The following is a 72,089-nucleotide window of genomic DNA, read 5'->3' on the forward strand; positions in this document are numbered from 1 at the left end:
GACAGACACGCTCACTGAAAGACAGGCACACACACACTCACTGTCAGACACATACTCAGTCACTGACAGACACAAAGACTCACAGACACTCACTCACTGACAGATACAAACACTCACTGACACATACAGACATACACTCACTGACTCACTGACAGACACACACTACACTCACTGACACACACACTCACTGACAGACACACACACAGACAGACACACTCACTGACAGTCAAACACACACTTACTAACATACAGACTCATATCATTTAATTTTTTTGAGGCAAATTCAGCCTGCCTGCCTCCCTGGGGTGCAATGTGGGGCAGCTTCTCACTCCTCCAGAGCGCTGTTTAGTATGCCAGGGCCGTCATTTTCCGGCTCCCGGCATTACAGAGGGCGCGTGAGGGGGGAGTGAGAAGCTGCAATAACAGCCCCCCATTACCACCCACAATGAAGCCGCCTTCCTCCTGTCCCCCTCTACTCCGGCATTTCTCAGCAGAGTAGGCACCTGCCATCAAGGTGAGCAGCCTGCCATCAAGGTGAGCAGGTGCCTGCTCTGCCATTCCTAAAAAGCACCCATTGGGGTGCCCTGAGGTGGCCAAATGGCCACTTCCTGTGCCCTCTGTGACAGGGCTCCTCTAGGCACACATTCAGGTGCCTGGAGGATCGGCCCGCCGCTGGGGGATGGGCTTTTTATGGTTTCATTTTTATTCTTTGTATTGGGATTGATGGGTGCATTTCTGCCACCCAGGAGTAGTGGGAGTTTGAGCGCAGGGCTTAATTTTATATAAAAAAATTAGAAAAATTAAAATGTTTCCAGTCTTGCTGTTTTGTCTGAAATTAGCAATTCCTGGTTTAGTCAGAAAAATAACACATAAAAGGTATGAGAAACATAAGTTAATCTGAGAATTTATTAAGGAACGATTTATCCAGGGGCGTTCAGTAGCACAGACGCTGGAGGTAACAGATTTTTACTGAGTGCAGTGGCAGCAGGCGTGGGCAGCAGCGTAAAATCCTGGGGGCACATTAAAGACCTCACATACAAAGGGAACCTGTTTAATCCTCTGGCAAATGAAGGATTACAAAACTCAATAAACTCTCTCCCTTTGCTTTTAAGGTGCATTAAGGTTTTAACTCTTGAAATGCCATTGAGTTGTTGACACATATTTGAACAGATATTTAAAAGGTTAAAAAAAAAATTTATTCACATGAAAGCATCATATCCCCAAGCCAGTTAACCCCTTCATTACCAAGATTTTTGTTATAAAAAAGGCATAGATAAAAGATAAGATAAATATTAAAAAAACAGCATTACAAGCATTCTAATTCGCAGGTGAAACTATTATAGAGTGACTTAGAGGAAAACTAAAATGACTTACCATCCCAGTTTAGGAATACATAAATATTTTTATAAATGTTTGATAATCCTTTATAGAGATACTCGCAGGAGGAGAAAAGCTTTTAAATATTTTATTTTATCGCTTATCTTATTTTCGCACAGAGAAAGTCAGGCTGTGAGTTGGTCAGGGAGGGGTTAATGGGGGCTTCTCCATAATGGGAGTGGGGGAGCAGTCATGAATATCACAAATCAAGTTAAGTTACTAAAATTAAAATACAGCCAGGCTAATCCTTCTCTCTTAGCTAAATAGCTTCTTCCATGACCCTTCAGCACTATGCCGCTCAATGGATGAATTTGTTGGTAAATCCTATTAGTCCAGCCCGAAGCACTCCAGCTCATTTATAATGTAATTATACACTATTCCGTGAAACTAATACCCCACTAAAATCCTTCCAATTGGCAATGCCGAGCGACTGAAGGTCAGCTGTCTGAACAGACACTGATCAGAGCAATAACATCAAGAATTTCAAGCTGTGACAGGTCAACACGAGGTATATCCAGTTGAGAAGAGTTCCAGATTATACAGCTGTTATTATGTATAAAGCGCCAACATATTCCACAGCGCTGTAACATTCTACATCCACAAAGCAGAGCTCAACAGAACACGAACTCAAAACATTCTTTCATTCTTAATACCCAGTACACTTACAGCAAAGCAATATTATCCCTAAGTTCTCCAAACATACTGTATTGTGCCGTGTGGATCCTGGAAAACATAGCAGGATAGCCATACAGCTCAGCTTAGTGTAAGGGACACACACCCTGCCATCTTCATGCACAATTAGGCCTTATAACTGAGTACAAAACAGCGGTCCATGTTAGATCCAGTAATATCTTATGTAGAACTTCCTGTAGCAACAGGACTTTTTCCACAGAGAGAGGTGGTGGGCTATGGCAGATATCGGTGGAAGTTCCTTTGAAACTCGGCCTTTTGTCAAACTTGGCACTGTTTCTACTTTGTTTTATGATATATTTTTATTGGGTCAGAGTTTTTAAAGAAATTCCATCGCAGTCAGTATGAGTGTTTCATAAAGATAACCATATACAAACACTACGGTCGAGTGCAATGGTTATAGTACAAAGAGAGTGGGTGTTCCCCGTGCTTGTGTCATTTTTGAGTAGTTTGACCGCACCACTGCGCTGGGTCATTGATCAGACTCATCCAACAGGAGATAATACGTGACAAGCGCTGAGATTGCTTTAGGCCCTCCTCATAAGAAAGCATTGCTTTCAATGCTTTTTTAAGGCAATTTTACTGAAGCATCATTTAGGGGACCAAAAGTCCGTTAGCAACCAGGAAGTGCATCTAGTCACTGTCTGATTGGCAGCCACTAGAGGCAGTTTAGTCCTGGAATGAAATTATTGCAGTTTCTCAAAAACTGATACCAATGGAGTATGAGAAGGAGAGTTAATTTGCATGAAATGCCCTGTCACTGCCATCGTCTGGAGAAGGATGTAATATTGGATGAATTAAATATACAGTAAATAAAAAGACCCTTAGGTGAAAAATAATGACTCGAGTAACACTTAGATTTATATGAGAGAGAGAGAGAGAGAGAGAGAGAGAGAGAATTCCTCTTTAAATCTATTTCAGGTCAGTCATTTTTTTTATCTGGAAATTATAATTTAAAGCTGGCACCATTAGCAAATATAGGCTGACAAACTAAAAAAAAAAAAGCCACATTTCAGAGGATTTGGGAGAATTCCTGGTGTTTATGAGAGCTTTGTTTGTCTTTGGATGTTCCTGTGTTATCTATATATTCCAGATGTGTGACAGACCAAGCATGAATTGCAGAGTTGTGTAAAGATACAGTTACCGGCACACACATTCTCTGGCACTGGGCGCGGGGTTAGATGCAGTGGAGTGACTGGTTAATACGTTCATTATGGGGTTAATACAGTAAATGTGCAGTTTATAAATAGAGCTCTCTGTAGTAATCTAAATTCCATCACATATTTGGTGTCACCTTGTGATTGATAGAACACATTAGGTTTATGGTTAGACTGAGGGCATGATGTTGCGCTGGTTTTAGGAAGGGTTTAAGGAGTCATAAAATCTACCCTTAGATTGAAGCCCCTAGTCGTGATGTCACCTTGCTGTCACCCCTGGTAACAAGGGACTTCTTACAAGGCAGTTTTATGATTATTGATGATTTTTTTTTTCACAACAGTTTGATTCTCGCACGTTGAGTACCTGGATAGCGACTTTCAAAGGAAGGATCACTTCCCCGGATTTTCAATATCACCATTACATATCCCCTATATTTAACAAATATGTTTTAGTGAGGCCTGAAAAAGAAAGTTTCATGTTTAAATCCACATCGCTGTATTTAGACTCTTGCTGCTCAGCTTCATTGATTGGTGGGACTTTATAGATCTACCTCGTTGCATCGCTCTGTGCAAAGTATAATCTTTTTGTTTTTCTTTTTGCCTATTTTGTATTATTGTTTAATTTTTATTTTGTTTTACCCTTATTTCTTATTTTGGTAACAGTTATTTATTAACCTTGTTTTTGCCATTTCAGTAATACATCAATTGAGTAATTATTTCTCATAAAAAAAAAATACTTCCAGGACTGGACAAGATGTCGATATCTAAATATTTATTTTAACATTGAAGGAAAAAAGCCGAATATCACATGAGAAATGGTTACCATTAGTTATAGATCATTTTTCTAATGGTTAAACTATGAGTTTCATTGTTTTATTCAGTTGTTTAATTTCTATAGAAGTGAAGGTTCCCCTTTAAACACTGCTGATTTGTAAGAATGTTGCGCACTGTGACCGGAATATGAACCAATAAAATGTGTCAGTGGAGTATTATGTTTTTTAGATTCCCCATGTTCTGTTCCTGCAATTCTGCTAAATATGACTAATTCTTTCCTACATTATTTATCTTGCGTGCAGAAGGTCCTTGGAGTCCCAGAAAATCTTGGCTCAATCTTAATAACGCTCTGAGTTTAAAAGCTATTCCTTATAGGAGGAAGAATCTCTCTCTAGTGAAAGTGTCTGATTGATTTACCCACACTGTACCTGGGCACCAACGGTCCATCACCAGAGAGGACCAGGACCACCTATGTTCTTTGGTTATATCCTCCATGTTAAATTACTGATACTCTGGAAGCCAGAATAATGGTCAGATTTGCTGCAGAATGTTAGATTGCTGGCAATTCAGGACAGAGAAGACAAAGAGTCAGTTTACAAGTAATCTGCAAAGTTGTTGGTGTCACAAAAAATTCTGTATTTTATTATTATTTATATCGACAAAATACTGTCTGTATTCTCTATGGTGTATATCTAGTGATATCAGTTTAATTGGAATAATTCATATTGCCAATATGCTTACAATCAAGCATTTACAGCCTATCAGCTATATCAGTATACGGGGTACAGGGGTTGTTGGCCGCACCGAGTGATACCATCAGAGGTGGTGAGACCCCAGTAGGCTACTTCAGATCTAGATTGGGTCAGAGGTAATAAAATACGTAGATATTTCCCTCCTACATGCTGATTTAGAAGGATGGGAACTGGTTGACAACCAAACGCTGGGTTTCAAAACATGAGCAGGTGCATTGCTATTCGCAAACTGTACAATCCAGGTCCACCAATCAGAGGTCTAGTCAGGCTGCACATTTACAGCAAGGTTTGTTGATGGAAACAGCAAGCACAAGAGTAATGTTAGAGTGCAGAATGGAGACCCCGCAGGGCCAAATTTCAAATGGTTGCAATGGGTAAAAGAACGAATGATGGGGTTTGGCTGCAAATAAACCACAAATGAATTAATGGGACAGTGCTGGTCAAATACGAGGTGAGACAGAAGACAGTTAAAAGGGGTGTCATGTCTATTTTTTATTCCTGGAAATATATCTCTTCTGAGTGTGATAGAGTGATGTTTACAATACCCAACCATAGAGAATTCATATTCTGCAACTGGAATATCACTGATTTCCTTTCTCCATCATATGAACTCTATATACAGCACTTCTCATGTGCTGTCAACAACATGATAAAAGGAAAACACAGTGAATCTAGCTGCATTAGATGAGATAGAAGGTTAATGTTACATGAAAGTAACCTTAACTTGTGGTATGGAATAGGAGAAAGTCCATGGGACGATGACAACAAGAGATACCGCACCACGTGACACCAACCATATTGACACCAAGGTAGGTCAGTCATACAAACTGCCTGACGGCCGAAGAGCTCAAATGTTTGAAGTAGACAAGGAAGATTGAGACAGAAGGTTGATGGCTGGAAGTAGATGGCTGGAGAGTTGGGTTTAGGTTATAATGTTATTAGGAGGTGATTACAGACCGTTAAGGACATGGCAGAGGTTCATGCTTTATAAATTAAAGAGAGGCCAAGGTTCACGGGAGGAGGGAAAGGAGAGTGGGTCAGTGGATATTAAGGATAGGTGTCAGCAAGGAGAAACACACAGAGAGTTCACAGAGAGTATATGATGTTAATTCCCCCTTTTTGGATGGTTATTAGATGTTGGTTATTGCTAAGAATCAGGAGGATGGGAGAAATGGTCCTCAAATCATCAAAATTTACCTACCTAGGAGTTCAGAGATGGTTGTTAAAAATGAAGATCAGTTGCAGATGATTCTTGTGGCAGATATAAAGCAGAAGCACCAAGAAGGAATAGACAATCTTTGTTCAATTATGGTGAAAAACACAGTTGGTCATGAATACCACATACTAGACTTGTGCAGAGCAAACAATTTTGGTTTGAATTTTTGAAAATTTTCTGTTCTGAAAAGAGAAAAAATTAAATATTGCCAGGGAATACCTAAGAAGAAGGAAAACAATCTGCCCATAGTGTCCTAACAAAACAGCGACACTCAAACTGGAAACTAGTCATTCAAAGCTACTGTTCTAGCAGAAGTCCCCTCAAAACTAATTCCAAATTCGGAATGAATCGAATCAGCGCTGTTATGGCGCTATTCTATTTATTTGGAATTTCCCAAACATTTGTTTAGAAATTTGAGAATTCTCCAAGTCTACCTCATGCAGAGCATGCACAGTAAAATCATACACAGACATTTATAGGACTTCGTTACATGTGGACATGTCCAAGGAAATGTTTCTATCCCCTCTTTGACATTTGTCAGCGATACAATTTTTACAAATGTGCCCACTGTATCAAGTGGTCCATATTTTCTGAAATGATGTATTTATACCATTATGATGTCTGCTATATTATCTGTGTGTCTTTTACAATGAGACCTGTGTGTTATGATCTGGATAATGTTCGAACACGTACAGGAATTTTTAGTGGGTTATTCAAAGTTTTTTCTATCAGCAGGTATATCGCTGCCATCTTTTAAATGAAGACGTCCTTACTGTGTCCTTTACATTATCGACTGCAGACGTGGTCCTTAAACCCTCGGGAAATGTATCTCCTGTAAAACAACCAACAGGAAGCCATTGAAAGCCATTCTGAAGGCTCATTCTGTTTGCAATAAAAATTCTCATAAATCCAGCGTTTGTGCTTTCATTTTCTGGACTTCTGGTCTTTGTGCAAAGAACCAGGGGATGCCTTGATGACAATTGTAAGACCCATTGGATGGTTGCTTTGCATAATTGTGGTAAATAAAAGGTCTTATTTTCATTTTTCTAGATCTTTGAATTACTTCATAGTTAATATTTGCTAAGCAGTATTGCCCCAGACCTTGCATATTTGCCTCTGTCAAGAGTGTCTGTTTCCTAGCAAAGCCAACATTTGTTCACCAGTACTTAAGCCGGGATACCCTTCTACTGACAACGTAGCTGTATCCCTGGTTTTTGGAGCAAAGATCAATGAAAACAGTCATATTATTCGTGATCATTAAAAAACATTTGTTAGACAGTTTTTAAATATGTTTTGCAGAAATATTACATGAAAAGATCTCTCATATTTTAATATATTAAAATATGTAAAGAAATTAAATAGAATATCATACAATGGCAAAGGAAAATATTGTGTCCTTAAAGGCTCTTTCATCCTTTTAAAGTAGAAATCATGGTCCCTAGGCCACTGACTAGAAAATTCGTAAACAGAATAAACGAAAGACAGCCTCCTGTTTGATATAGAATGTACAGTCGTAATCAAAATTATTTAACCCCTATTGAAAATCAGGTTTATTCTCAAAATTTACAGACTTTCAGCAGTTTGCAAGGAACACATCAAACTATTGAAATACCTTAACACAACGAATGCTTCAAGTGGTTTCCCCAAATTCAACTGAAAATGATTTGTTCATTGCAAGCAGCTGACAGTCTGTACATTTTTTACAATAAACCTGATTTTCAATGGGGGCTGAATCATTCTGATTACAACTGTAGACTCCTTTGCAAAACACATGGCTGATGTGTTCTTTAAATGGAAACATGATTGTCTCTTTAATTCAATGGCAGCAAAATATAACGTACTTCAGATGTGAGTTTAGAAATCTGTATCAATCAATTCTGCATCGAAAGAAGTCTTGTTTTCCAACCACCTGCAATTTCTCTGAATTTTGGCCGATCGACGAATCGGCCAAATTCCATGACTCTGAAGAACCATTTGGATGTACCATGAAAAAATGACAAGGACAATGGCCCGCCAGGTTTATTTACTTTGTGATTCTGCATTCTGTCCATGGCTCCAAAAAAGGTATGATTGATGTTTCGTGGACAGCCTCTAAGTCATATTAAAATAAAAGAAAGAAATATTAACCCCTTAAGGACTGAGGCAGTTGTACAAGTTGTGATCAAAACAAAACGTAAACAAAACTTGAATTTGTGCTTTATGTCTGTTTAACCAGAATTCACCTCTTTCATGTTAAATGCACACACACTTATTTTATATGATTTTGTTCAGGAGAAAGAGGGATTTCATGTCATATCCAATATGTATGTATGAAACATAATTTAATATTAATAAAATATTAAAAAAAATTAGAAATTAAGAAATGTATTTTTTTTTATTTCTGCATAGCATTTTAACTGTGATTGTCACAATACTGTTAGCAAGACCAAATGTTTAAAATGCATAATTTAATGCTCAAAAGTAACCAAATGCTCAAATTCACAAATATTGACCAAATATGGACCAAATGTCCATGGTAAAATACCATTCTATTCAATAGGAATATAGTTGACTGAACTCTACAATTAGCTTCAATAAAATGGTGTGAAAATTAGCCTGTCACTGTACTACAATATACACAGGGTGTCCCAAACAATGTTTACACACTTTGAAAGTGCTATCAGTAGTGCCTGGTCCATAACGGTCAAACAGTTTGAAGAGGCATTTAAAAAAAAAAAATTAACTGTATAGTAATACTGACTTTTTAATCATTCAAAGTATGTAAATATTTGTTATTGACAGTAGACAATCTTGGCACTCACTCCTTAATTCTCAATCAAGTGGAACTTGCCTTGGTGCAACCTGTGTCCATATGTAAAATATATATATATATATATATATATATAGATAGATAGATATATATATATATACACACAATACACAAGATGGTCAGGACAGAAGGAGTTGAAGTTCCAGAAGGCCAAATGGAAAATGTAGAAAGCAGCTACAAGTACCTGGGGGACCACAAACGCATGGCAATCCTGAGGAAGAGGAAAGGAGGATAGCAATATCCAAGTACCTTCGGAGAGTCAGACAGGTCCTGCAGTCCTAGCTCAATGGCAAGAACAAGATCCAATTCATCAACACATATGCCCTACCAGTCATCGGGTACCTAGCTGGAATAATAACCTGGCCAAGAGAAGAACTGGCCACCATGGATGTCAAGACCAGAAAACTACTCATTATGAATGGAGGATTGCACCCGAAATCCAGCTCCCAGACACTGTACACTTGCCAGAAGGAAGGAGATCGGGGCCTGATGAGTGTCAAGGCCACAGTCCTGTATGAAACACAGAGTATCCACAAGTACATCACTAAGATGGCTCCCAAAGATGACCTGCTAAGGGAATGCCTGAGACTTCAACAGATAGAGGATTCAGAAAGAGAGGAGGTTCCTTGGCAAGACAAACATCTCTATGGGGTGTACCACCGGCAGATAGTGGATGTGGCTCACATGACAAAATCCTACCAGTGGTTGGAAAAGGCAGGACTGAAAGACAGCACTAAGGCACTAATCCTAGCAGCACAGGAACAGGCACTTAGCACCAGATCAATAGAACCTGGAGTCAACCACACCAGGCAAGACCCCAGGTGCAGACTGTGCAAAGAGGCCTCTGAGACAGTCCAGCACCTAGAAGCCGGATGCAAGATGTTAGCAGGAACAGCATACATGGAGAGACACAACCAAGTTGTCTGGGATTGTGTACCAAAACATCTGCACGTAATATGTATTGGACCTGCCTAAGTCCAGATGGGAGATACCACAAAGGGTAGTTGACAATGACAGGGCTAAGATCCTGTGGGACTTCAAGATCCAGACAGAAAAGCAAGTGCTGGCCAACCAACCAGACGGAAGACTGCAGTCGTGGTGGATGTAGCAATACCCAGTGACTATAACATCAGGAAGAAGGAACATGAGAAGGTGGAGAATACCAAGGACTGAAAGAAGAACTAGAAAGGATGAGGAAAGTGAAGGCAGTTGTAGTCCAAGTTGTGATAGGAGCACTTGGGGATGTGACTCCCAAGTTGGGGGAGTGGCTTCAACAGAGTCCAGGTTCGGACATCTGAGATCGCTGTCCAGAAGAGTGCAACTCTAGGAACAGCTAAGATACTGCACAGAACCCTCAAACTCCCAGGCCTCTGGTAGAAGACCCGAGAATGAGGAAATAGACATACCACCCAGGAGGGGTGAGAAAATCAATTATTCAGTATATATATATATATATAAAAAAAAATTATGTATATATTTCGCAATACAGTGACAGGCTCTTTTTCTTTAGCCCTTTTAGTTGGTCACAAGAGGTTTCCCCAAATTGTTTACATGGACAAAATTTGGACATGCTGAAACACTGCATCAAAGAAATACAGTTGATTAAATGACATTATTATTCCTCTGTGCACTAGACAGTTGCATAAGAATACACTATTCCACTGCTAAATGATATTATTTGGTCATATCTGTTTTATCTCTTGGTGAGCATGTAATCTTTGTAGTGTTCCCATAAATCTCCCTCTTGCACATCCCTACTGTTACTCCTTTGAGTAGCACCAGTACAGATTCCAAATCCATTGATCTTAATTTTCCAAACTGCACAGCAATCTCTGTGTACACAGTCTTAATTGGGCTTAGCTTGGTGTCATGAGCGTGCCTCATCTGATAACAGCTCACCAGTGTTAAAGCATTATAAATGAGGGCTGAATCTCCGCACACAGCAAAGACATGTGAATACCAGGAAAAAGCAATTAACGCTTTCATGAAAGCAGGCAGAATTATTGGAATTACTTGGTCTATAAAGAGTAAAAGTATTCCTTTACTGAAGCCCTATCTGCGCTGTTACACAACACATCTACTAATGCGTTTGCAATTAAACTTATCAGGAAGAATACTATCCAGAGCACAGTATCTGTTGGTACTAACAAAAATCTCAGCTTCTAAGGGCAATATTTATAATTTCATGGTGGATTTAACGCTGATCGTATTTGACGTCTACAGAAGAAAGAGGTGTAAAATCTGGAGTGAAAGAGCTTGGAAACATTAAAATATTGATTATCAAGCATTCGCCGAGATTACACATAGGTTGCCAGACTCACGTATCCCTTAAAGGGGCACTGCCACTTCTCAGGTTTTTATATGATTAAAGGAACACTATGGTCACCAAAACAACTCTAGCTTAATGAAGCTGTTTTGGTGTATAGATCCTGTTACTTCCTGGTTTGTTTAGTTCAGTGGAGATAAACTCAAGAGGCAGCAATTGCCCAGACTTCTCATTGAACTGCATTGGGAAATCTGTGATTGGACAGCCACAGAAAGTCTGGGCGGGGTTAGAAGGGGAGGGTTTGTAAAGGTTGCAGACAAGAGAACTGCAGCTTCTGCCAGCTGATATACCCACAATGGAAAAAAAAAAAAACATAATGAAATGGAGTGTCCCTGGAAGAATAATGCTTTCTAACAAAAGGGGGAACCATATATTTTTACACCATTGAATAAAACATTAAAAATCACCAAGAATTTGTGTTAATCTTTTTTTTATCTTTTTCTTTTCAGTGTATATTAAGGATTTAGCAATTTACATCACAATTCAGTTCTGCACAGTCAGGACACAGGAGAAAATAAACCCTCTACCAGTAATGTAATAATATATAATATAATTCACTATATAATAATATATAGAGAATGTTTTAAAGGGACACTATAGTAACCCAGACCACTTCAGCCCATTGAATTGGTCTGGGTGCATTGCCCCAGTTTTGTTGGATAAACTGTAATAATAGCCTGCTAAGGTTAACTCCTCCTCTAGAGGGACTTCCGGGCTGTTCGCGACTTGTGGTCACCGAAATGACACTGGGCATCCTTACACTATGCATGTGGATGTCCGTCACCCAAAACCCCATAGGAAAGAATTGAATAACACATTCTTATGGGGAAATTCGAATGCGAGCACGGCCATTGTCGCACATGTATATTAGGTATCCTGCACAGGCTGACGTCGGCGGGGGGCCGAGCAGGGACGGACTGAGGCGAAAATTCATGGCAGAGCAGCCCACTGTGAGGGGTGGGGTCAAAAATGAGGCGTGTTCATTGTGTGTGTATCTAGGAGCTTTAGTGTGTGCATGCGTATATAAAGTAGTGTGTGTATAGAGTGCGTGTGTATGTGTGCATGGGGGTGTGGTGTGTATAAGGGATATAGAGTTAGTAGTGTGTGAGTGCAGGGGGTATAGTGTGTTTATAGGGTTTATAGAGTGTGTGAGTGCAGGGAATGTAGTGTATGTTTAGGGGTATAGAGTTTGAGTGTGTGTGTGCAGGGCGTAAGAACCCCCACAAAACTGGAGGGATTCTTCTTATATTCTTATTTAGTAAACTGGATAATGTGTCCCTATACCCCCTCCCAGACCTTTGTGTGTTCCTAGCCTCCATTTATCTCTATACTCCCTCCCAGCCCTTCATGTGTCTCTATAGCCTGTGTCCCATTATAGCCCCTTCCCTGGCCCCCATGGGTCCCTATAGCCCCCCAGCCCCCATGTGTCTCATTACAGTCCTCCCAGGCCTCCATGTGCCCCTATAGCCCCCTCCCAGCCCCGATTTGTCCATGTAGCCCCCCCCAGACCCCATGTGTCCCATTATAGCCCCCTCACCAACCTCATGTGTCCCTATAGCCCTCTAGATCCCATGTGTCCCATTATAGCTCCTTCCCCAGCCCCAATGGGTCCCTATAGCCCCCCCAGCCCCCATGTGTGCCATTATAGCCCCCATGTGTCCCTATACACCCTTCGACACCATGTGTCCCATTATAGCCCCGTCCCCAGCCCACATGTATCCCTATAGCCACCCCAGGCCCCCAAAACAGACCTTGTTTGTTTCCTGGCACTATAGTTGTTTCACTTTAAGTCAATTAAATAAAACTTGTAGTTAGAAACTTGCTCGCTATCCCCATAATGACAGTACAAAGGATTGACTGGTTGTCCTTGTCAGAATAACCCAGGGTTTCAAGTGACTGTACACCAGAGTACAGAGGAGATAAGATGGTGGTCACCAATGGGGGGAGATTTCTATGTGTCCAAGTGTTTATTGTGTACCTTCATTACAGCCCTCAATGCTATGTGTCTATGAATGTATTTCTATATCCACATTTGTCAAATACGAGAGATCCTTCCAGATGCAATTTACTAATGGAGTACTAATTCTTTGCTCACTACAATCAGCTAACCCTGAAGGTGCTGATAGAGTTATATGGATCACCATATTCACAGCGGCTCATGCCCAGTAGTTGCCACATGAGCACAACCCAGAATAAGAGACTTATATCGTAAATCTGATGATTTAACGTACATTTCTAGGAATTTTCAGTGTGCTTTAGCATAAGGCAAAACTTCACAGCAATAAAACTTACATGACTGGTGCATTGTCGCCATATGGGCAGGTGGAGATGTACCCAAAAATCCAGACCCACCCCCTTTACCAATCAAAGGCAGACACTCGAAGGTATGGGTCAATATGTCCACGGCTTTATTTATAATAGTCATTGCCCCCCCCCCCCCCAACCATACATCAACAATACATATCCCATATGTCATAAATAAAGGAATGACCCATATTGTAAACATTATTATAAGAATATAACAAACAATAAATATATACAAATAAAGTGCAACTTAATAATTAATACCCGGATACCCCTACACCCCCAAGGTTCTGAGCTCGAAACCCACCAACATTATACCAACATTGTAACTAACCAATTTGGAAGCAATCAACCGACTTCCTTAACTCTTCTTAATTAAACCAGAGACCATTTATTATTTTTTATCACACCGTTCTTAAACAATTTAACGTAATACTAAAGCATTCAGAAACTCTAGGTAACGTAAACACTCTGCTGATCTGCACAGTTTATGTTGCTTAGATTGTACCTTCAATCGCACATGAACACCCAGTCTGTTTTTTCTGGACTTCAATTCCCATCATTCAGATAGGTTGGCTGAGGATGGTAGCTGTCGCACCTCACATAATTCACTGGCTGTCTGTCTGTTTGGCGGAATACTTTTTTTTAATTAATATGATTTATGCAGATATTTTTCAACGAAAGCGTACAAGGGAACATGTTTCACCCTGCTTTTTCCCATAGCTTGGCTGTGCATGATAGGAGTGGTAGTCAACAGTAGCTACAGAGTCTCTTTGATACATAACAGAAAGAAATGGATGTATTGCTTGCTCCTGTGGCAGTGATACGGTTAAGTGGTTTAGCAGCTGTTGGAGGGTAATCTCAAATTCTCTTAACATCTCATGGGATACCAATTTAGGCTACAACTGTTTATCTGAGGATGTCCCAAAATATACTGCGTAGCTCCTCCTCTGTGGGAATCCTCAGAGCTTAGTTCATTGTGTTGATATTTTCTTACTGTATCCTCAGGTTGTAAAGAGTAAATTTAATCTTAAAGGGGCTCGTTTATTAGACTTCAATTCCTGAAAAGCTGCTAGGGAAGCATTGTATTCAGAATATCACTTGGAGACGTCCTATCCGATCCGAGAAATGGAAGCTCTGCTGGAGACAAGCTGTGCTACAAATAGTTAGGATTAAACATCCTATGTGATACAGGGGAAGGATTTTACGATTAGTGCAGTTTACACTAATCATAATATTTACTTTGCATCTTAGAATGTTATGTAAACAACTCCCCGTAATACAACAGGGTTCGATTAACTAAACAATGTTTACAAATAAATGTGAATGCTGATAGAATAAAGTCGGTGTGTCATTCAGTTATTGTAATTTACACAACCCAGAAATTAAAAATAGTTACACATAATAGAAACGAATTGTGTTAATGATAGCGATTAGAAAATAAATTATTCTCAGCTCAGCATTGCAACCTAAAAACACACAACAGAGAAATACATACCAGGATTCATATTTCACAGTAAACATCTAACAAATTAGGAACAGTAACAATTTATATACAAAATAGAAACAAATGTAAGTTGACAAAAAAAAAAAAACAATTAACACTAACAATTAATATTATAAGATAAACGATCACATATCGCTGTGTGAAAGGTTGAACTGGGGGAAATACTACATTTTGTAAAATATGATAACAAATAGCATATTACAAAATCAAACAGTATAAGAAAAGCAACTGACTGCGGCTCCTGCTGTGCCTTGTCAGTTGACTAGGAAGTCAATGAAAATTTCCGGACAATCCTGTTGCCATCTTACTGTTTTTGGTAGCCCTGTATATGCTATCAGGATTTTATGGAATGTGCAACTCAGCTGTTAGCTTTCTATTCAAGGCTTCACAGCTCGTTGCTCGTGGCTCGTGGCTCGTGGCAGGCCATTAGTAGCTTCTTTCACGAATATCTGGAATTCAGCTTTTTGTGCAAAGTAATGGAAGCCACGGCACAGCTAATTGATTGATTGATTGATTACGTGTGACCTCATTCTAGTTTTTCGTGAATAGCTATTATAATTATGCATAAAGTAGAACATTTTAAATGAATGTTCAATTTAAGGTCAAATTAGCCGGGTATTGCTTTCAGTTTTGCTATTCGTTTGGCTATTCTGGCCTTAAATTTGAAATTCATTTGGAATTCTCAGTTCAGTAAATAGCCCTGTTAGAGTAGTATATCTATGCATGATAGGTGAGCTATAGCTGTACTATTATAGCAATAGAATAAAAGGAAGTCATGTTGATTGGGAAAGGAGAAAATCGATAGGTATACTGAATGAAGCTATTAATGTTTTAATACAAGTGAAGAAAATTGTCATAAATAAGTAAATCATAGAATTGAGTGCTATCAATTACAGATGTACACACGCTTAGAGGAAGTAAACTAAGTCTCATGGTCACACACAATTTTGCCTCATATCTCCCAATTGTCCCACATACTGGTTCTGTCAGCCGGTGTTTGAAGGACTGAGAGAAAGTCTTTTATTTCAATCGAATTTACTAAAATATTCTGCAAAAATCATGTGTACACATCTGTGTGATACAAATGTGCTGTGTAATCGCTGCATGTAGTGTAAAAATCTACACTTTCTGGAGATAATATGGAGGACTGTGACACTGCGCTGCAGAACATGTTGGTGCCTTAGACATATTAAAATAATCTAGATATGTACTGCTAGCGTTAATACATCTGAATGTGTTTTTTGTGCTTTGTTGGTTCTTGCAACTCCAACCAAAATGTTAAAGTCAGGATAAAACTGTGACTATAGCTGAATTACATAAATTCACTGTTTAGGTAATAAACCCTTGTAAGTGTGAGTAGTATATACAATTGTAATGCATGCGTTAGACAATCAGCGGTTTCATTAATAAACAGCAAAACTGTCTTAAAATCCTACATCTCTGATAAAAAGGTCCACGGACTGGATCTGGCTGAAAATGATGGGAGTTATGATTCGTAACATCTTATATCCTTGAGCAGACGTTACGAGCAATCCAGTTCTTACCCTCCTCTTTTTTTAACCATTTGTGTGCCTGAGCTCAGTGCAATGCATATGTTCACCCTCAGGCAGTGAGACCGTTAAACGCCTAAAACCCCCATTAGCCCTCCTTGCTGTGTATAGACACAGTTTGCTGCCCTGTACAGAAAGCCCAGTAACTTCCTGTTATCTGTAAAATTCTCCTGCCCCTCCCCTCATGTATGATCTGCTACTCTGTGACACACATGTTGTTTCCTTTTCCAGTTTCGAGAGAGTCAAGAGGCAGACGGGAGACTCTTTTACACAGCTGCTCCCCCGGCAGAGCATCCACTCACAGGACAGGTTCTTAGCATGGCCACCCCAAACTACAGCGTCACTCCTCCACGTGAGTATCCGCACAGTCACCTCTGCGCTGCTCCAGGGGCCCAAATGATGAGAAGCATGGGATCATTTACAGCAGACTTTTTTGCTTACACAAATGGCTTAAGTAACTTGGCACAGGGACGTCCTGACACATTCCAATTCCCAAATGGTTACTTTTGCCAATTTAGATATGAAGTTAAGGGCTCGTTGTCAGTTTTATATTCTCTCGGGTTCTTGTTTCAGTATGAGAGGAACCCCCATAAATATCTGACTTTGGTCAGTGACGAATCCACGATGGCACGTGACTAGTAGGGATGCAATATCCAGCCGTGTGTTTATCCTCTTGGAAACATGGATAATTCTTTGTTTAACAATTCAAATTCCTCTATAATTTGGAATCATTTAGCTTTCTGGTGTGTGCGAAGGGTTAACACATCCTAGAAGAGTCCGACAGAAACTTTGTAGCATCGTCCACTTTCAATGTGTGTCTGAAGGCTCTGTGGTCAGGCACACCAAGAGCATGTTCCGTTGTACAGCGTTCTTAAATATGTTCGTACTTTGTAAATTCTTAATTCTTAGAGCCTCTTTTACCAAGGCATATTAAAAAAATAAAAAATGTCTTAACCCTTTGAGTGCAAGGCGGTGCACAAAACACTACGGTATATTGAATTTTCTGGGGTTCGCTGAGGCTGGAAGGTTTCGCTGAGCATTGTCCGGTTTACCAGGAGTTAATTTCAGGCTGTTTGCTCGCTATGTGTTACTAACTCGTGTCTGAAATAAACGCAGAATAGGGAGAACGACATGGAAGTAGAAACTTTGCATTTTTGGCCTTTATATTCTAAAAGTTTCCAAAATGTAACTGTGGATCTGTTTCAGTGCGAGACATCCTAAACCTGGTGTTATCTGCAGCAATTACTAGCCGCCTGTGTGTGCAACATGAGACAGACACAACAGCTGACACACAGCACTGACAGGGAGCGGTTTTTGGCACCAACGACTTATCTCTCCCATAGATTTCTAGTCCGTTATCTAGAATAGAGCAAATACCATTCCTGATGTTGGAGGAGTGAGAAAAACACATCCCTGGTGTGAAATATTCTGCTACAGTAACTATGACTTCGAAAACTATTGCACGTCTTCTGTCCTGCGAAGTGATGCTGGTCCCTAATACACCTATCATCAGTGACTAACGTGGATTCATAGAGAGCGCAAGCAGAGCAAGATCTGCTTCCAGAAAGAATTAAAAAGAGTTCATTGTCCTGGCTCAGACACGTTTGATGTTAACTATTCCGCAGGGTGTGCAGTACATCTCACCTGAAACAGTGAATGTAAATGTCAGTCGCAGTTTGAATGGCGCTGGAATGACGCCGTCTTAGAAAGAATATAGTGTGGTTACAGCAATGTTAATCACAGAAACATTTAAAATGATGCTGCAAGGTCTGTGATTAGGGTTTAGACATAGGGGTACCGGGTATCAGCCTTCAAGATACTGTCAGCTACAACTCCCATTACTCTCAGCCCACAGCATTTACCTCAAACCACCCTTTGCACTAGGTCCCTTTATTCCGAAATATATCCCCCTTCCTGATCATGGCAGTTTTTTTTTTTTAATTGCTCTTAGTCTTAGTTTACTTTACAGGCTTTTTAAGGGTCTGTAAATGTGCTTGTTGTAGTCTTTCTATATCCGGCTGTTGGAGGTTGTATTTCTCTAGCATTCCTGTTTTACACTGGTAATAGAGAATACTTTTTAAGCAAACACTTGCTTTCTTGGTTTTTATTAACTTTTTTTTCGCTTTTAAAACTTTAAACAATATATATTTTGCTTCCATGTTGCAATCCCACTTCTCTCTGTGTTGTTTGATCCACCAGTTACGATGCATAGTTTCCATCAATGCTTTTGCTAAAACTCTAGAAGTGTTCATTAATGGGTAAAAAATTATCATTTAAATACATAAAGGGAATCAACACAGTAAAGGAGGAGACTATATTTAAAAGAAGAAAAACTACCACAACAAGAGGACATAGTCTTAAATTAGAGGGACAAAGGTTTAAAAATAATATCAGGAAGTATTACTTTACTGAGAGGGGAGTGGATGCATGGAATAGCCTTCCAGCTGAAGTGGTAGAGGTTAACACAGTAAAGGAGTTTAAGCATGCGTGGGAGAGGTATAAGGCTACCCTAACTATAAGATAAGGCCAGGGACTGATGAAAGTATTTAGAAAATTCGGCACACTAGAAGGGTCGAATGGTTCTTATCTGCCGTCACATTCTATGTTTCTATGTTACATTATTCGTTGTTTATGTGTTGTTATGGGAAATGAGACTGTTAGACAAAGCAGGGATTTTGCAAAAACAGAGCCGCCCTAGGCAACTGGGGGCTAGAAGAGAAAACATATATATTACATATATATTAATTTTAAGTGGTAAAAATGATTGTGTACGTGATAAGGGACGTAGTTTCTAAGAAAACACCGTAGTAACAGAATAACTTTATGTAACGCACAGGAAATATATTCAGAGCACCTACAGAATAAAGTGATTGATGCAATATTATCTCACCGACCTTATGTTCAGCCTTCCCCTCTCTCCCAAATAGTCAGTCCTGGGGCTGCGGGTGCCCATATCCACAAGCTGTATTATGTTATAAGGCAGATCTGATCACACTCAATTAGCTTCCCATCTGTCCTGTAATGGCCTAACAGTCTATCTTCCTGCTAATGCAAACAGGAAATCCTTGCATCCTGTCTAAATCCGTGTGGATCCTGAACAGAAATTCACTTATGTTAAAAAAAAAACATGAACTCTCTCAAGTTAAGGTTTTTCTGGGTCTCTAAATGTTCCTCACCCAAGGGTTGGGCAGTCTCTTGTTTACGGAGCATCTGCTGAGCACGCGGGGGTGTTTGGATGAGATGAAACCTGAACTCAATATATATCCAGATGGACACAGTGAGGTCCATGTTATTGTAAAATGTTTTGTCTGATTACAGTAAATGGTTTTCAATAAATATTCATGTGTAATAAGCAATGTTTATTTACTATAACAAGAAAGGAAAAATAGTTATATCATTAGTTAAACCTAAAACCGACATCCTCGAACTTATAAGTATATGTTTACGTAACTCGTATATTGACTAAACATTTATTTTTTAAATATAAAAGATTAAATTAAGTGTATTTGCCTCTATCCTGGACCTGAGGGCCGCCATCTTGGATCCCTGTCAGTAATTTTACACCTGACAGTCAGCCAATTGTCTCTTTCCTATCCTGCAATGGAATGTGTGCCCTTGATGTGCCAGGACTGAACTGGATTGAAATTAAATCGCTACTTTTTGAATATACAATTAAAACAAAATGGAACACGGCATGGATTTTCTAGGTGCTTTACAGTGTTTTATTTTGTGTGGTAATTTACAGAGAAGTGACCCTTCCCCTTTAAGTCAATCCACTGAATCCGAACGCTGCCTGTTCCATCCCATGCTTTGGGCCCTAGAGATGCAGAAGTGTTTAGACTATTAGATTTTTTTTGTATGCTTTGTGACCTTTTCCACTTTCGCTGTGCCAAATTCTCTGTATGCTTGGATGAATTTCTTACTTATCGCCCAGAGCCAATAGGAATTCTTTCTAGCAGTTGAGAAACGGAATCTTAAAAACACTAAGTGGACAAAGATCAGAATTTGTTAAAGGAATACATATATATAGAAAGGCATCTTTAGACTTATACTTGGAGGGAAATTCCACTTCTTCTAAACTGTTTTTAGCTTTATTTATCAGCTTCTCTGCCAAATGAAGCACAAAGTCACTCTCTGTTTGACCTTGTGCTTCTGTCGTGGGCTTGTTTGTTTTGTCCATATTTAGTTATCCATACAGGGTGTTTTTTGTCCAAAGCAATATTTGACTTCTGGGAGTGGATCAATGCCCACATACTGTGTACTTTGTAATGAGCTTTATGGTCATGCTCTCTAGAAATGGGCAAGTTGGCTTGTGCGGGTATCTTACCAGCCATACCTGGCTTAATACAATGTGTGCACCTGGAGCCCCAGGACTGTGTGTTTAAAAAAGGAAAGTTGAGTGTGAAGTTGGTTTAGATAATGTTGCAGTAATTAACTTCATTTATGCAAATATATTACTGCGGCTAACATGCATCTGGGTATCATTTTTACAGACCTTTTGCTCCCTGGGTCTCCACTGATCTCATAAAGGTCTTCCTTTGCTGTGGCGTGCTGTGTTCTAACAAAAAAGTTACTTCCATCTAACCCAGTTTTGTGCCAGTCTTGTCACTGCAGCTCCGCTTTGCCCACTGGAGATCATGTCCCAGACAGTCCAATACATCTACAGGAAACCCTCCTGATTGTCTAGTGATAGCCAAGAGATGTAACCAAGGAGGTTTATAAAAGTCCTGCTTTCCTTTTACAAAATAAAACTGATGGAACTTGCTATTAACTCTGCATGTCTCCCGGCGGACATGATTTAATGGTTTGGAATATTCCTTTACGTAAAATCTTACACTATAACGTAGAGTTTCTGAGCGTGATTTATCAGTTAGACATCTCAGAGCTCTGACACCCAATTGACAGCATTTATTGGATAATCCCTTCCACTGTCTGTGAATAATCTCTCATTAATGAAAGAACCATAGAAGAATTCTAACACCGTGAAATAAAGACCGCTATGGGTTACTGCAATGTGTGAGCACTGATAACATCACCTGTTTTCTAGCTGAAATCGACCTCTTTGGTGAGGGTTTCTGAAAAAAAATGGGGTGATTCTATTATTGTAATATTTGCTATAGATTGTTTCGGTTAAGTCATTAAACACGTTCACAAACAAAGCCCATATCCTCTGATCAGGGATGTTTTACACAAGTACACCCTAGGCACTATAACCACTACTGGAGCCATCTACTGGCATACCTCCCAACATTGGGAGTCCTCCCCCCATGCTGCACACCTGGAAGGCGTCTGCTTTCTGTGTCAGTCTGCTGTTCTTGTCCTCGCCATTCACCCACAGTGGGAGAAAAGAGGCGATGTGATCTCTAGTCCCTGCGTCTTATCCTTCACACACAGCACAAGGTCTCACATAATGAGGGCCTAATGTTTCCATTGGCTGGCTGGGGTGATGCACTTCCCTTTGACGGCACATGCTCAGTTGTCGCTATGTGTAATTTTGCACGTTGAGGGCTACTGGGCAGTGGTCATGCATTCACTGGCTGTATTTGGCCCAAGGCCGGAGGTTTTGCACCCCTACATTACAGGCATAGCTATGATCCCTCCCACTGCAGCAGATTTGTTTAATAAAAGCTTGTGGATAATGCTTAGTACACGGTCGTATTGTGCATAAATGATGCGTGGATTCTGGCTGTGCCAATGATGACCGAAGATATCCCAAACATGTTCTGGTGCTTCAGTATGGCCATAAAAAGTATATTGCACAGCTATCTTAACGATATTAAAAAATATGTATCTCACAGTAAATTAATGTATTGCAATTTCTTAAAAGTTAATATAAACTGAAAAAAAAATGCCACTGAGATGCAGACTTTATCTGTTTTTGATTCATATATGGTTTATCCAATATAATACATATTACAATCTCTTTCCCTAGAATAGCGGCTGCAGAAAACTTTATCTATTTTTTTTTACCCATTTCATACCGATCTCAATATGCGAGAACTGAAGAATAAAGTAATCAGCTGTACGTGTCACACAACGACCCCCAATGTAGGAGATTGTGGTGACTTTATTTAGTGCCAAATAGGAGTCTGAGATGCAGCACGTAGTATTATGCGCCCCCGGTGCGAGGAGATTGCATATTACCAACTGAGCCCCCACGTCTGCCAGTCTAATCATGTTTGGTCATGTGGGGCATCGTGTGGCAGCTGTTGCATTTGGTCCTGTTAGGTTATCTAATTCATAATTAACTCTATTTACTGCATGCTGTACCCTGGGGGGGGGGGGGGTGTCACGTGACCACTGTCCAAGAAATTTGTAGGAAGACTTTGTGTGCTTTAACCCACGGAGGTTTAAATAATAAATGAAGATAATTTCTATATGAAAGACATTTTGTTTACATGTATAATATGTGTCATTGTAAGGATCTTACGTTGTACAGAAAGGGGGGGCCCTTGTGAAAGTAATGGCCACCAATCCATTGGAGGGTTCGGGGGGGGGAGGGGTCATAGGGAAATTTTCACCATGTATCTTTCACTATATATATATATATATATATATATATATATATATATATATATATTTATTATTATTATCGCCATTTATATAGTGCCATTATATTATCGCCATTTATATAGTGCCAACAGATTCCATAGCGCTTTACAATATTATTAGAGGGGGGATTTAACTATATATAGGACAATTACAAGAAAACTTACAGAAACGATAGGTTGATGAGTGTATATATATTTGTGTGTGTTTGTATAAATACATTGCTTTTTTTCTTTACAACAAGCAGTCTTTCTGCCTGACTTGTATTAGACAGAAGCTTCAGACAGAACATGCTGTAGGCAGAACGAGTGCTTGATTACTAAAAGCCATAGAACGTGGTAAAATAGCGAGCACTGGGTCAGATAGCTGGCAATCTTATTGATAAAAATGGCAAATGGCAATCAGCAAGGGGGAGTGGGGAAGGTAGGCAAGTGGATTCTTTAAAAAAAAAAGCAATGCAAATATTTTTTTTGAAATTAAATAAAATTATATAACATCAAGATTATACTTAGTCAGATATTAAAATCAGTTAATGTCAGTGTTCCTTAAATTTTGTTATACAACATTTAAAGCAGTTTAAATACATATTTCATATTCCACCCAGGACAGCAATGGCTGTTAAAACTCTAATCATTTGTCCTGTTACATGTCTGTTTTGACACATTATAAACTGAATTAGATTGCATACAATTTTTTTCCACAATTCATCCACTAAATATAGAACATTTCGAGAAAAACATGTATTTTCCGTTCTTTTTGTTTGTCGAATGATTAGATCTGGGGTCGGCAACCCACAGCTTTTCAGTTGTTGATGAATTACCCCTAGCAGAGGAATGAGAGGCTGTGGAGACACAGGTGCCCTGTTGATGACGTCAGGTCATGCTAATTTGTTGACATTTGGAGAACTGTAGGCTGCTTACTAATGATGATAAAATGTGTCTACTAGATCATTAGGCAAGCGGATCTTGGGAGTTGTAGTTAGCAGCAGCTTACATCAACAATTTCCCTACACTTACATGTTGCCATACTTTATTGAATTGTAGCATAGAATTAAATATGTTATAGTTTATTGATCAGTAAGATTTTCCTAGATTCACCCAGATATCTGGTACTATAGCAGCAGGGCATTATCCACCATTCATACACAGATTGTATTGTGTATGGGGCCCAAAAGAGCAAATTACGTTAATCCTGCTAAGTATTGCCCTTTTAAACTTCCGAATAATAAATGTGGACTCGTTGACTTAATTAGCAGACAGCATGGTTGAGCTGAAATTTATTTAATGGTTTAACAGGTTGGTGTTGTGTAAAAGGAGCAATTTTTGTAGTGTTTCTTCGTGTCGGTGCAAAAGAATGTGATTCATAAGTCATTCATGCCCGTGTAATCAAAGCCTGCTTGAAATTTGCCGGGATATTCTGCTTTGAATTCTTTGTGCTAAGTGTATAAAACCTCCCAGGGGTCTTTTTTCCATTAGTTCATAAAATTAATAGTCTAAATTCAATTAAAGCTGGCGAAGGCCTGGAGGGCAGTGTGCCCAGAGCTTTGAGAAAAAAGAGCAATGAACAGACAAACAATGTCATTTCTTAACGGCGCTCTCCATAAAGAGAATGTCCCCTGTCATTACCAATGCCTATTATTTTAACCTCCTACATTTTAACTCTAATTTGGGTGGGAAACACATGGGGGTGAGATAGGATCATGTCACCATTCCAAATAATCAAGCGATTGTGAGATGAATGCGCTGTATGTCAATGAACTGTGAACTGTGGAAATCTTAAATTCTGATATAAAACAAAATTGACGTTCTATCTATCTATATAGATTATTGAAACACCCACTCTCCGGCTCGGACTCACTGCTGCATTGGCCCTGTGTGGTAATAATGTTTCAGCTAGTTAGAACAATTATCACAGCGCCTACAATGCATCTACTTTAGTTTCTGAGAAAGATGGTTCTCCTGCTCTTCCCTGCCAATCGGTTGTCAGTGTATCCCTGAAAGGTACTGTTTAACATGGCATGCATATCTGGTGGTCCTATTTCTTGTGTTCTTAAAATGTACAGGCTGTTAAAGATAAAATAGACCTCAACCTTTCTTGACTACCAAGTGACAGTGGAGAACAGAAGAACCCCATGTCAGATGGTTCAACTTTCTATCACAGCAACTACAATGCAAGCACTGCAGGTGCTATGGTAGTTTATGGCGCTTTGTAGGATCCATATTTGAAAGGAGTGCCTGATGTCACTTCATTTTGAAGCTCACGTGGTAGTAGTGAAGCCAGCATGTTGTAACAGGGAGGGGAGAGAGATGTGACCGACCTGCTTGGAGAAGCTTCCAACACAGGCCCAGAACATAGGTGCAAATAGGGGGTGGCTGTTACATGGTTCCAACACCCACCGGCTCTGCATAAATCTGTCGCTACAGATGCAGTAAGTGCTAAATATATAATATACAATATATCACTCTGATATTTATTGCACAGGGAGGTGTCCATGCTTCCTCAGAGCAGGATTAACTACAAAGTAACACTAGGTGGCTCCTTAGGGACAAGGGGTAAGACACGGGCCACAGAACCTTTAATTGGCATGACCCATTAACCAATGTCTATCAAAGAATGAAGGAGGGGAGCAAACCGCCTAAGATCCCATGTGATTGTAATCCTTTTCTTTGCTTAATGTGAACCTACCATAAAGCAAGCAGCTACATACTGGTATGAAGGACACAAGGCCCTGTTCTTGCAAGCTTTGCAATCTACCTCCATGGGTTTCATGGTCAGTCCGTACTCTTGGACAAACTTCTGCAATTTCCCATCAGTCTCTGCCAGCACGCAATGGGTTACAGATTGAGGAAATAGCTTTCTTCCTCACAAAACCGTCTTTCCCCCCTAATGACATGGCCTCCTGCCATGACTTCATGCTGCAGCCGAGGTATTAAGAATTCAGCAACATGTCTGTTATCTAGGATGCTGGAGTTTATTTCGTCCCAGCTCAGATAAATCCCGAGGAGGAGCTAAGCTGTTTATCAGTAGTCTGCAGGAGCAACAGGGAGGGAAAGAGTTATAAGGCTGGGCTTTGAAGTGTGCCCTGAGACTCTGCGAAGTTTGGTACCAGTTGGAGATAAGAAACCTGCCCTAGCGTGCTAACAAATTACCAGCACTGCACAGCATGCCATCACGCCTGCTAAAATTAGTCACTTAATGAATTTTAAAACTTGTTCAGAAATTAATTTCTTACTTAAACACTGATTAATGTTTCCAGAGATATATTTGATTTTATTATGTATTCCTTTGCTAATGCCTAGTATACTGGTAAGTTTTCATTAACTGACTAAAAGAGACTCACAAATCACTCTAACAATGTCTGTTGTTATGGTTATGGTGTAAGGAGGTCCCCTGTCTCCCTGCACACAGTGTATTATAACTGCAGCTATAAGGTTATGGTGTAAGGAGCTCCCCAGTCTCCTCGTACACTGTGTATTATAACTGCAGCTATAAGGTTATGGTGTAAGGAGGTCCCCTGTCTCCATACACAGTGTATTATAACTGCAGCTATAAGGTTATGGTGTAAGGAGGTCCCCTGTCTCCCTGCACACAGTGTATTATAACTGCAGCTATAAGGTTATGGTGTAAGGAGGTCCCCTGTCTCCCTGCACACAGTGTATTATAACTGCAGCTATAAGGTTATGGTGTAAGGAGGTCCCCTGTCTCCCCGCACACAGTGTATTATAACTGCAGCTATAAGGTTATGGTGTAAGGAGGTCCCCTGTCTCCCCACACACAGTGTGTTATAACTGCAGCTATAAGGTTATGGTGTAAGGAGGTCCCCTGTCTCCCCGCACACTGTGTATTATAACTGCAGCTATAAGGTTATAGTGTAAGGAGGTCCCCAGTCTCCCCGCACACAGTGTGTTATAACTGCAGCTATAAGGTTATGGTGTAAGGAGGTCCCCTGTCTCCCCGCACACAGTGTATTATAACTGCAGCTATAAGGTTATGGTGTAAGGAGGTCTCCAGTCTCCCCACACACAGTGTATTATAACTGCAGTTATAAGGTTATGGTGTAAGGAGGTCCCCAGTCTCCCCGCACACAGTGTATTATAACTGCAGCTGTAAGGTTATGGTGTAAGGAGGTCCCCAGTCTCCCCGCACACAGTGTATTATAACTGCAGCTATAAGGTTATGGTGTAAGGAGGTCCCCTGTCTCCCCGCACACCGTGTATTATAACTGCAGTTATAAGGTTATGGTGTAAGGAGCTCCCCAGTCTCCTCGTACACTGTGTATTATAACTGCAGCTATAAGGTTATGGTGTAAGGAAGCCCCCTGTCTCCATACACAGTGTATTATAACTGCAGCTATAAGGTTATGGTGTAGGGAGGTCCCCTGTCTCCCCACACACAGTGTATTATAACTGCAGCTGTAAGGTTATGGTGTAAGGAGCTCCCCAGTCTCCTCGTACACTGTGTATTATAACTGCAGCTATAAGGTTATGGTGTAAGGAAGCCCCCTGTCTCCATACACAGTGTATTATAACTGCAGCTATAAGGTTATGGTGTAGGGAGGTCCCCTGTCTCCCCACACACAGTGTATTATAACTGCAGCTGTAAGGTTATGGTGTAAGGAGGTCCCCTGTCTCCATACACAGTGTATTATAACTGCAGCTATAAGGTTATGGTGTAAGGAGGTTCCCTGTCTCCCAGCACACAGTGTATTATAATTGCAGCTATAAGGTTATGGTGTAAGGAGGTCCCCTTTCTCCCCGCACAGAGTGTAGTATATCTGGAGCTATCAGGAATTTAAGAGGAGTTATTTTGTTAGGGCCTTGGTGCCAGAAGCATTAGGTAGTAGCATCCCACCAAACATTAAACGATAAATGGTTGCCTGGGGGTTAATACAGATTCAGGGAACATCTACTGTTAAATCAACACCCACCAGTCCAGGAAAAAGTAGGGGGCATTGAGCTGGGTTGATACCTTGAAAGCCACACTTAATATTTACTTGTAGTCTTGGTTCTTGCTCTATGGAGGTCAGGAGCATGGGACGTGTGTACCCTGTTTCCTGCTTATTCAGATGAATCATGTGGTATCTCACAGGACATTCAGCTGATTCTGTGCTCCAGTTTCTAACAGAAATTACGATCTTCCTTGTAAATGCAAATCAAAACAAAGCTCGATTTGAGGCATCACACTGTGAAACCCTCAGTACACCTCGAACTGCAAGTCCAACTTCCTTGTGCGGGCTATCGGTGGATTACTGACTGTGATCATCATGTATGAGAAACTTGCCAGGAATCTATGCACAGGATATGTCCCACAAACAGAGTTCATATGATATTGTTTCTTAATGGCAAAGGTTTTTTTCAATACAGTTAGAAGAAGGTTAAATCTGATGATAAAATGTATATTTAGGAAAACACAGCCGTTTATCCTGAGAAAGTGTCATTGTGATGCATGTGAGTCTAGATGAAGTGCTAAGTAAATGGTCCCTGTTTCGCAGTGTGGTTCCCCTCTCCTTTATCTCCAAGTTATATATTTAGAAATGAAGAAATAAAGGTTCTGCTATATTATTTATCTTGAAGGGCAATGCTGTTTCACTTGGTGTTCCCCATGTGGGGTCTGGCCAGAATGTATATTTGAATGTATATGTGCTTCCCCGTCGTGAAAGGTTGCAGTGAGAAATGGAATTTATAGACAGTCAACTCATTTGTTATATATATATTTATATTTAGACAAAATAAACAATTTAAATTGGATATGATTTTGCTAAAATTCACCATTTGGTAAATAAACTCCTTGGATTTAATACCATTTTTTTCTGAAAACAGCTATTTGGGCACTTTCTGAATTTTCTCCCTGTAACCATATGGTAAACAAACATCTAACGCTGACATGCAGGGCTCTCTGGCCCTGAGTTACCCTACTGCAGACCCACTCTTTGTAAATACTAAATTAGCTCCAACAGAGAATAAACATAGCACAGATTGTTATGTTAAAGGAACACTATAGTGTCAGGAATACATATGGAAAACACCATTTAGATTACAGGCCTCTCTTGCCTCCCGTGAGAAGGTCATTTATTCACCTTTTTATCCCACACCTCACTGGATTTGCCTTGCATGACTCCGGGCCACTCTGCTTTTCGGCTGAAATCATTCGTTTTGGCTATGCTGGTTCCTCATTCTTAGTGAATAAATACATCACTATGGGGAACATTCAGCAGTGACCCAGGAAGGACCTCTAGTGGCCGTCAAGTGGCTGCCCTGGAGGCTGCCCCTTTAAAGATTGGCTGCAAGGTGACTCGGCTATTATTTCCTTTAAATAACGCAGTGCCTTATCAAATAAAAAGGAATCCTGTCTAGATATTGATATGTGAGACGATTCCCAGTGTTAGCTGAGCTTGACAGCGTGTAGGAATTTATACGGAGCAGAAGGAAACAGAAAATCAAAACGTATTGGAGCCTAGGGAATGGGATCTGCAGAAACAGGAAACAATGGTTTCAAAGCACTTCAGAGGCTGAAAAGGAGAAGAAAACGGGTGAGTTAGAGACATGTTAGGCACCTCCTGATGACAAAGATAAACTCCCCAGCCAGGACCTGCCATCATTTCCTCCCATGCAACCAAATGTATGAACCCATGGCTGTATGAGTGGCTAGCGTGTTACTGGACACTTTATCAGTGGAAAGGAAACATAGAAGATTTCCTGCTAAAGCTTTGCAATGTCTTTCGATCCTCTGAGATAGGGCTGTGAAGCTGAACTCCTCCAGCTGTTTTCAGTTGTAGAGAACTGTCTGATTGACGTCTCCGTAACTGTGCAGTAAGGAGAAAGCAGCATATCTCCCTGTTACATTGACCCTGCAACAAACAGAGCGTGGTCCTCGGGCCCCTACCCAGGAATCAGCTCCTTTCGCTTTTCTCCATACATTTGATGTCAATATCAGACGTCAATGCATCAGATGTTCTCACTGTGAAACACTCCTTTAGGGCGTATCCTCTAAACTGGGTGTAAAAGCTGCAAATTGCATTCCAGAAAAGCTGAGATAGACCAGTAGCTGATGCTGTTTTTTTCCAGTTCAGCAACATTGGAGTAAAGCTTGAAAATAAAAAAAATCAACAATGGCTGATTTAGAAAATAAACCCTAGATTGTAAGCTGTTGCGACTCAAATTGTGATATATGTATATGGTGGGTTTATGATTGCATTTTGTGATACTCAATATATTCTAAAGAAACACAACCTATCAATATATTTAGCTTTGCACAAAGCACTTTAACTATAAAATAATATTGTGGTTCTGCTACACCGTAGGACACTTCGTTTGCTTTTTGAGACAGCTCAGTATTCTCCTAAACAGAGAACAGGTCTGTACTCATTCACCAGTGATGGAATTAACATAGAGAGGGCCTTGGTGCAAGAACTGTGTTTAGCCCCCTGTGTGGTTTTTTATAATGTGTTTATTTATAATGTTGGTGTTTTAATACAGAGCTGTGTATGCATGTAGTGTTTGAATGCAAGGCTGTCTTTTTGCATAGTGTTATCGTTTGAATGCTGAAATACACATACACACTGATACACACACACACACACACACTGATACACATACACGTACTGACACACATGCAAATACAAACACACAGATCCAAACACTGACACGCATGAATATACACAGACACACAGATACACACACTGACACACTTGCGGATACACAGACACACAAATACATAATGGCACACATAATGATACAGAAACACATGCTTGTTGGGTGGCCCTAAGTATATATCGAATGACCTTTCTCTTAGGGCCACCTGACAAGCATGTGTTGAGGTAGTTCCGCTGCTGTCTTGAACACAATAAAAGAAACCTGCTACTCTCTCATACAAGGCAATGACTCCAGGTACTCTCTCATACAAGGCAATGACTCCAGGTACTCTCTCATACAAGGCAATGACTCCAGGTACTCTCTCATACAAGGCAATGACTCCAGGTACTCTCTCATACAGGGCAATAGCTCCAGGTACTCTCTCATATTGGGAAAGGTTGTGATACTCTCCTATAACATTGACACTGCTCAGGTACACTCCAGGAAAAGTGTCTTACAGTTAGAATGTAGCCGGACTTACACTCTAACTGTCAATCACTTTGTTAAAATAATATTAAATAATTTGCCAATAAGATGACAGCATGTTTTAGATTTCTAAAGTTTTATGTGTTTTTATAACTGGTTATCCTAACTCTCCTCTCTTCTAATCTTTACCCAGCTGCTGAAATCTCCAGCAACGGAACAGATGCTGCTATCATCGGAGGTAAGGAAGAAAGCTTTAATGTAGGCAGCCAGTACGATCAGGATGGAGGTGTTTTTTTAGGATCTAATATTAGATGCAAGCTTAGCTTATAGTAAGAACATTTTAGAACCAATGGGGAAATATGTAAGGGGGCGCAAAGCCTGCGGTCTCCATGTCTCTCCAAGCTCCAATCTGAGATTTAGGAATGAATTTGCTGCTTCCCTGATGTGTTCAGCATTTGATCTCTTCACAAAACGTTCTGTTTCTTCGAAAAAAGCAATGGTATATCTCAGGCAGAGCCTGTTTTATCCGATCATCTCAGAACGGACAATGCGGGTTAGATTTAAAGAGGCCAACAACAAAAAATACATCATTGGATTTTATTATTCTGTTTTCACATTCGAAACAACACAGGAACTCCTGCATGCAACGCATGATGGTTTATCTTTTTTGCAGTAACTCCTTAGAGAAAAATAATACCCCAAACTTACTCTTATAGCCTAATAGCCTAGAGAGTGAAGGAATAGCATTATTTATTAATCTGCCATACTATTAGACAGAGAGACAGACAGAGAGACAGACAGACAGACATACAGGCAGACAGACAGACAGACAGACAGGCAGACAGACAGACAGACAACCAACATGATGTGGATGGGTAAAAATAATATTAATAGATGAAAGACAGATAGATAAAAATATATAGATAGATAGAATATATAGATAGATAAATTAGTTATATAGATAGCCAGACCGATAGATAGATATATAGATTAGATAGATAGATAGATAGATAGATAGATAGAATAGATAGATATATACATTAGTTATATAGATAGACAGATAGATAGATAGATAAATTAGTTATATAGATAGACAGACCGGATAGATAGATAGATAGAGATAGATAGATATATTATATAGATAGATAAATTAGTTATATAGATAGACAGACCGATAGATAGATATATAGATAGATAGAATAGATAGATAGATAGATAGATAGATAGATAGATAGATAGATAGATTATATATAATACTGCTAACACACTGAATACATTTACAATTATTATTATTATTACCATCACAGACCCAAAATGTAGGTGGCTACATTTTGCATTACGTGTAGTAAACATACAAGTTATTAATTTTAAACTAATTTAGGCAAATGAGCACAAAAGGTGATGAGTGTGATCTTTTTTTAGACAGAGAGGCCAGCGTGTGTTATAGAGAATATTTCAATGTGAAATAAGAAAAACATAATTTGATCTCTCTCAATGGTAGGTAAGGGTGAGAAGACACACGGGGGAGGGAAGATTATTATATAACAAAACATAGGAGGGGGAAAGAACAAGACAAGAAAATATTCAGGTGTCAGAGGAACGAGCGTATCACTGAGAGGGCGAAAGGTTACAAGGAAGCAATCCTCACAAAGTGCGAAGCGGCTCTGCCATCATTATGCATTAATCATTAATTGTATTCATTTGTTGGAAGATTAACAGAGGCGCTTCAAATGTTAATAAAAAACAAAGAATTGAGATATAGTGCAGTGTAAAATGTTATATTTGTTTTATTTTAATCTGTCATAATATGATTAATCTTTTATTGAGCTCTGGCATGGCGAAAGCTGTTTTTACATAATTTGTGTAAAACAATGACTTAATCAAACCATGCAAAATGTATCTTTAGTTTCCACGTGAGATTGTTTTTATTTTGTAAGCCCTCCATGTTATTTGCTAATAACGGCAGGGGGGGCTTGTAATTTGAGTGCCCAATCAGAGTCACTGATTTGTACGTTTGACCTAATTAGTTCCTCATATTATTCTATAGAGCGGATGAAGGAATTGGCAATGAAGACTGCCCAAAGTAATGTCTGGCTAGTTAGCAATATTTTAATAATCTGCTAGCAAAAAGGTACATTGAAAAAAAAAAACTACAGAAGAATTCACATTTTAGCAAAAAAACGTTTTAAAGCATTTTTTTCCCCCATTCTTGCAGGTGTGATTGCTGCCGTAGCCGTGGTCTTGCTCTGCCTCTTGGTAGTGATTCTCCGATACTTATACAGACATAAGGGGACCTACCACACAAACGAGGCCAAGGGAACAGAATTTGCTGAAAATGCAGATGCTGCTTTGAAAAATGACCCCAGCCTACAGGATGCTGTGGATGAATCCAAAAAAGAATATTTTATCTGAGTCTGAACCTTCAGCACACAGAAGGATTGGTTTCTCAAAGCTCTGCTTCTTCCGTTGTACTTTAAAGGATTTAATGTGCAAAACACTACTGCAGTATTCATAAAAACTCCCGAATCCTAAAGAACAAAGCATCTTCTATCTACGGAAGGTCCTAACACCAAAGTGCCCGACTGTGACCTCGCTCTGTGTCATACCGGGAGAACCTACCTACCTGCAGTGTCACGTGTCTCATGGATCATTTTTATGCCACAGCCTCAGAGAATTGAATGGATCTTTTCTACTTAGAACCATTAACTAACGGCGGTGGAATGGCACTACTCAAAATTGCCACATTCTCAGTTGTTAATGGAAACATCATTTTAACGGAAGCTTAAACCATCTTCATTATTTGTTTGATTGCACCTTGAGCCTTTAAGTTCTGCTGGGGAGTGTGCATCTTTCCTTAAAGCACTGAAAGGTTTAAAGCCTACATTGATGCAAAGAGCAAATAGCGTTCCCTACAGCCTGACATTCGCTGCATAATCACACTGCCAAGGTTTCTCCATGCCGAGTTTCCCGGTATACTGTGTGTAATTGGCATGTGAGACCTTGTGTCACAGAATGTCCGTGATACCACAATGTTTTATTATAAACGCTTATTATCCTAAAGTTTATTTAAAACACATCTTATCATTTCACTTGCAGATTGTAAATACAATAACTGGTAAAATATGGTAGAACCAAGCAGCGGCTGTTTGGATGCTGGTAAATGTGAGAATATCTACATGGACATAAATATTGGCTATTCACTATACAGGGATGTCATAAATATGCCCACAGATAGAAAATCCATGCTACGGCAACAACGGGCACTCTCAGCCAGCGGAGGTGCCAAACTCGAAAGGTTGCTTCTATCCCAAATGCTACCATTGTTTAAATCCAATGTATTGAAGGGAACAGCCAACACAGGAATGATAAATACACATTATTAAAAAGATATAAAATGCTTTGACAAATCATATTTTTTATAGTTGTTATACTTTAATAGTTTGTTCTCATTTGCATGATCATATGCTAATTAAGTATGTATCATTGGAGCAATTTATTCACATGTTGGGCTGCACAGAAATGTCACAAAGAGAAGGAGGTGACACGTTAGAAATATCTCATGTTACATACTGGAAAACATATGTGTTAATAATATGTACACACGTGTTCCATAATGTATGTGATGCAGGCTCCTTCACTGGTATGGCTGATACAAGTTTATTGATACAATATTTCTTACAAATGAAAAATACACAGATCTGATGATGACTCAAGAATTTGCTCTCATCTAAAATGACTAGACAGGAATCTATTTACTATGCACTGAACTGCAATGAAATGAAATGGAAATTGCAAAATTCTGTACAACTGTCTTTTTAATGAATAAGCCCCCATAGGAATATTGCCGACAATTCTGTTACATTCAAGGTCATTAGCACTTAATGTAGCCAATCAGGAGTAGGTTTCTGTCTCAGCCAATAGAAACTAAGAGTGTAAAGTAACCTTGGCACAACATCTCCATTAAAACAATCTTAACGAGGAATATTGGGTAAATAATCATTAAACCATGAATAATGTACAGTAAGCAAGACATAATTATATTAATCTATGGAGAAATTAACTGGAGACTTATCTCAGCTTGATGAATATGACTTTGTGGTTTTATTTTGTGAAGCAATAGGATTTTTTTTACAGATTTGATACATTTTTGATAAGTGGTTTTCCATCCAAAACATATTTTAAAAGTAATTATGTAGCGCTGTTTGATAGATTTAGGATTAAAGTCTTTGACCTCCGAGTGTCAGTATAAAAGGATATTCGGTGAAAGAGGTCTAGTTCTCCATATTCCCAGTATAGCAGTAATGTGAGCAGTGTGTTTTATCAGACTAATTAAGCCATCTATCCACTTACACTACATGACATGTTTAAAGGATCTGATTTCATTTATACACAGTTTTAACCAAAGTGCCAGCAATGTATATATACAATGTGTTTTTTTTTACCTTATATATTTGTACCGTCAGCCTAGAGGTATGGGTATGACAAGTATGGTGGGTATATGTGCATTCATATATTCCCATAAAGCGAGCATGAAATTAGCATCCTGGAGGTGAATGCGTGCTCGTACAGCCCCCAACATTCAGTGATCATAACATTTAACCTATGTCTTTGCTAGAGACTTCCATAGCTCAGAGTGCAGATAGCATGTTAGCATCCTTGTCATCCACACATTTTTATTGACAAGTCAAACTTTATAAACTTGAATACAGCTTCAACCTTTTTCTTTAACATAATTGCTACTAATCGAGGTGTAATGTTTGATATCAGAGGTGATTGCGATTTTCAAGCGATATGATCCTCTGTAATTTCTCATTACAGAAGTCTTTAATTCACACATTATCAGCCCAGAATAATTCATTTAGCGCTGGAACACTGGCCCGTGACACCTTTATTTTTGCTGGGATTCAAACTTGGGTTGTTTCTGGCCAAGATTTATGTGAAATGTCTCTAACAAGATTTAGAGTTACAAGGATTGACCTAACATGATGTCATGGAACAGGCAGCTCTCCAGCTGCCGTTTAGCTCGATGACTTACTGGCTACGCTAAGAATTATGGGTGGTAGATTTTCGTTAAAACATTTCAGCAATAGCCGCAGCTGGAGAGACACATCCATTGGTTCTGAGTGACGTTTACTGACATTACACAATCTGTGTAGGACTGGCCCTGGTTTTAGCATAAATACATAATAAGAAAGATATATCGTATCAGTATATTCGAACACCATTTATCCCTCTGCTCGACTCTACAGCAATAAACGTAATGATTACTATTACTAAATGATGGACTGCTATATATGGCAGATAGAACTCTGTTAGAAATACTATCTAAAGATACTGGTCCACGGGCAAGCTCAGAATTATTCAGGAATCCGTCAGCGAGTTACAAATAGTAGTTAAACTAAACGAATTCTCCAACGTATGTATGGCCTCTAATAAAACTAGTCTGTCCTTAACATCTGCAGTTTTCCAGGGAACAGTTCAGCTTAGTGAATAACGCTGATTGTGACTTTATGATGAAATTTGGATACAGTCTAGAACCCGTGCTGACAGTTGGAGAAAGCTGCTTAAACAACATCTGACTCCTTTTAGAGTTATCTGTTTAATTGCTGTCGTCCAGAGGTTTAACCCTTTAGATCAGGGGTAGGCAATCTTCGGCACTCCAGATGTTGTGGACTACATCCCCCAGAATGCTCTGACACCCATAATGCTGGCAAAGCATCATGGGAGGTGTAGTCCAAAACATCTGCAGTGCCGAAGGTTGCCTATGCCTGCTTTAGATGATAAAAATGCGAGTAACATATTCTCCATTTGAGAAGAGATTCCACCGCAAAGCTTTGTCAGTGCAAAATGCAGCCACAATCCCATTACTACACTATATGGAGGCTCGATCGTGTCTTCATGTGCCAGTGTGCGCATACTCCTTTGGCATACAGAGTGTTAACACACCCGCAGCTTAGCCGTCATCACTTTAACTAGGATTGCTGGATTTTAATAGGGATTCAATGACTTAATGTTGTTTTATATTTTATAACTCAGAGACCTTTGAATCAATAAAGCAGTATTACTGCATTTGCAGAATTAAAATGTCTGTGCTGTTTCTTTTATTTAGTTTCAGTTTATTTACGGATTGGGGTCAATAATTTCAACATTTCAGAGCAAATGTATCATGTTAAGAAAAAAGACTGGAAGCTTGCCCGGGAAGCTTTCAAAACATGTTGTAATTGGTTTGTTCTGGTTTTTCAGACCAACGCCACAATTTAATTTTGTTGGATACACTTTTTCAGAGGATTTCATATTTTTGAATAAGCTTTTCAAATGATTTTTTTTTTATATAAAAAAATAATAAATAGCAAACATATATCATACAAAAACATATATCATACAAAAAAAAATAATATATCAGAAAATATCAAAAGATCACAAAATTAAAATATCGTTCGTAATATTAAATTGTTTTAAAAATGTATCCTAAAATACTTACTCATTTGAACAGATTAGCCAAACATATATATATATATTTTTTTTAAAACCTTGTATAAGGGGAATTAACCCTAAACGTACCAGGAGATCTTCTATTTAAAAAGGGGAAACAGCAAATAAAAAGAAAAAATGAAATAAACTTATTTTAAATTCATGTATTGAATACAAGCTGGAGCAATTGGATATAACAGTGTATAATAATTCCAGCAACAATGTGTTTATGCGTTCAGCTGGACTGGGATACTGTCTGTTATACTGAATCTGTGTAATAGCGAACAAACACCTAAATATGATCTATTGATTAGCTGTGTTAACTCCTGCTCAGACACTAAATAGCTTGTAAGAATCTGTAATGATAGAGGTAAGTAACCCCTAGTGATTAAGCTTCAAAATCAATCCATTGTTTTCAGTAAAAAACTTTAAAATTTATTTTCACAACATCATCAATGGTAAAAATATCAAAAACGTAGTACATAGTATATCTGGAAAGTATACATAAAAAAAGTCTATGGGTATAGTTACAGAGTCCTTTTGGGATAGGCAAATTCCAAATGGAGTGGTTCCTCGCTGAGCCTCTGGACGGTCAAGAGGTAACGGTGGGAAAAAAAAACGGGAAGATAGGTTTAAAAATCTTCTCGTGCGTCTCACTCTATGTTGGTCTGCTTTCTCCTGGATCTCTGTACAGTTGCGGCTGGTGCCGAAAATGCCTTACGCGTTTCGTGACTGATGTCACTTCATCAGAGGCTTGTAGTCTTAAGAGAGCAGTCAATGTTCTTATATACCATCCATTTATTGGAATATCTTGTGCAGCTTTGAACTCTCTAGAATCAATGAATCACTTTATCTGTGATCCTTTCACTGTTTGGGATAACAGAAAATTAACCTTAATGAATGAGTTAAGACAAAAAAGGGGGGAAGCAAAAAATGTTATATACTGCAATACATAAAAACATACATGTCTATAGTGTGGAAAGTTAATCCATACGTGAATGTATGGCTGGGGAACGGTTTATGGTACAAGACCACACCGTTTCAAATCGGAATGTGCCTAAATAGAGCATATAAACTTTCGAGCGTAAATAATTACACTGGCTCTATGAGGATAATAATTATCATTCAGGAGTGGAGTCTGCATGCATACATAAACGATACTATTTAATAGTCGAGTAAACTTCCTCCAAATTGTAAACGGATGCAGATAATTTAGGGGAGGAATTTTCCAGTGTGATTACAAGTTGTGTCAAGGTAATAACAAAATATTGAATTACTGTTAATTTGCTTATCTAGATAGGACTAGTCTTAATCTAGAAAGAGGTGTCTCTGACTACCAGTTTCTCCTACTTTGGACTGGAAACATTCATACATGCTATCGTACAGAAACAATGGTGATAAGACATAACAATAGATAACAGATCAACACTTAGAGAGGATAAACTATTCTGGGGATAGACTACAGAAAGAAGGAATATAGTAGATCTATAACTTTAAAGTCCCGCTGAAATGCATCAAATCAACTGAATAATTTCAAATGGACATAGAAATGGGAGTAAATTCAAAAATAAAAATAAAGATACAAATAGGTGGAATAACCTCACCCTACAAACACACTGAATATATCTGTGGAAAAGATGGAAGCAATATATAATAAATGAAATAGATGAAAATGATATATGGCGAAAAACTGGAAATAGGACAACTTTAAAAGTGAAATTACAAATCTATATCAATAAAGATAAAAATAAATAAAAAATAATAAAAAAAAAAAAAAATATAAATAAAAATAAAAATGAAAATAAAAATAAAAATAAAAATAAAGATAAAAATAAAAAATAAAAATAGAGATACAAATAAAAATAAAAATAAAAATAAGAATACAAATAGAAATAAAAATAAAAATAAAAATAAAAATAAAAATGAAAATAAAAATAAAAATAAAAATAAATATAAATATAAAAATAAAAAATAAAATATAAAAAATAAATAAAAATAAAAATAAAAATAACAATAAAATGAAAATAAGGAAAAATAGAAATAGAAATAGAAATAGAAGTAGAAATAGAAATAGACGTAAACATAAACATGAAAATGTTTTTTTTTTTTTATTATTATTTTTTTATTTATTTTTATCTTTATTGATATAGATTTGTAATTTCACTTTTAAAGTTGTCCTATTTCCAGTTTTTCGCCATATATCATTTTCATCTATTTCATTTATTATATATTGCTTCCATCTTTTCCACAGATATATTCAGTGTGTTTGTAGGGTGAGGTTATTCCACCTATTTGTATCTTTATTTTTATTTTTGAATTTACTCCCATTTCTATGTCCATTTGAAATTATTCAGTTGATTTGATGCATTTCAGCGGGACTTTAAAGTTATAGATCTACTATATTCCTTCTTTCTGTAGTCTATCCCCAGAATAGTTTATCCTCTCTAAGTGTTGATCTGTTATCTATTGTTATGTCTTATCACCATTGTTTCTGTAGATAGCATGTATGAATGTTTCCAGTCCAAAGTAGGAGAAACTGGTAGTCAGAGACACCTCTTTCTAGATTAAGACTAGTCCTATCTAGATAAGCAAATTAACAGTAATTCAATATTTTGTTATTACCTTGACACAACTTGTAATCACACTGGAAAATTCCTCCCCTAAATTATCTGCATCCGTTTACAATTTGGAGGAAGTTTACTCGACTATTAAATAGTATCGTTTATGTATGCATGCAGACTCCACTCCTGAATGATAATTATTATCCTCATAGAGCCAGTGTAATTATTTACGCTCGAAAGTTTATATGCTCTATTTAGGCACATTCCGATTTGAAACGGTGTGGTCTTGTACCATAAACCGTTCCCCAGCCATACATTCACGTATGGATTAACTTTCCACACTATAGACATGTATGTTTTTATGTATTGCAGTATATAACATTTTTTGCTTCCCCCCTTTTTTGTCTTAACTCATTCATTAAGGTTAATTTTCTGTTATCCCAAACAGTGAAAGGATCACAGATAAAGTGATTCATTGATTCTAGAGAGTTCAAAGCTGCACAAGATATTCCAATAAATGGATGGTATATAAGAACATTGACTGCTCTCTTAAGACTACAAGCCTCTGATGAAGTGACATCAGTCACGAAACGCGTAAGGCATTTTCGGCACCAGCCGCAACTGTACAGAGATCCAGGAGAAAGCAGACCAACATAGAGTGAGACGCACGAGAAGATTTTTAAACCTATCTTCCCGTTTTTTTTTCCCACCGTTACCTCTTGACCGGCCAGAGGCTCAGCGAGGAACCACTCCATTTGGAATTTGCCTATCCTAAAGGACTCTGTAACTATACCCATAGACTTTTTTTTATGTATACTTTCCAGATATACTATGTACTACGTTTTTGATATTTTTACCATTGATGATGTTGTGAAAATAAATTTTAAAGTTTTTTACTGAAAACAACGGATTGATTTTGAAGCTTAAACACTAGGGGTTACTTACCTCTATCATTACAGATTCTTACAAGCTATTTAGTGTCTGAGCAGGAGTTAACACAGCTAATCAATACAGGGAGTGCAGAATTATTAGGCAAATGAGTATTTTGACCACATCATCCTCTTTATGCATGTTGTCTTACTCCAAGCTGTATAGGCTCGAAAGCCTACTACCAATTAAGCATATTAGGTGATGTGCATCTCTGTAATGAGAAGGGGTGTGGTCTAATGACATCAACACCCTATATCAGGTGTGCATAATTATTAGGCAACTTCCTTTCCTTTGGCAAAATGGGTCAAAAGAAGGACTTGACAGGCTCAGAAAAGTCAAAAATAGTGAGATATCTTGCAGAGGGATGCAGCACTCTTAAAATTGCAAAGCTTCTGAAGCGTGATCATCGAACAATCAAGCGGTTCATTCAAAATAGTCAACAGGGTCGCAAGAAGCGTGTGGAAAAACCAAGGCGCAAGATAACTGCCCATGAACTGAGAAAAGTCAAGCGTGCAGCTGCCAAGATGCCACTTGCCACCAGTTTGGCCATATTTCAGAGCTGCAACATCACTGGAGTGCCCAAAAGCACATGGTGTGCAATACTCAGAGACATGGCCAAGGTAAGAAAGGCTGAAAGACGACCACCACTGAACAAGACACACAAGCTGAAACGTCAAGACTGGGCCAAGAAATATCTCAAGACTGATTTTTCTAAGGTTTTATGGACTGATGAAATGAGAGTGAGTCTTGATGGGCCAGATGGATGGATTGGTAAAGGGCAGAGAGCTCCAGTCCGACTTAGATGCCAGCAAGGTGGAGGTGGAGTACTGGTTTGGGCTCGTATCATCAAAGATGAGCTTGTGGGGCCTTTTCGGGTTGAGGATGGAGTCAAGCTCAACTCCCAGTCCTACTGCCAGTTTCTGGAAGACACCTTCTTCAAGCAGTGGTACAGGAAGAAGTCTGCATCCTTCAAGAAAAACATGATTTTCATGCAGGACAATGCTCCATCACACGCGTCCAAGTACTCCACAGCGTGGCTGGCAAGAAAGGGTATAAAAGAAGAAAATCTAATGATATGGCCTCCTTGTTCACCTGATCTGAACCCCATTGAGAACCTGTGGTCCATCATCAAATGTGAGATTTACAAGGAGGGAAAACAGTACACCTCTCTGAACAGTGTCTGGGAGGCTGTGGTTGCTTCTGCACGCAATGTTGATGGTGAACAGATCAAAACACTGAGAGAATCCATGGATGGCAGGCTTTTGAATGTCCTTGCAAAGAAAGGTGGCTATATTGGTCACTGATTTGTTTTTGTTTTGTTTTTGAATGTCAGAAATGTATATTTGTGAATGTTGAGATGTTATATTGGTTTCACTGGTAAAAATAAATAATTGAAATGGTATATATTTGTTTTTTGTTAAGTTGCCTAATAATTATGCACAGTAATAGTCACCTGCACACACAGATATCCCCCTAAAATAGCTAAAACTAAAAACAAACTAAAAACTACTTCCAAAAATATTCTGCTTTGATATTAATGAGTTTTTTGGGTTCATTGAGAACATGGTTGTTGTTCAATAATAAAATTAATCCTCAAAAATACAACTTGCCTAATAATTCTGCACTCCCTGTAGATCATATTTAGGTGTTTGTTCGCTATTACACAGATTCAGTATAACAGACAGTATCCCAGTCCAGCTGAACGCATAAACACATTGTTGCTGGAATTATTATACACTGTTATATCCAATTGCTCCAGCTTGTATTCAATACATGAATTTAAAATAAGTTTATTTCATTTTTTCTTTTTATTTGCTGTTTCCCCTTTTTAAATAGAAGATCTCCTGGTACGTTTAGGGTTAATTCCCCTTATACAAGGTTTTACTATTCCAGAGCTCTAATGGGGAGCTCATTTACCAGTTGAGGACTTCTTCTTATCATATTCTTATATTTTGAAACTCGATTGAATTAACCATTTTTTCCACTCATCCAGGGTAGATTGTTCCACCCATATCTATATCATATATATTTTTTTATTATATCTGTCCATTATTAGCCTGCAGTAGTTACAAAATATCACGTCTTTATGTATAATATCACCTTGTTTATCTGGAAGTGCTTTTTCCGCTCTGAAACATCACAATCTTCCAAGTTGCTCATTGGGGGAGAATTCCTTCTCTTACACCATAATTCCAACAAAATTTAACCCTTTTGCTGATTGGTCATTATTGAAAACAAGGAGAGGGCTTAAAAAGAATCCTGCAAACCGGTTGCCATGACTGAGGTTTAGATTTGAGGACCATGAAGAAACTTTTTAAATCTGAAAGAGAACAAGGGAGGTTTTAAGTCAGAGTAAATCGAATGAATAGATACGATTATAGACACTTTGTGACTGTACTGGGTTTATGTTGCCTTAACAAGAGAAGCCATACCAATGTATTGAAGATCAATAAATAATAATAATAATAATAATAATAATAATAATAATATAATAATAATAATACATAATATAATAATAATAATAATAATAATAATAATAATAATAATAAATAATATAATAATAATAATAATAATAATAATAATAATAAAAAAGCCTTTTCAATCTCGCAGACTATAGAGTATGAAAGGCCACCATTCTCGGCTAGAAGAAAACTTCCATATAACAAGAAGGCATTATTCGGAAATCACAAGTGTTCCCCTTGACTTTCTATTCGGGCAAAACAAATAAAATACCAAATAAAGTGTTAGGTCTGCTTTTATGTTTGAGTCTTTAAATGGTTTAAACTTCAATATGGGATTTTTTTCTTCTCTAAACTGGTACCTGTAGAGAAGTGAAACACCAAAAAGTAAAAATCGAGTTGTATATCTCTGCAACTGCAACATATTCACTCCCTTTTAATATCAATTATAAAACAAAAACTATAAATCGGCTTTTTCTAGCTGAGATTTGGTCTAAAGGTTATTTACTATTGTATCCATTTTAGAGAAGTATAGCGGGCTAAAGACTTTATACCTACAGTACTCACTAAATGAATTTCACATTTCTAAATAAATCGCTTTGAAACCATTTTGAATTCTAATTTTAGTAAATAATCCTGCTAATTGTAGTACAGTTTGTACAGGCTCCCTTCCTCAGCCCTACATCCAGTAAGGAAGGACTTGCCTGGGAGGTTGGGTAGCTGGAGTTCCATTACACTCCTGTCCCTTACATATCGAGTAGGAAAACAGTCAAATAGATCAAACTGCAGAGGCCTTTACTGGCAAAAATGAGATAAAATAAATATGAATTAGAACCTGATTTTGAACAATGTAAAGAAGCCTTTAATCCTTGTTAAATAATATAGGTTGCTTAACCTTGTAAATGAATTAGCCAGTTACGGGAAGGAAAACAAACAAAGTTTATGGCAGATGGTTCAAACTTAAGAAAGTAACAGAAAATGGGGATTTACCCAAGTCTTGAGACAAGTCAGTGATTCGTACAGAAAGCATTTCCCAATATGGAAAAAAAACTAATATACAGGCTGCAGCACTGGCCGGCTGTAGCTGAGTGCAAATAAGAGAGTTCATTTAGCTTTCAGCAGGAGAGTTGGAAACATTTGAAGTTTAATGGAGAAATGCAGGAAACAAGGTGATTATAAGGAACCAAATTGGAGATTCTGAAGGAATTCCCAGTGAGGTAAGTGGAAAATGGGTTCTCAGTTGAACTGGAGATTCTGAAATCTGAAAAATAGGTTAGTAGAAACATGCAAGGCAGAGCCTAACAGGCTGGTGTCAGCTCATTAAGAGTGCACAGGTTCACTGACATGGCAGTTTTAAATAGGCTGTTTATTGTCATTGGAATTGTGAACGTAAAGGGAAAGAACAGATTTATTTAAAGAGACAATAACATCAAAATACACCTTTCTGACATCCACTTACTCTCTACCTTATATCTGTTAAGGGCAACTGACACAACATTCTCCAATAAGGTATTACACCTGCTGTTTTAAGAACTGCCTTGTACTAAACATTCGCATACATCGTGCAGCTAGACTACACATAATGGAGATCCCCTGGACTCTCTAACACCGGTGCTTTTAGATCATGTGTGAATATGTTGGCACTATGTACATAATTGTAACTGTATATCCAAAGTTTCAATCTCAGCATTGGAACCTTTATTGTTATTCCAGCTCTACAATGCATCACTCACCCTTAGGCCAATTAAAGGGTTACGTTAACTAAGTCCTTTCATCTTTGACTATTTAGCATTTAAAATATACATTTTCTTTCACAAGCTAGCTGGTGCGTCTTTTTATTTCCTTCTATAAATTTGGCAATTTGTTCTCTATCTTCACTCAAACATTTCAGTTTGAGTGAAGCTATAACTGTTACACAGCAGCACAGTATCAGCTTCCTTGGCCCCGAGAGAGCGTCTTCCTTTGTTTCATTTTTCACGGAAATGCTTAAAAACAAGTACCAAGTCCTCTCATTTCAGACAGAAAATGATACTCCTTATATATGTTTTATCTTACAAAGAAATATTTACCAGATTAACTACTTTTTATTTATTTCCTTATTGAGTTTTCAAAAGCAGTGCTTTATACAAGTTAATATAGAAAAGTCAAACATATGGCAGATTCCCATCCGTGCATCCTCAGTTTACAACCGTGTGCCTGCTTAAACTTACTGTTCAATAAATCCAAACTGCACCTGACACAAGGTGATAATAGGCCGAGGCACAATAATGCTGATTTCGAAAAACCTTCCAACTTAACTATAGCCACATCTCGACAATTATAGTCTAAATTTTGTATTTTCGATTTCCAATATTCTACAATTTGGTGTTTAGCACATAAACTATGTGGATGGTTTTATTGGAATGCAGTAAAAATGATTCCAGCAACGTAGAGCACAATGCTTCATTACAGGGAAAGTCTGGATGCACTGTCTTATCCATTTATCTCCCATCATACTTCAATATACCAGTTTCTCTCTTTGTGATACTCTTTATCACTGAGTGCACGTCTGAAAGTATCTGTTTTCTCTGCGAGACGGCACGGGGTTACATCTTCCCTCTGGCCCAATTTTCACAAGATAAATTGGATGCCAAATACAGAATAACGTTTGTACTCAGCCCTTATAATGGATTATCCATATTATTAAACTTAGGGCAAGATTAACAAAGGGGCTACTTGCCTGTAAAGGATTGGTGAAATACATTTTTCTCTTAAAGGTTTAGAGGGAAAAATTTTTTATGATTTATTAGTTGAGTATCATACAGCAATAAGGGTTAGAGGATGCTTGGGATGATGGATAAGAGGGGGCTTGCCTTGGAGATATGGTTCAGAAGTAGAGATGTCCCGAACGGTTCACTTTCGAATAGTTCCTGGCGAACATAGCTTGTTCGCGTTCGCCACGGATGGCGAACATATGCGAGGTCAGTCCGCCCCCTATTCATCATCATTGAGTAAACTTTGACCCTGTACCTCACAGTCAGCAGACACATTCCAGCCAATCAGCAGCAGACCCTCCCTCCCAGAACCTCCAACCTCCTGGACAGCATCCATTTTAGATTCATTCGGAAGCTGCATTCTTTTTTTTTTTTTTTAGACAGAAGTGTGTTATATTTGAGCATGCTAGGCTGAACGTGCATATATCATGGCTAGTTGCACTGAGGGTATGAGTATATAGCAGTACATTGTTGTGAAAGATGGCTGTCATGTTTAGGGTGTAGCTTGCACGTTATCAACTGTGTATTTATATCAGCAGCTCCACCACTAGTTATAAATCAAGTGTGAGTCGCCCCATGAGATGAGACTAGTGAATAACATAATACATGAACGGTTAAGGTAAAGGCATGTAAGGAACTACGACAATAAACTCTTTAGGAGGTGAAGTAATGACATGTTTAAACGCTTGCTACTTTACGATTAGTTAATGTGCAGAGAGCAGTTCATGTGATCAAAGGCATGGTGTGGAGGATCGGCTATAGTGGGACATGCTTGGCAGGCTGCTGTTTACTGCTTGTGCTCATCCGATCCCTTCTGGGCACCAGGTGCAGACCCTGGGAGTCCCTGATACCTGGAATAACAAAGGCAAGTCTCTGGCTGAGTGCCGGGTTCACGGCTTGAGGTGGTGGAAGCTTGTTTTGTCGGGTGGTCGGATCTGTCCCGGTGGTGCTTCACGTCCGGTGCGGGATTGTGGTGGCTTAAGGTGGAGGCGAGTGCTTGTTGTGGGGCAGGTTCTGCATTTCTGTTTGTGCCTCCGGTCCCGTCTTCGATGCCTTTTGCGTTGGTGGATTTTAATGGGGACTGCTTCGCTTAGCTGTGGTGGAGCTTGTTGGGGCTGTGGTGGAGCTTGTTGGGGCTTCCTGCTTGTTATTTGCTTCCAAAATTGATTAAAGAGTCTGTCCAGCTTAGACTCAATATCCTGCCATGTTTTGCTGGTACCAGGAGGACACGCGGCTGCTGCCATATTGGGAGAGTCGCAGATGAGTATGTCAGCCTGGGCGGCTGTGCTCTGTGCGTCCATTAGCTCCAGACAGCCTCTCAGGGGTGGACTGGGAAAACCCCCACCAGTCCGAAGGGGGTGGGGGGGGGTAATGGAGCTCCTGCTGGGAAGTCGTTGCTCCTGGGCATCCCAGGATCGGGAGATCGGCCACCTCTCCCGCCCGGTGAGCACCAGGCCACACTTGCCACGCGGAGGTAAGTAAGACTCTGTCGAGTTGCTGACCGCTATTAAGCATGGCTGGTCAGTCAGGTAGGAGCAACATTGCTGGGTCATCCCCTTCTGGGGTGAAATTCGCTTGTTGATAGCTGCTTAAAGTGAGATATTGAGGGAGCTCACACGAAGTGCGTCTTTCCTCCATGACAGCTAGGCCCCGCCCCCCGGAAGCTGCATTCTTAGTGAGAGGAGGGACAGTGTAGCTGCTGCTGATTTAATAGGGAAATCGATAGCTAGGCTAGTGTATTCAGTGTCCACTACAGTCCTGAAGGACTTAGCCTGTTATCACATTTGACTAAAGAATGCTCAATGCGCTGGGAGCTCAGGGTTCCTCTTAACAGTTTATTCAGTAAACTGACAAATTGTGGGGAATTGACATGGGAACCTCTTCTATATTTGCATAAAATGGCAGCATTCTTTATCAATCCCTAACAAATAACAGATTAAGTGAATAAGCCCCCTTAGCGTGTGAATCCCACAAGCCGACCTTCTACAATTACTTCACTAAAAAGTTATGTTATTCACGGAGGGAATCCACCCGCCATCCTGTATTTCAGTGTTAACGCTCCGTTGATGATGTTTGTCCAATAAGGAAATATTGTATTCATTCTATCCTCTGGGTAACACGTCTAATAAAGCTTTCATTCTAAATTCCATAATCCATAAATGCCATTTCAGTGATTGATGCCTCAGTTTACACTGAAATAATTGTATTCTTAAGCATTTACACAGCACCTTCCCGATCTATGGAGGCAGCCGGGTGAAGTTAAATTGCAATAGAATCTGAAGTTGAAAGGGTGGCGCGTTGTACGCGTAGCCTGTAATTTCTACATTACACAGTTGCAAACCTCCATTTCATCCATTATAAGGAAAGTGTGATTCATATATCATCAGACTTTTAGGTTAGTCCAACCAACTTCACTGCACAGCCAGGATTGCAATCCATTTATCATTTGTAAGCAGCTGGAGTCCAAGCGCAGCAGCAGTATCTCAGTTCAAATGCCTCCTAAATTTAAATAATGGAGACAAAGCAGAATGGGAGCAGAGCTACTCATTACTTACCCCCGTCTCAGCACCAACTTCTCCCCCTAAGAGCGAGTAACATTGTACAAGATTTAAATCATTACAGTGCATTATCTGCAACCAAAATACTCTGAATGAATGGAGAAACGGTCTCTGCTATAGATTAACACATTATGTGCCAGGGTGCGAAACAGCATTCTGCTATAGATTAACACATTATGTGCCAGGGTGCGAAACGGCATTCTGCTATAGATTAACACATTGTGTGCCAGGGTGAGAAACAGCATTCTTCTATAGATTAGCACATTGTGTGCCAGAATGAGAAACAGCATTCTGCTACAGTTTAACACATTGTGTGCCAGGGTGAGAAACAGCATTCTGCTATAGATTAGCCCATTGTGTGCCAGGGTGAGAAACATCATTCTGCTATAGATTAACACATTATGTGCCAGGGTGCGAAACGGCATTCTGCTATAGATTAACACATTATGTGCCAGGGTGCGAAACGGCATTCTGCTATAGATTAACACATTGTGTGCCAGGGTGAGAAACAGCATTCTGCTATAGATTAGCACATTGTGTGCCAGGGTGAGAAACAGCATTCTGCTATAGATTAGCACATTATGTGCCAGGGTGAGAAACAGCATTCTGCTATAGATTAACACATTGTGTGCCAGGGTGAGAAACAGCATTCTGCTATAGATTAACACATTGTGTGCCAGAATGAGAAACAGCATTCTGCTATAGATTAACACATTGTGTGCCAGGGTGAGAAACAGCATTCTGCTATAGATTAACACATTATGTGCCAGGGTGAGAAACAACATTCTGCTATAGATTAACACATTGTGTGCCAGGATGAGAAACAGCATTCTGCTATAGATTAACACATTGTGTGCCAGAATGAGAAACAGCATTCTGCTATAGATTAACACATTGTGTGCCAGGGTGAGAAACAGCATTCTGCTATAGATTAGCACATTATGTGCCAGGGTGAGAAACAGCATTCTGCTATAGATTAACACATTGTGTGCCAGGGTGAGAAACATAATTCTGCTATAGATTAACACATTATGTGCCAGGGTGCGAAACGGCATTCTGCTATAGATTAACACATTATGTGCCAGGGTGCGAAACAGCATTCTGCTATAGATTAACACATTATGTGCCAGGGTGCGAAACAGCATTCTGCTATAGATTAACACATTATGTGCCATGGTGAGAAACAGCATTCTGCTATAGATTAACACATTGTGTGCCAGGGTGAGAAACAGCATTCTGCTATAGATTAACACAGTGTGTGCCAGGGTGAGAAACAGCATTCTGCTACAGTTTAACACATTATGTGCCAGGGTGCGAAACAGCATTCTGCTATAGATTAACACATTGTGTGCCAGGGTGAGAAACAGCATTCTGCTATAGATTAACACATTGTGTGCCAGGGTGAGAAACATAATTCTGCTATAGATTAACACATTGTGTGCCAGGGTGAGAAACAGCATTCTGCTATAGATTAATACATTGTGTGCCAGGGTGAGAAACAGCATTCTGCTAAAGATTAGCACATTATGTGCCAGGGTGAGAAACAGCATTCTGCTATAGATTAACACATTGTGTGCCAGGGTGAGAAACAGCATTCTGCTACAGTTTAACACATTGTGTGCCAGAATGAGAAACAACATTCTGCTATAGATTAACACAATGTGTGCCATGGTGCGAAACAGCATTCTGCTATAGATTAACACAATGTGTGCCAGAATGAGAAACAGCATTCTGCTACAGTTTAACACATTGTGTGCCAGGGTGAGAAACAGCATTCTGCTACAGTTTAACTTACTGTGGTTCCGGGTGAGAAACAGTATCTGCTACAGAATAACACATTGTGTGCCAGGGTGAGAAACAGCATTCTGCTATAGATTAACACATTGTGTGCCAGGGTGAAAACCAGCATTCTGCTATAGCTTAACACATTGTGTGCAGTGGCGTACATACCGGGGTCGCAGGGGTCGCGGCTGCGACCGGGCCCGGCCCACCAGGGGGCCCGGCCGCCCTGCGACCCCGGTATGTATGTCACTGGGCCAGCCTCTTCTCCTGGGGGGCCCAAGAGCCGGCCACCTCAGGGCCCCCCGAGGCTGGCCCTGCTGTCACCCGGCTGGCCGGTCCTGCAGGCGCGCGAGGGAGCACTGTCTCCTAGGTGCTTCCTCTTCAGCTCCCTCGCGCACCGCACTGATACCGGAGCCGGAAGATGACGTCATCTTCCGGCTCCGGTATCAGTGCGGCGCGCGAGGGAGCTGAAGAGGAAGCACACAGGAGACAGTGCTCCCTTGCGCGCCCGCAGGACCGGCCAGCCTGACTACCCGCCGGGTGACCGGCCCCCCAGGAGCCCAGCAGCACCACTGGACCCCATGGAATCCCCTCAGCTCTCCCACAGGTAAGGAGGCTGGGGGGATTTAAAAAAAAAATGTGTTTGTGAGTGTTAGTGTATGTTAGTGTTTGTGAGTGTGAGTGTGTGTTTGTGAGTGTGAGTGTGTGTTTGTGAGTGTGAGTGTATGGTAGTGTGTGTGAGTGTATGTTAGTGTGTGTGAGTGTATGTTAGTGTGTGTGAGTGTGTGTTAGTGAGTGTGTTAGTGTGTGTGAGTGTATGTTAGTGTGTGTTTGTGAGTGTGAGTGTATGTTTGTGAGTGTGAGTGTGTGTGAGTGTATGTTAGTGTGTGTTTGTGAGTGTGAGTGTATGTTTGTGAGTGTGAGTGTGTGTGAGTGTATGTTAGTGTGTGTTTGTATGTTAGTGTGTGTTTGTGAGTGTTAGTGTGTGTGAGTGTATGTTAGTGTGTGTGAGTGTATGTTAGTGTGTGTGAGTGTATGTTAGTGTGTGTGAGTGTATGTTAGTGTGTGTTTGTGAGTGTGAGTGTGTGTTAGTGTGTGTGTTAGTCTTAGAGTGTGTGTGTGAGTGTATGTTAATGTGTGTGTTAGAGTGTGTGTTAGTGTGTGTGTCTGTTACTGAGTATGTTTGTGTGCATCTGTTAGTGAGTGTGTATGTATGTCTGTCACTGAGTGTGTGTCTGTCAGTAAATGTGTGCGTCTGTTCATGAGAGTGTGTGTGTCTTAAGCACTTACCTTTCTCCAGCGCCGGACTCCCTTGGCGCTGGGAATCTCTCCGCCCCGATCCGCCTCTCAGCTCCGAATGCGCATGCGTGGCAAGAGCCACGCGCGCATTCAAACCGCCCATAGGAAAGCATTATTCAATGCTTTCCTATGGACGTTCAGCGTCTTCTCACTGTGATTTTCACAGTGAGAATCGCAGAAAATCCTCTAGCGGCTGTCAATGAGACAGCCGCTAGAGGCTGGATTAACCCTCAGTGAAACATAGCCGTTTCTCTGAAACGGCTATGTTTTCAGCTGCAGGGTTAAAACTAGAGACCTGGCACCCAGACCACTTCATTGAGCTGATGTGATCTGGGTGTCTGTAGTGGTCCTTTAAGTGTATGTGTTTATGCATGCACTGGCGTACATACCGCGGTCACACAGGTCGCAGCCCTGCGACCCGGTGCCCGCCGCCATGTGTTGCGGCCCCAGCCCGCACAGAGTAAGCGCGCGGGGGGGCCCACGGATCAGTTTTCGCACCGGGGCCCCATGGGTTGTGTGTACGCCACTGATTGTGTGCCAAGGTGAGAAACAGCATTCTGCAATAGATTGACACATTGTGTGCCAGAATGAGAAAAAGCATTCTGCTAAAGTGTAACCCATTGTGTGCCAGTGTGAGAAACATCATTCTGCTACAGTTTAATTTACTGTGGTTCCAGGCGAGAAACAGTATCTGCTACAGAATAACACATTGTGTGCCAGGGTGAGAAACAGCATTCTGCTATAGATTAACACATTATGTGCCAAGGTGAGAAACAGTATCTGCTACAGTTTAACACATTATGTGCCAGGGTGAGAAAGTGTCTGCTACAGTTTAACACATTATGTGCCAGGGTGAGAAACAGTATCTACTACAGTGTAACACATTGCATGCCAGTCATGGGTCCTTTCAGCCTCAGACAATCCATGGGCATCATGTGGTGGCAATATTAATATAAAGGAGGGGACCTGCTACTGGTCCCTCCAGCTGCTACTGATGCAACAATAGCAAAGGGTCCTCCATGCTTCCCCAAAAAGCTACTTTTAAATAGGCCTCCCCAGTATTACATCAAATCTCTGTCTCCTCCCTGTATTCGTAAATCCACGTGGGGTGTCTCTATTTGATCCCTATGTGCATTTTTTACTTTTTTTTTTAAATAGTATTAGAAGGAGAGTACAAAGAACATCACAATAAATCAATTAGAGTGAAACATTTGGGAAATAAGTATTTTAATGAATTAGTGGACAGAAAAAGTAATTGGGTAGAATGTTTGTAAGAGAATACAGTAAAAAGAAAGAGTTAACTAAAAGCTTCAGGAAAGGGAAAGAAATCACGAACAAACATGGATCAATATTATGAGTTCACAGTGCCGACGAGACAGTGAGATCGGTTATGGCATCCAATGTTGTCCAAGATCCCCAAATGACATTTTGGGAACTGATGTTCCCACAGGAAGGGATCGGTTATGGCATCCAATGTTGTCCAAGATCACCAAATGATATTATGGGAACTGATGTTCCCATAGGAAGGGATCGGTTATGGCATCCAATGTTGTCCAAGATCACCAAATGATATCACGGGAATGATGTTCCCATAGGAAGGGATCGGTTATGGCATCCAATGTTGTCCAAGATCCCCAAATGATATTATGGGAATGATGTTCCCATAGGAAGGGATCGGTTATGGCATCCAATGTTGTCCAAGATCACCAAATGATATTATGGGAATGATATTCCCATAGGAAGGGATCGGTTATGGCATCCAATGTTCTCCAAGATCACCAAATGATATTATGGGAACTGATTTTCCCATAGGAAGGGATCGGTTATGGCATCCAATGTTCTCCAAGATCACCAAATGATATTACGGGAATGATGTTCCCATAGGAAGGGATCGGTTATGGCATCCAATGTTGTCCAAGATCCCCAAATGATATTATGGGAATGATGTTCCCATAGGAAGGGTTCGGTTATGGCATCCAATGTTGTCCAAGATCACCAAATGATATTATGGGAATGATGTTCCCATAGGAAGGGATCGGTTATGGCATCCATTGTTGTCCAAGATCACCAAATGATATTATGGGAATGATATTCCCATAGGAAGGGATCGGTTATGGCATCCAATGTTCTCCAAGATCACCAAATGATATTATGGGAACTGATTTTCCCATAGGAAGGGATCGGTTATGGCATCCAATGTTGTCCAAGATCACCAAATGATATTACGGGAATGATGTTCCCATAGGAAGGGATCGGTTATGGCATCCAATGTTGTCCAAGATCCCCAAATGATATTATGGGAATGATGTTCCCATAGGAAGGGATCGGTTATGGCATCCAATGTTGTCCAAGATCACCAAATGATATTATGGGAATGATGTTCCCATAGGAAGGGATCGGTTATGGCATCCATTGTTGTCCAAGATCACCAAATGATATTATGGGAATGATATTCCCATAGGAAGGGATCGGTTATGGCATCCAATGTTGTCCAATATCACCAAATGATATTCCCATAGGAAGGGTTCCATTGGGGTCTAACTCATTTAATTTACTAAAATTACAAAAAATTACCAGTAATTAGTGAATAATCCTGTTTTAATTAACCTTGAACTCAAGTCTTGCTTCTACTAAAGAACAAATAATTACAGTTAATACTTTCAGGGTTGTTCATTACATTTTGAATTGTAGCAAACTGAAATCTGAATGGTAAAAGTGAGGTTCAAATACACAAGTTGTGACTCCAGTGAAGTTCGAGAATTTTCCAGATACAACTATCCGAGTCTAAATTTTGCTATTTGGAACCCAATTTGTTACAATTGGAGTTTAGATAATGAATCCCTCTGCATCTCAGGGAATATTGTAATTGCAATGAACAGATAGTCATATACCTAGAAAGCTTTTTTTTTTTTTTTAAACTCAGCCAGAACTGTCCTTCTCCAAATGAATAATTAAATCATCACTTGGCAATCAGCAGTCGATGGATCTTTTGGCACAGAGCAGGCTGTGGACAAACATATTGGACTCTCCAATGCCAGGCAGGAAGACAGTTCAATACGGACTTGGCACACCTAAAATATTCATGAATTTGGCAGATTATTTTGCAGCATCAGATTAATGACACTCATATAGACAACAGGCAGAGAAATAAGCGTTAGGGCAAACAGATTTACTCAATAATACAACAAGTCCTCAATTTAATATATTTGGATAAACTTTTCAATGTAAGATTTTTGGATAAACATTTAAAATGATTTAATATTTTAAAAATATTTTGATATTTTTGATATATTATTTAAAAATTATTATATTTTAATATTGTGAAAAAAATGTAAAAAAATATTAAATTTTTTGATAAGATGATCATGAAATATTTAGGAATTGATATTACTTTCCCTTTTTATTGTCAGATAAAGTACTGATCTTACTTGTTCCACAAAAACCTATATTTTAGTTAACTCCTTCAATTTTAATTTCAATGTCAACAAATTAAAACCAAAATTCAAATTGTTTGTGTGTCAGAATTTGTTAGGAAAAATCCTATTTAACATCTCATCTTCTCAGGCTGTAACTGTGTTTACCTGACTTTGACTGTACACACGGAGTAGTGGGGAATGGTGATTAATTTGGTAACACACGGAGACAGCTCGATTCTCCTACCGCTTTACAAACCATGTTTGTGAAACTGAATAATTCCTGACAAATGGGTTTATTAAATATAGATGCTCCATTCAGCAAGTTTTCCCAGCTGTGCTGTTACGAGGACCTTTTCTTGTTCCCAGCGTGTCAAATTTGCATCGTTAGTGCTGATAACTGCCTGTCGGAGGATCATTCCACAGGTCATCTCTCGCCATCTTCAGTGGCAATTAGAAACCAGGAAGGTTTAACCTTCAGTCTTACTAGGAATCACAATATTCATCTAAATTATTCTAGAGAAAGTTTAAAAAAAAAAGTAACAAACTCCGCAGACCCTGTGGTGTGGTGGAGGTGTTGAATAACGATGGTAAAATTAAATTTTCAGTGTCTATTGCGCCCTGTACACATTTCTGGAATCATAAAATGAATCAAGCATATAATATTGTATCATGTACCTTGTCTAATAACAAGCTCCTGAAAGTTTCACGGTATACAGGGTGATGTGATCTCGCATCTGTGGGCCATCATCGTTTCCTATGCATGCTGATCAATTACATCTTATGCACGATTGTACAGAAAATAATATTTTTGTTTTTCATGCTGCATGAAGAGCCAGTCTAACAGACCGGTAAAAAGATGTGCAGATACAACAATAGATAGAAAGTAGCAAACAAACAGTACAAACAACAGGTTGCACAGATTTAGAAAAAAACTGCTAAAACTAAATACAGGATAAAATAGGAATAAAAAAATAGATACTATAAAATATATAAGATGGAATAAAGTAAAATACAACAAAATAAAATAACATAAGGAATAAAATAAAGTGCAGAAGTTTTTTTTGCAGTCTACCCCATCCTCATTGAGTGTATATGTGGATAGAAGAGAGAGAGGAATACTAATAGTGTAGTATTTAGTATACTGGGTTAATGACAGACAACAAAGTGCTGAAATTCCCACTCACATTTTTTAGAGCTTACGTACAAGCTCCAGTAATATCAGAATGTAGCAGCATTATCCCCACCATTGAATATAGGTGTAGGCAGGAGTCAGTCTTGTGGGCCCCAGTAGATGGACTTTGCCTACACATATATCCAGTAGTGGGGATAATACCGCTACATGCTGATATTACTTTAGCTTGTACGTAAGCTCCATAAAATTTAAGTGGGTATTTAAGCTCTTTGTTTTCTGTCATTAACCCAGTATACTAAATACTACACTATTATAATTTTTCTCTCTTTCTTCTATCCACATATACATCCAATGAGAACAGAATAGATTGCAAAAGATCTCTGGCCATTAGAAGAATTTCTGAACTTTTATTCTTTATTTTATTGCATTTTACTTTATTTTATTTTATATATTTTATAGAATCTAATTTTGTGTTTTATTAGATAGTTTTGATAGCCGAGACATTTAAACAAAACAAAACTCCCTGACTTTCCCTGTATCCCATGACCCATAGGCAGTGACCCTCTGGTACCCACTGCTATCCCGGCTATCTCTCTGTCTGTCAACCTGCTTGTGTTGGGAATGACTCCCGGTGGGATACCTGTCTGGATTTATGGAATTAGCAGGCTATGTAATCTGCTTTCTAAGATAAATTATTTTCTGCATTTTAAAATTTAATCCAGCCAGGGGCATTTTATCACGCTTAACGTCAGACTGTGAAAGAACTTTAAGTAACACAAATTAATTTAGTGAATTAATGCCTTCATTGCTTCAGTGATAGATGATCAATTTGGAAGGTTCCTTCGTTATTATTCTGGCTAAGGCAAGAGGTTAAAATAAACCATTGTGTTGAAAGTCATGATGCTTGTAGGTTCTGCTGAAAAATTTTAGAATTTGAGATTTCAATTATTACATTTATATCTGTCTAAAACCATCATAAGTGTTCGTTCTATGACTAAGTTTTTGGAAATAAAACCCATCAGTTATTGAAACCAGCGGATCAAAGGTCTCTTAAAAATCGTAATCCTAAAAATCGTAATCCTTGTTAATCTCCAATAAAACTGTTCACAACACGATGCTTCATCAGATCATTAATTTAGGCATTCCCCCACCAAAGCAAACTATGCAAATATGATCTATTTGTGGGATTCCTTTGGCACGTTAGGCAGAGTAATCATGTAGATCCTTGGTGGAAAAAGCTGCTTTGGTGGGTGTGTGCCCACATTTGTATTGCATAGTTTATGAATCTGACTTTTTGTAGTGCATGCATGGGTGTTCAAGCAATTCATTCTAGCTGCTATAAATATTTATATATTTGTTTGTTTCTGTGTTTATTTTATACAGGAAACAGATAAGCTATCTATGTGCTTATCAGTGGGTTCGTACCTACCTATTGCAAGGGGTCTCTGTGAAACGCTTTAGCAGGGGATTATATTATTATTTTTGGATCCAGTGCAGATGAAAATTTATTTTTAATCTCTGCACCCATGGAAACAAGTCATGGGCGAACCTGAATTGGCTGTGTTTACGCAGTCAGTAATATAGAACCTTCTTTATTCTAGACCATCTCTCCCAGAACAGACTCACACAGTCAATTCTATTGTAAACTCTCTGTCCTGGGTGCTCAGGAGCAGCTCTCCCAGAATGGACTCATTGCAGTATGGACGTACCGCAGTGTGGACTCACTGTAGAATAGAGTTACTGTAATATGAAGTCACTTTAGGATAAAGTTACTGTAATATGAAGTCACTTTAGGATAGAGTTACTGTAATATGAAGTCACTTTAGAATAGAGTTACTTTATTATGAAGTCACTTTAGAATAGAGTTACTGTAGTAAGGAGTTACTGTAGTATGGAGCTACTGTAGCATGGGGTAGTATGGGGTTACAGGAGTATGGGGCATGGTGTATTACCAAATGATATAAATTATGTATGCATACACATTTAAACTCTGGTTCGTCTACTTTAACAAATATTTTTTCAGAGACAAAACACCAGCAACATGCAAATAATGACACACAATCTAACTAACGAAAACAATAACAACAACAACAACCACAATCTAACTAACAATAACAACTCAAGCTTATAAAGTCATCAGATCCCACTCACAGTTCACCATGATAAAAATTAGCCCATGTCTGCTCAAGTGTCTGCTCAATAGCACAACCAAGAAGGAATAGGGAGGAATGGAGATAGGGGGAAGTGGTTATCTCTTTCCTGACTTGTAAAGGTATTGAATTACCTATTAGTTTGATGACAGAAGGTCACCACGTGGTGTAGTAGTATTGGATTACTGTGGTATGGAGTCAATGTAGTATATATTCACTGTAGTATGGGGTCACTGTAGTATAGACTCACTATTGTATGGAGTTACTGTAGTATAGAGTTAGTGTGGTATGGAGTCACCGTAGTATGGACTCACTAGAGTATGGTGTTACTGTAGTATGGTGTTAGTGTGGTATGGAGTCATTGTAGCATGGCGTTACTGTAGTATGGAGTTACTGTAGTATGGAGTTACTGTAGTATGGCGTTACTATTGTGTGGCATTACTGAATATGGAGTCACTATATGCAGAAGGAATATCTCAGCTTTGGGAACTCTGCGACACTTTCTTTCCCAGTCTAGATCCATCCAACCACCAGCATAAGGGGTCTTTAAACACATGCTAGACTCTGTCTGTAGACCCCTGAGCAATCATCTCCCTTAGACTGGATTCTAGAATCCACCATTAGAGACTCACTTTACTTTTTACAATTTCCAGGTGTAATCCTGACCATATCCTGTAAATCTGCCCAGATTATGAAAAAACGTAGCTTCAGCCCTGCCCTCGCATTCGTCATCCATTGTATAGCATTCGTTGGGAGTTCACACAGTATCATTCTGTGCACATACTGTGAGTAGATTAAACAGTCAGGGGCAGTAGTTTCTCTACAGCTTATCGTCTGTTTTTGTGAATACAGCAAACTGTTTGAGAAAACTTGCTGAAGTTAATGTAAATTTACAAACTAAATCCATAAATAGCCAGAGATAAAAGAAGTGTTTGCAGCAAAGATCCCATTATAGATGTATTATTTAGAAGACTGGCATTATCCCTATCTGAAAGCATTCACTTTCATGTAATTACTTGTATTTTTAAGATGTTCTCCTCTTGCCTTTGATTGACAGGAAAAATCTGAGACATTTTTTTGTGTAGTCTATCTTATTTCAGACTTGTGTTGAGAAATTCTTAATGGAAGCCCTTCTTAGCAGCTTTTATTCTATAAATACACTGACTTGTTATTGGCCAGCTGGCCATTCTTCAACCAGAATCTCTCTCGAAAAACCCACCTTAGCATTGTGTCAATCTAAATTGGCTTATGGTTGGAATTGGACTGGGTTGAGACTTCCCAATGCTGATAAAACTTTCCTGTTTTGGGAGCCTTACGTCCATTTTCTGGATACTCAACATAAGGCCCTTATTTGCTACAGTTTTAAATACTCTAATTGGTATTCTTTGCAAATTCTTTGGGGAAGACTTCCAATTTATTCCAATTAATCTATGTTTTTCCATTTCTTTGTAGATTTTACTTGGAACCAACCTTACTACATATAATGTAAATATTGTTTTGTTTGTCACGTAATTTTATTTTTATTATTTTCTCCATGTAAATACTTGCTAGGCGGTTTGTGTTTGTATTCCCAACACCCATTATGTTGATATGTTTACTCAAAACAATAAAACATATATATATATTTTGAGAAATTACAGCGCCTGTACAGAACCAAAAGGACACCACGTAGACACAGGTCAACCATTTGATCAACATTTGATTACTAATTGGGAAAACAGACATAGTTGCTACCGATATTGAATGTAGGCTTAGATTATTCAAGATAATGAATCATCATTCTTAAAATCATGAGCAGCTTGTCCTTATTCACATCTAACACCTTCTAGATCTCCCAAAGGCATTTGTTGAAAATGCTACCTGATGTCGTTTTGTTTCTAAAAAAAAGTTGTAAATAATGAATTCAACAAACACTTGTTTGATGTCCTGTTTATAGCACAGTCCTGGGTAAAGTTCTAAAATTCTGTTCTATCATCACCTTGGTAACCATTGGCATGTTCTTCTAACAGGTCCACTTTCAGAACTTTGCCCCAGAATACCTTTTGATACAGAACCCCTATGCCTCTTCCTTAGTCCTTTCCTCTTCTGTTTACAGGGGAATCTAAGCACCCCTACTTCAATAGCAGGTTCTGAGATTACACTTCTGAATTAACGCTCTATTGTTTCTTACACTAGGACAAAAGAACTTGCAGAAGACAAACACATTATCGGTAATGTGGCAGCTTAGCACATGAAGACAAATTGCTACCTTTAGCTCTTCTACTATTCAATATTGTACTGCTGACTCAAGACTTAATAATATATAACTGTGTATTAAACACATTTCATGAATGTCCAATTGCTACCAATACATCTAGGTCATAAAATATTTCTCCGTACTGCAGTCACACCACAAATCGCTTGGGATACTGTTTATATAATTGTCTGTCTCTCGGTCTGTTTTTAAATATCAATCTGTCCATCTGCCTGTCTCATCTATATATTATATATCTGTTTGTAGGGAGCATGAACATAGAGCTGGTAGCAATACATTGTTTTAAAGCGGCACTGTCATGCCGAACTTACCTTTCCTCAATCTCTTCCTCTTCTCCCCCTCTCTCAGGATCTGTTCTTCTTTTCTTCCTGTCTTCTTTAGTTTTCTTTAAAACCATAAGACAAAGTAGGGACTCTTTGTCTTATGGGATTCCTCCGCTTGACCAGCTCTGACCAGCGGAGGAGCAAAGTGTGCTTCATTTCCGCTGGTCAGAGCAATTTTCCCATGATCCCTAGCTTTCCTCCCTGTTCCCACAATGCTTCCTGTCAGTATTGCTGAACGTCCTGTCACTTAGACAGAACGCCGGCAAAACTGCCGAATTGCATCCTAACAGAATGAGCACTGTTTCTCCATTGGTGTTAGGATGCAATTCGGTACTTTGTTTGTATCGGAATTTCATTCTAATGATTGAAACTCCGATCCTATTCATTGCTGTGGCTGCATCTTGCAGCCGCTTAGTAGATAACTCCCTAATTCCCACGGTATCAGGGAGCTATCTACTAAAAGGCTGAAATACCTGAATTGGTCTTTCAGCCAACTTTACTAATACTAAGTAAAGATTACTTAGTATTAGTAAATAATATGCCCCTACTCGCTATACCGCGAGTAGGGGCATGTCTAGTAAGCAGTGAGCAGCCTGTGGCTGCTCACTGTAAAAAACAAAAAAACAAAAAAAACAACTAATAAACACCCCCCCTCCCCTGCGCGGGTGTTAAAGATTGGGGGGGGGGAGGCTACTGTCTTCCCTCCTGGCCCCCACCCCTGCGCGGTGGGTGGGGGCCCTAATAAAACAATAAGGGGGGGGGACCTACTGTCCTCCCCCCCTGGCCCCCACCCCTGCGCGGAGGGTGGGTGCCCTAATAAAACAATAAGGGGGGGACCTACTGTCCTCCCCCCCGGCCCCCACCCCTGCGCGGTGGGTGGGGGCCCTAATAAAACAATAAGGGGGGGGGACCTACTGTCCTCCCCCCCTGGCCCCCACCCCTGCGCGGAGGGTGGGTGCCCTAATAAAACAATAAGGGGGGGACCTACTGTCCTCCCCCCCGGCCCCCACCCCTGCGCGGTGGGTGGGGGCCCTAATAAAACAATAAGGGGGGGGACCTATTGTCCTCCCCCCTTGCCCCCACCCATGCGCGGTGGGTGGGGGCCCTAATAAAACAATAAGGGGGGGGACCTACTGTCCTCCCCCCCCCCCGGGCCCCACCCCTGAGCGGTGGGTGGACAATAGGTCCCCCCCCTTATTGTTTTATTAGGGCCCCCACCCACCGCTCAGGGGTGGGGGCCGGGGGGGAGGACAGTAGGTCCCCCCCCCTTATTGTTTTTATTAGGGCCCCCACCCACCGCGCAGGGGTGGGGGCCAGGGGGGGAGGACAGTAGGTCCCCCCCCTTATTGTTTTTATTAGGGCCCCCACCCACCGCGCAGGGGTGGGGGCCAGGGGGGGAGGACAGTAGGTCCCCCCCCCTTATTGTTTTATTAGGGCCCCCACCCACCGCTCAGGGGTGGGGGCCAGGGGGGGAGGACAGTAGGTCCCCCCCCCCTTATTGTTTTATTAGGGCCCCCACCCACCGCGCAGGGGTGGGGGCCGGGGGGGAGAACAATAGGTCCCCCCCCCTTATTGTTTTTATTAGGGCCCCCACCCACCGCGCAGGGGTGGGGGCCAGGGGGGGAGGACAGTAGGTCCCCCCCCCTTATTGTTTTATTAGGGCCCCCACCCACCGCTCAGGGGTGGGGGCCAGGGGGGGAGGACAGTAGGTCCCCCCCCCTTATTGTTTTATTAGGGCCCCCACCCACCGCGCAGGGGTGGGGGCCGGGGGGGGGGGACCTACTTATTACCATTTTTTTTTTTTTTTTTACAGCTAGCAGCCACAGGCTGCTCACTGTTTAGTGGACATGCCCCTACTCGCGGTATAGCGAGTAGGGGTATTGGGGAGATTTTAATCTCCCTTGTGCTATTATGGGGGTCATATTGACCCCCATAGAGTGAGGGGGGGACATGGGGGGCTTAGGAAGTGGCGAGGAGCACTGCTCCCTGCCGCTTCTATAGTTACATATTACAAGGAGGGAGCTGCACGCCGGTAGCTCCCTCCATGTAAAAAACTGAACGAACATACTAACACTGATACACAATGTTAGTTTGTTCATCTGATTTTTTCTATTCATTCATTCGTCTGTCTGATGAATGAATGAATAGGTGAAATTCCCATTCGCATGTCCAGGTGTTTCACTGGGCATGTGCGGGAATCTCACAGTCTGTGTAGTGTGGGTAGATGACATGTCCCACAGGGACTTCACCTACCCACACAAAGATGGCGGCGCCCTGAATAAAGATCGGGGCAGAAGATAAAGAATTAAAAAGAGGTAATGTGGGGGGCTTAGGGGCATTTGGGGGTGACTAGGGGGTCGATTGGATGTAGTGGAGGCGGGAGGGGGGTTAAAAAAAAAACGGGATTCGGCATGACAGTGCCGCTTTAAATGACTAAAGAAAGCAGAACCCAGATACATGTATTATTGGACTGTTTACCAGACATTATAGTTTTGATTTAATGCTTGAGAGAGGAAAATAAATGTATCACCATTCTGTGGAGGTTTTAACATGAGTCAAAGGCACAGAAAATAATCTGAAATGGCCCTCTGGAAGCACAGGTGTTATTAACATTTTAGGATTAGTTTAATCGTGCCCTAACAGATCAAAATATAGCCATCCATAAATATACGATAGCATTAATCCAACGATTCTTCTTTAATAAAGCCGTGTTTATGTATTTAAATGATGTCAGGTCCCTGTACAACCATAAGCAGCACAGGTAGAAATGAATCTAATTTATGTGTAGAATGCAAGGCATTATTAATGCTAAAACATGCATTGAATTAAAAAAAGTATCTGTCTGAGAGTTCTTTTCAATGCATTGCTTCTGTAAGATATTGTGATTATTCTCTCATATTTCATATTGTACCTTGTTTCCTCTTCCTACTTGACCTCGTCAACGATCAATCATCTTTTTTACCATCAGTCACCTCTTTTCTTGGTGTTGTGGATGGAACTCAGAATCCCAAATCAAACAATACTGTTTATCAATTGCCTGTTTTGGTTTTTTCGCGTTACATCCTTATGGGCCTTTGAATTTACAGAATTTGGACAACCCATTAATTGTCAAAAACTTTGCACAGGTTGCAATTAGTTCCAAACAAAATGCACAAGTCTATTTCTCATTCTCCCCTCTTCTACCATTACCACAATATAGACAATATCAATTTACAACCTGGCTTGTGATTGTAACGGATTACCTGGCACCCCGACTGGGTACCTCCGTTGAAGGATGCTCCTAGCGCTTACAGAGGGCTCCAAGCGCTCCGCCAGACACCACAACCACTGTAGACCCCACACACCGCCACAGTTTGGTTGGGGTCTCGCCGTCTCCTACCCACCCTGGACCTAGGACCAGGCTCCAGGTTCCAGTGGGTGAACCTCTCCTCCAAGAGAGTGAAGCAGGAACAAGCTCTTACAAGAGCTTAGAAGTGATTAGCTAAGAGAATATGCAGAACATAGCAATCCCTTGTAGTGATATAGCGATTCCCCCAATAAGAGACAGGCTTCTAGATTGAGGGTAAAAGAAGAACTGATGTTTAATGGCAGTTACTCTGCTTTTATGCAGTGCTCCCCTGCAAGGGAGCCACCCACAGGCAATTAGGCATTCACCAACCAGATAACGGTTACATCCCACATATTCCCTCCCCTCTGCTTGGGCGATAATTGAGTTTCTTACTGTATCTACTCAATTATCTCCAAGCTAAAACTTATTCATTTTTATAACTCAAAAAGTATACATCCAATATAAAAGTCACATATTATTAATCAGCGCACTTTACTTACAAACATGCCCAAAATTCAGCCAATTCCATCCAGGGGTTAAAGAGTTAGCTGGAAGTCCTTTATGACCGCCAGCAAGCAAATTTTCATGCCCAAAACATTTCCATGGATTTGGGCTGTGCGGTCGGTCTATTTTACACCGAGAAAATGACTAAGTCCCATTCGAACGAGCGTTCGAATCTTCGTACGGGACTTAGTCTCCAGCCGCGGTGTCGAAGAAGGTACGGGTCAGCGGTGTTCGTGCAATTGGGTAGCCGCAAACAGTTCCATAGATTTGGCTGCACACACCGCTGACCGCGTTTGAATAAGTTAAAATGGCCGCCACCACGTGTTCGTTTGTTGAATAGCGGCCACATCGACGACTTCGGCACTTCGACGACTTCGGCACTTCGACTGCATTCGAAGTGCCAGTTTAAAAGTTGTAACCCTGCTCCAAAGCATTTAAAGGTCCAGGAACAGCATTCAAAAATCCATTATGCCCAAATGTAATTCTTAAAGGGCAATACATCCCAGGGCCACAGTCGCAGGGCAGGAGGCTAACGATCAGTCTTCTCCAATACCCAGTGGCAAATGGCAGTTTGTCACAGTGATAAACTGTATGTTGTCATCATTATTATTTTGCTTTTTTTTTATAAAGTGCCAATACATTAAGCAGCCCGATACATGGATACATGGATACTTGGTACAATTAAAAAGACAAAAGTACAATACATCTGACATATTACAAAATTTGACAAATGGATGCAGGAGGCATTGAGGCCCCTATTCCCATTGGAAATTACAATCTGGATGGATAGGAGATTTGAGAAACATGAGGTGGGAATGATGTTAATACAGAGTGAGATCAGGGCATTTATTGGATAAGTGGAATGCGTTAGTTACTGTCACGGCACAGCCCGAGCCCTGCAGACAGCAAGGTGTGGCTGCCCCTTTAAGATACCTGGCTCGGTTTGAACTCACAGCTCCAGCATCCCAGTCAGGTTCTCTGCCATGCTGTCCACCGGGGGGCTTCAGTTTCTGTTTGCATTTTTCTGCTTCCTGACCCCTTTGCCTGGATTAAGCAGCACTGACTAACCTGCAGCCCTTTTCCAATAAGGGTCAGCTGCATCTAAGTTACAGGCTGTAAAAGCCAGCTCTGCCTGAAACCTAGGATCTGGTCATTTTGCCTGTTTGGTGTTTCCTGCCGGATCTCTGCTTCGCTACTGACTGATTTCCTGGACTCTGACCTCTGCCTGCTTTACCGACTACTTCTGCTTCTTGTCTGACCCCTTTATCTGTACTGTGTTTTTGTATTTTGCCTCCTCCTTGTGCCATCTCCTGCAACTGGGCTCCAACTCCTGGTAAACTGCTACATTAGTCCCCTGGTGACTGTTACAGTTACTGTGTTCATGGTCGGCTGCCCTGAACAAGAAATCTCTTTACATAGAGCTTGAACTAGGGGTCTGACAGCGTGAGGCGTTCGTTAGTCTAGCCTGGGAATAGATGATAATAGTTCCATAGTTACATAGTTACACTGGCGGAAAAGAGACCAGTGTCCATCAAGTTCAGCCTTACTCATATGTGTTTTGTGCTGTTGAATCAAAAGAAGGAAAAAAAAAAAAACAGTTTAAAGCACTTCCAATTTTACCACAAACTGGGGAAAAAAAATCCCTCTCGACCCAAGAATGGCCGTCAGATTACTCCTTGGATCAAGAAGCATTTACCCTATATTGAAAAATGATATCCTTGAATATTCTGTTTTTGCAAGTATGCATCTAGTTGCCGTTTAAACATCTGTATGATAAAACCACCTCCTCAGGCAGAGAATTCCATATCCTTATTGTTCTTATGTTAAAAAATCCTTTCCTTTGCCTTAGACACATCTTCTTTCTTCCAGTCCAAACACATGACCTTGTGTCCTATGTAAAGTCCGGTTTGTGAATAGATTTTCACACAATGGTTTGTATTGGCCATGAATATATTTGTATGATGTTATCATATCCCCTCTAAGGCAACGTTTTGCATGACAATACCTTACTGGCCTTAGCCAGCCATGATAGATGCACAGAGTAGGTCATTGTTAGATTTTAGGGGGTAAGATTATATTTATTGAAATAAAGAAAGTGGAGAGTGGCGTTAGTATGGGCTTTGTAGGTTATGGTGAGAATACTGAATTTAATTCTGCTGTGAATGAGGAGCCAGTGAAAATACTCACAGAGAGGGGCAGCAAATACAGAACAATGGGTAAGGTGGTTTAACCTGGCAGAGGGATTTAGAATGGAGTGAAAGCAGGATAAAAGAAAGTTAGAAGGTTATTGCAGTAGTCAAGATAAGATACAACACGGATTGCCTACATTCCGTAACTCAGAAGTGCCATGTGGATGTATCACAAAACAAATTAAATGGACACTGGATGAATAGTTTTGTTTGATTTGGAATTCGGTTATTAATGCAAAGTCCAGTATCCGGTCACATCCTAAGTTTTACTATCAGCCTCTCTCTGTGCTTCAGACATATATTTTTAAGGCTTCATTTTGTGGGCATTCCATTCCACCATGAAAAGTGGTTGATTCCATGGTACATTATTTTAATATTTCATTAATCGAAGTCATCCCTATTTCTTTATACTCCTCGAATTGTGTTGTCTGATCTAGCAGCCTGCCTACCTGCCAGTGGAGGACTGACCTGTTCTCTTATATATATAACTGATTATTTCCTGACCTGGATAGTTTGTAATTCTGACAGTAAGCTTACTTTCAGCATTACACAATTCATCCATTAGAAAATATAACTCCAATATTTTTTTCTTGGGTGTGCATGGTAGCGAAGGAGAAAATACACCTTGAGATATTTATTTTAATATTCCACCTTCTTGTCAAATAGTACGCCACCAATAGCTTTAGTGGGGACCCTGCAATAGTGATAATAAAGCAAAGAGATTGTTTTATTAAACCCCCAGGCATTATGATTCATATTGTCCTTTATTTATAAAGCAAGAACACTTTGCACAAAAGGTACAATACAAGCAAAAGATGCAAGTGAAAGGTGATGTTATAGAACAAGCTCTTCCGAGGGCAACAATGCATCTGTCTATGTCTATTCCTGTTTCTCTCCTGCCTATCTGTCTGTCTATACATCCGCCTATCTGCCTGCCTTTCAATATTTTTAGCTTTCTATCTATTAGACATGTGCACCAGTGAAATGTTCGTTTCGTACAAATGAATTCATTTGTTTTTCAGACGCAATTTGTTAAAAAATTATTTGTTTTTGCCAATTAGGATGAAAATAACACTGTGTATGCGCAAAAAAAGCAAGAAGGGAGCTGGCAGCGCTACCAGCTCCCTCCTTGTAATGAAAATTAACAATTCTTACCCGCCTCCCCCCCACATTAAAACCTATGAGGGTGTAGTTAGAAATTAATGTTATTTGAGCGGGGGTGACTAGGGGCTTGGGGACCCCTAGTCACCTTGGGGGGTGGGGGATTACTTTTGGAGGTGGGGGGTTACTGCGATGTGTGGGAGCTGGGGGGGGGGGACAATAGGTCCCCCTATTGTCATTTTGGGGCCTCACCATCTGCTCATGGGTGGGGGCAGGGGGGAGGAGGCAGTAGGTTGTCCCCCTAATGTCATTTTGGGCCCCACCCATGGGTGGGGACAGGGGGGGCATTAGGTCCCCCTTATTGTCATTAGGGCCCCTACCCGCTGCTCATGATTGAGGTCCAGGGGAGGACAATAGGGCCTTCCCCCCCCTATTTTCACTAGGGCTCCCACCCCCCACTCATGGGTGGAGGCCAGGGGGGACAATAGGTCATCCACCCCTATTTTCGCTAGGGACAGCACCCACCGTTCATGGGTGGTGGCCAGGGGGTGGAGAGGCAGTAGGACCCCCTATTGTATATTAGAGCCCCCACCTGCTGCTCATGGGTGGGGGGCAGGGGGAGGTAGTAGGTCTCCACCATTGTATGTGAACGTCCCCACACGTTGCTCATGGGAGGTGGACAGGAGGGAGGAACAATAGGTCTCCCCCCCATTGTCACTAGGACCCCCACCCGCCACTCATGGGTGAGGGCCAAGGAGGAGGCAGTAAGTCCCCCCATTGTATGTGAGGGCCCCCACCCTCCGCTCATCGGTGGAGGCAGAGGGAGGACACTAGGTCCCCCATTTAGTGGCCTCCACTCACGGTGCATGAGTGGGGGGCCTCCTTGGATTATTCTTAAAGGTGCCCCACTAAGGGGCACTTTATTGGAATGTTGGAGGGTCTTTTTTACAACAGTGAGCAGATTTCAATCTCCCTTAATTACTAATACTAAGTAATCTTTAGGTCTTTCAGCCTTTTAGTAGATAGTCCCCTAATAACGTGGGAATAAGGGAGCTATATACTTGCGGCATGAATAGGACCAGAGTTTCATTCATTCAAATGAAATTCTGATCCGAACTAAACTAAACTTCTGTTAGGACAAAATTCAGTAGTTTCACCGGCGTTCGAATGCCAAATGAAGCAGCAGGAGGAAGGTGAGCATTGTGGGAAAATTGCTTGACCACATAAAATGGAGTGGACTTTTCTCCTCTCCTGGGTCAAAGCTAGTCAAGCGTAGGAAAAAATCACAAGTCAAAATACTCCGTACTTTGTCTTATGTTTTAAAGAAAACTAGAGCAGACAGGAAGAAATGAAGAACGGATCCTGAGAGAGGGATAGAAGAGGAAGCGATTGGGGAAAGGTAAGTTCGGCATGACAGTGCCGCTTTAAGTTTCCTGCTGCAGGGAGATTCAGTTTTTTTTTGTTTCTCCGCAGTGCTGTGGGGGTTAATTCTCTTGCAGCATGGAGTTAAACGAAAGAACTGAAACGAAAAGGTAATGCATTCAGCATTTGTTTCGCATATAATTCGTATGTAGGACGTTCGTTTATGTTATAGTAAACGAATACGAAAAAGTCTGAAAATTCGGACAAAATCATATTTGTCCGATAACGAATGCACATGTCTACTATCTACATTTCTATCTCATTTCTCTTATCCCTGCCTCTCATATCGTATCCTTTGGCACAGAAAGAATTTGGCAAAATGAAATAATAAGAAAGTCTCCTCCTTTGGTAAAGATGCCTGAACACATCTGTCTCCTGTCAGTGTGGTTGTTCAGTAAATTAGGTATTTACAAAGCCCTGATCTGTGAGAAAAGATTTGTATCTCCATCTGGCAGGGCACTGGACTAGAATAAACAGCAACAAGGCTGAATGAGAAAACAGCAAACAGACAAAGTGGGAAGCTATCCTGATTGCCCTGTGAGTAATTGGCTTGTGGAGTACTGCTTGACAGCTCAGAAAGCTGGATTAGAGTTCAAGGTATGGCAAGAAATGAATATTACTACAGCTGTATCAAACACAACACAATACAAACCGCCAACATCGGACATTCTGTGTGTTCTAATCTTTTATCGTAACCATAAATTATTGCATATAACATAATATAAAATACATAGTATATAATAACGAAACTATGAGGAGCGGCTCCCAAACAATTGCTGCTCAAAAAAATGTACCCAATTATTTAGCATTGATGTCATTGGACCAATGCAGTTATTTCTTGGAAAATATAAAGTCCAGTAAGTTGTTGTGTCTCTCAGCACAAGATAGAGCTGGACTCTCGATTAGAGAGCTAGTGTTCTCCTGTCCTTCGCAACGTAAAATTGGTTAACAAAAAAAATACAGGTTGAGAAAATGCTTTATTCTAGCGAAGTAAATTAATATTCTCACACTCTGTAACAAATCAAAAGACTATGCACATTTACTTTTACAGAAAATTGATCCCACGTCTATCTTGTAAATGCTCATTCGTTTTAAACTCCTGTACAAAATGTAAGAGACAAAAGATAAGTACGCATATGAAACTTCGCAAATATGAAGAAATCACATCATGTAACGGGGGGGGGGTTTTCACAGTGTAAATTGTTGGGAATTCATAGCGAATTTATAGGCTAAAATTACCATATTGTTTTCACCTGTGGTCTAAAATTTGAACTTCCAAAAATTCACACTTTGCTGAAGAACCCTTTGTGACTGGATATCGAGCAGGTGAGAAGACTTTGCAACTTGGCATCTCAAATAATATAAAAAAGGTACCGCAATGCATTGGGAGTAATCCAAACGTCTAAAATCTCGTCTTTCCAATGGAAAATGGAATATTTAGCAAATTAACCAAAATCAACAATGTCTCATTGTGTATTCAATCATTAAAAAGGCCCCTAACTGATGCCTACACAATGGCTGCCCAACTGTTAGTGTTGAACATTTAGCAGGGAGGTTTTTTAAACTTTTTTAATGTGGGAGCTGGCTCGCAAGAGCCAGCCAACTGCAATATCATTAACTCTTGCACTATCTCTTGCACTAAAATGGGTATTTTACCATTTTCTCTCTGGCTGCTATCGCTGCTATCACTGCCAGCGGACACATAGTTATTCAAATGTTCAATTTATTTGCAAAAAAACAAGTGACTGATAATTTGTCAATCTGCATCCTGCTGGATGTGTTTGCTTTATATTTGGTCGCCATGGAATCATTGATAAATGTCCGATTCCTGTGCTTTATATTGATTCGTACGTGGATTTTACTGATTTCCCCGAACGTTTCTGAATGAATGATACAGGATCAGTCAGACCCACCGAACCATGACTTGCTAAATCTGCGGATTGCCAGTGCGGTCCGAATTTGGACATTTTCTGTAAGTGACTTATCGCCATTCTTGGGTATACTGCCTGGCATTGCATCAGCACCCTATGTGCCAGCTTGTCACAAACTATAGGCAATCACAGCCTGTGCTCTTGGCAAGTTAAACAGACACACAATGTATATTTCTTAACAGGAACAGGTTGCTTGGTAAATACCTTTGTAGAGTAAATATAATTTAATTGGGTTGTTATTTACAATCAATTAATGGCGTTAAGATATTGCTCATGGAAGATTGTAAGCCGCAGACACAGAGACAGCTGGACAAACAGCTGCTCTACTCAATGAACGACGGAAGCGTGAAAGCAGAATACGCTTTTGTTTTTCTATGAGAACATCTGGGATCACACATCACTAACTGTATCCAATTGCAAACATATAATCCCCATCTTTCAGGTGAGAATAGTGCTTA

General features: G+C 40.0%; 1 protein-coding gene across 1 annotated transcript; it reads left to right on the forward strand.

Moving 5' to 3' along the window:
* The first annotated feature begins 16,665 nt into the window (after positions 1-16,665).
* On the forward strand, positions 16,666-37,152 carry GYPC (glycophorin C (Gerbich blood group)). The gene is made up of 3 exons (XM_063429234.1): positions 16,666-16,814; positions 31,262-31,306; positions 33,284-37,152. The coding sequence occupies exons 1-3, from the start codon at positions 16,781-16,783 to the stop codon at positions 33,478-33,480; spliced, it is 276 nt and encodes a 91-aa protein (XP_063285304.1). The 5' UTR covers positions 16,666-16,780; the 3' UTR covers positions 33,481-37,152.
* Positions 37,153-72,089: the final 34,937 nt, after the last annotated feature.

The sequence above is a fragment of the Pelobates fuscus genome, chromosome 8 (assembly GCF_036172605.1).
Source record: "Pelobates fuscus isolate aPelFus1 chromosome 8, aPelFus1.pri, whole genome shotgun sequence".
Taxonomy (NCBI): Eukaryota; Metazoa; Chordata; class Amphibia; order Anura; family Pelobatidae; genus Pelobates; species Pelobates fuscus.

Bases quoted from the DNA above. Each gene is read 5' to 3' on its own strand.
- GYPC (XM_063429234.1), top strand. From the start codon at position 16,781: ATGGCCACCCCAAACTACAGCGTCACTCCTCCAC. The intron at 16,815-31,261 runs GTGAGTATCCGC...ATCTTTACCCAG, and splicing joins CTACAGCGTCACTCCTCCAC to CTGCTGAAATCTCCAGCAAC. The intron at 31,307-33,283 runs GTAAGGAAGAAA...CCATTCTTGCAG, and splicing joins AGATGCTGCTATCATCGGAG to GTGTGATTGCTGCCGTAGCC.